We start from the raw sequence: 62,696 nt of genomic DNA, 5'->3' as shown, positions 1-62,696 counted from the left end.
TTTTGAGACGGAGTCTCGCTCTGTCACCCAGGCTGGAGTGCAGTGGCCGGATCTCAGCTCACTGCAAGCTCCGCCTCCCGGGTTTACGCCATTCTCCTGCCTCAGCCTCCGGGTAGCTGGGACTACAGGCGCCAGCCACCGCGCCCGGCTAGATTTTTGTATTTTTTTAGTAGAGACGGGGTTTCACCGTGTTAGCCAGGATGGTCTCGATCTCCTGACCTCGTGATCCGCCCGTCTCGGCCTCCCAAAGTGCTGGGATTACAGGCTTGAGCCACCGCGCCCGACCCTAGTTTATCTTTCTTATTTTCTTCTTAAGAAAACTTGCTGAATGTAGCTGGCTTCAGATCTTCCTGTTTAAAAACAAAAAAGGCAATAAAATGAAACACCTGACATGTCCTCTGCCCTTCCCCAACCCTCCTGCCTCTACCTGCCGTGGGTGAGCACTCTTCAGGGTGCCTGGTGGAGAGGCCCCTGCCCTCCCCTGCACGGAGCTGGGGTGGCCTTAGGCCAACAACCATCAAAGAACTCAGGCCCTCAGTTCAGCGTCCCGGGGGGGAACTGGGTCCAGTCACCAGCCATGGGCATGAGCTTGGATGCAGAGGCTCCAGGGGAGCTTTCAGATGAGACTGCAGCCCTGGCTAACACTGCACTGCGACCTCATGAGAACGTGAGCCCGAGGAAGGGGCTCCTCCCTGGGTGGGATGTCCTGCCTCAAAGCTCAACGCTCTGCTGCTGCTGTCAGTGCTGTGTTTTGAGGGGGATGCCCAGTGCTGCACTGACCAGCTCTAACCTTGGGGACTCTGCAGCCCTGGCCATGGCCTGGGGACCCCTTCGAGGTGACCTTTCAGCACAGGTACTGGGCGGGTACCCACCCACCAGCCTCTGCCAGACCTTGACCAAGAGGCACATCCCTCTTTGCTGCACTGTGGACCTGCCTGCCCAGGTACTGGGGCACTTGGTCACCTGGGGGCTGTGGCCATTTCTGGGATGAGGCCTGAACTCCAGGTGGAGACCCCTTTCCCAAGCCTGCACTTCCCGGAACCCTGGGACCTCCCAGAGTCCTCTTGACCTGTGTGGCTCTGCTTGTACAGGCTAGAAACTTCTAGTTCAGCTTCCCTGGCTTAGCCCTGCCGGTTTTTCTGCTGAATGCCCAGAGAACTGGGGGACCCATGGCGCCCCTCCCTCTGCCCACTCCTCCTCTGCCTGCCTGCCCAGGAGGCTCGGCCACGCAGCAGCTGTAGGGCTTTTCACCTGGCCCTCACCTGTGGGGCCTCCGCCTCGTCCTCAGCTCTCCCTGTGGATTGACCACAAAGTGGTCACTCAGAGTCCCTCAGGGATGGTTTCAGAGCTTCACCGGCCTCCCTTCCCCACCCTGCAACTTTCAAAGCCAAGCGCACACCTTGCACGTGCTATTCCCGACAGAGAAAAATGTGACCCTATCCAAGTCCTGCCCCAGACACCCAGGAGCTGCAGTCCTCTCTTTCCGCGCAGTGGAAGCTTCTCCAGGGCTTGAGATGCCCACCTTCCCAGCGACTCCTGCCCGGCAGACTCCGATTCCAAACCCATTCTGTCCGCATGGCCCCTTTCCGGCCCCATCTCCCCTGCCCATCTCCTGAGACCTCTCTAAGGCCCCTAGGCTCCTGAGCGGACCCCAGCAGGGCCCCTGAGCTCCATGATTCTGCACTGCCTGGGCCTTCACGCCAGAGCCGACCCTGGCCCTTCCCTCCTGCTCCCCAACAGGAGGCCGAGCTGCCCTCAGGGGCCTCTTCATGGTGTGCAGGTGCCCCCCACCCCGGCCTCCCCTCCCCGATGGGCTCTCCGCCCCTCCCCTCTCCCATGGCCTCTCCCTCCGCCTTTCCCCATGGCCTCTGATCCTCCCCCCTCCCCCCTCCACAAGCACCTGCTCTTCCATCCATTCTCCGGATCTTCACATCACACACACATTCACACACATGCATACATTCACACCCACACAAGTCACACACATAACATTCACACATGCACACACATTCATCCACACATGTACAAGTCACACATACATTCACACACCTGCATTCACATCCACAGATACACAAGTCACATTCACACACATGCCCACACCTCGACACATCACCCACATGCAACATTCACACACATCCACACATGCACAAGTCACACACATGTTCACATGTGCACACATATAACACAAGTCTCACAATACAACCACTCATGCACATCAGCCACACATATAAAACATTCACACCTGCACACACGCATTCATAAACGTCACACACAGCATTCACACATGCACAGCAGCCACACACATTTACACACATCCACATGCATCACACATTTATACACATCTGTGCACACGTCACACAAATCAACATTCACACGTGCACACACATCATACACATCCACACACATCACGTACATTCACATATAAACATTCACACACACCAGGTTCCCACTCACATACAACACACACTTCCCTTCACATTCCCATACACACATTTGCACACTCACACATTCCCAATGACACACTTCCCTCCACATTCCCCCCACATTCCCACACTGACACACAAACCCCCACAGTCCTTGAACACATTTGCACAGTCACATACACGGACACACGCTCGCTCACTCATGCATTTGCACACACTGATACGCATCATCACACACTCGCACACTCAGGGTCTCCCTGGCTGCAGCTGTGTCCGGGGTCACTGTTCACGTTGCTCAGTGCAGACTCTTAGGGTGGCGTCTACCTCCAGCTCCCAGCTCCGGCCCTGCCCTGCAGCAGCCCCCACTACCCTCCCACTGCCCCGGACCCCCCATTCGCCCCAACCCCGGCTGCGGTTCCCCAAGCAGAGCTGCGCTGGAACCGCCCGGCTCAGCCCCCTCCACAGGCACCTGCGCCTCTCCCCCCGGTTCCCCCACTCCCGATGGTTCGTCCCCCTCCACCCGCGCCCCTCCCCCGGTTCCCGCCCTCCCGATGGCTCCTCCCCTTCCACCCGTTGCCTGTTTCTTGACTCACCTTTTCCGGGAAACTCTTCAATATTGGTTTCCCACGTTCTGTCTCGAAATTATTCTACCGTTTTCTCGTCCTTAATAAAACCCCAAAAACCCAACCTATGGAAAAGTCAAAAACGGTAATTCAATGAATACCCAGTGTACATTTTCCAGTGTTTATCACTAGTTGCTTAGATCTCATCATTCGAAACATTCCAGCACTTCTCTCACTGGCCTGCAGAACCCCGGGGTCCCCAGGACCCCATTTCAGGGGGTCCCCAAGATCAAAACGGCCTCATTACCAAGATGTGACTTGCCTTTTTCAGTGTTGACATCTGCACTGAGGGTTCAAAAGAAACTGTGGGTAAAGCTACTAGCACCTTAGCAAAAACGGCCCCGACCTGATCACCTTTATATTCTTCACTGCTGTGCAGTCAAAAAAAGAAAAAAGTCAATTTCACTGAAGAATGCCCTCAATGCAGTAAAAATGAGTAAATTTTGACAGCACACATTCTGTGCGATGTAAAGAAAGTGTGTGTACAGGATTTGTTGTGTACGGTTATCTCCAGGAAAAAGCACTTCTCTGGCTGATTGTGCGATAAATGTATCCAGTCGCTTTTTCAGAAACGTCATTTTCATTTGAAATAATGATTGATAAGCTATGTGATTTTTTAAAAAAATAACCAGGTTATAATGCAGTGGCTCAAGCCTGTAATCCCTGCACTTTAGGAGGCCAAGGTGGGAGGATTGCTTGAGGTCAGGAGTTTGAGACGTCTTGGGTGAAATAGTGAGACCCCATGTCAAAAAAAAAAATTAGCTGGGCATGGTGGTGCACGACTGTAGTCCCAGCTACCTTCAAGGCTGAGTCAGGAGGATCCCTTGAGCCCAGGAGGTCAAGGCTGCAAGGAGCCAAAATCGCATCACTGCACTCCAGCTTGTGCGACAGAGTGAGACCCTGTCTCCACTTAAAAAAAAACAAAAACAAAAAAATTAACCCAGTGAACCTTCTACTTCAAAGAAAAATGACAGTATTTGTGTCCAGTGATAAAATTTGAGTTTTTCAGCATCAATCAGAATGTTGTAAAACTTATATCCAGTACCATGTGCTTGACAATTTCCAACTTTTGACTTCCATGAGATTATTGGTGATCAATGTTTTATTTATTTTTACAGATGGAGTCTTGCTTTGTCACCCAGTTTGGAGTGCAGTGGCGTGATCTCGGCTTACTGCAACTTCTGCCTCCGGGGTTCAAGTGATTCTCCTGCCTCAGCCTCCCAAGTAGCTGGGATTACAGGTGCGTGCCACCACACCCAGCTATTTTTTTTAATTTTTAGTAGAAATGGGGTTTCACCGTGTTAGCCAGGATGGTCTCTATCTCCTGACCTCATGATCCGCCTGCCTCGGCCTCCCAAAGTGCTGGGATTACAGGCGTGAGCCACTGCGCCTGGCCAGTGATCCATGTTTTAATACTAATGACAGTTTCAACACTTGAAAGACTTGCAGAACTCAGTTAAAAGATCTTTCCCAAGTAAATAATGCATAAAGTTACAAAATGATGCATATGGGTTCAAGGTCCTTTCTAAGTGAAAGATGGATGGGCTCGACTGTAACCTAATACAAGCAGCTCACTCATGCGGGTCCTGATGCAGCATTGCAACTGGCCTTTAAGAAACTACTGTTACTGGATGGAAGGTCTTGACTGCGAGTTGTCCAAGTTCCTGGTGCAGTTGAATAAACACACAAAGCAATAAAAGAAGGGAACAATGAAAGAAGCAAAAAAAAAAAAAAAAAAAGCGCAGATTTACTGTGGCAAAAGTACACTCCACAGAATGGGAGCCAACTTGAGCCAGGCTCGAGTCCCCCCTTTAGGGTTTTCACTAAGCTACAAGAATTTGGTAACACTCCTAGGTGCCCTTTAGAGGCCTCCAATTGGCTGCACCCTATGAAAGATTGGCCTGCAACCAATCAGAGGCTGAGGCGGAGACTGTCTTGTTATCATAGGTAGCAGACTGTGGCCTGACTGCTGCCTCATCTTGCCTAGAACTGGCTGTACCTGCTGTTCTTTTGCTTATGCCTTAGCCCTTGGTTACCCTAACTTCCTATTCCCCTGCCCCACGACCACTACAGAGTTGGGGCGTGGCATCAAGCACTCACAATTAACTGCACAGACAATTCAAATATCCCTTTTTTCAATTACCTATCTGTAAGGCCAGATTTTCTCCACATACTTCAACCAAAAATGTATTTAAGTATTCTATCTCCGAGTAATGTTTTATAGTTTTCAGTGTAGAGGTCTTGAACATCTTAAGATATTTTCCAAGGTGTATGCTATGGTTCGGGTGTCACCGTAAATGGGTTTTATTTCATTTTCCAATTGTTTCTACTAGTACAAACGAATGCGTGCATGGGAAAGGATCTTCAGGCCAAAAAGGCTAAGAGTCAGGGAGCTATTCTTTCAGTATAAACGTCAATTCTGGTGGACACAGAAAAACCTAAGCTTATTCTCAATGTTAAAATGACAACCATATTTTTTAATGCAGCATTTTTCTTTCAAGTCCTAAAAAAACCCCAAAAACACTTGTCTCAAATAAATACAAAGTAGACAGACTAATGCACCTTTACATACCCACTACCCAGTTTTAACATCAGCTTGCACCAATTGTGTTTGATCCTTGTCTCCACTCACCAGGGAGCATGGACTCCACGCATATTTTTATATTTTGAAGCAAATTCCAGGCATAGTATTAATTCCATCATCACAGTTACCTTATGTATCGCTAAATAAGAACTGAATATACTAGTGTAAATGACTCTAAACCAGAATATGACAAACTACTTCAGTCATCCACTCAAGTGTGGATGTTGCCCTACTCTAGGTTCTATGCAATATTTTTGTTCGTGAGCAGTTATATTCTGTCCAAAAATTCAAGACTAATCAAAAGTATGTTTAGTGTGTTTTCAGAGATTCACTTAACGTTTTTCAGCAAATTAACTCACTATAGAATATGTGGAATACCTTAGAAAACAGTCCAAATGGGATGGTGTCAAGTTTCATCTCTCTTAAAAACTCAGTAGTTTGGGTGGCTTCTTGGATCAGTCGGAGGCCAAATCTCAGTTCTAAGCTTGGTTACTAGTATCTGCCATAGGATGGGGGGTGGTGGCCTGGACAGCACTATGCATTCTCTTCCTGTTCTCACTGTAATTTTTGCAAAACTTCCAAAGCGTAATGCTCTCTCATTGTGGTCTATTAAGTTTTTACAAGAATATGCATGATGTATTGAATGTTTTAAATAACATATGTAGGTATGCCAGAATGGCTATTTTGGTGCTATTTATAACTGTTAATTCCTATTCCTAAAAGGCTTACATTAATGAACATTTGCTAAAACCAAAGAAGTTTAGAACATTATGGTTGCTGTCTTTTACGAAAATAAGCACCCAGGCACGATGCTGAACTGACATGCAATTCATCCTTCCTCCACAGAGGCTCAGTACCAACAGAGCCCATAAAACTAGAGTAGAAACTCAAAAACGGGAAAAAACACCCTATGAAGAGTGTCAGAAGAGTCAAGTAAAATCTTATAAGCAAACTGAAACGATAGTCAACTTCTCCTTCCTTCCCATTCCTTCCACAGATATTCACACCCTGCTGACCCCCAAGCCCAGAGAGAAACGCCAGGGTTACAAACTGAGTGTGAGAGTGTTTTATTCAATTTGTGAAGGACAGTTTCAAAACAAAATGTTAGTAACACTCTTAGAACACTGGTTTGTTCGTTTGACATTTTCTCTATCTGCACCAATTTTTATTACAAAAATCAAAAAAGTAAAAATTCATTACAATATTTGCACAGTATAACCACTAGTTGCCTAGACAAAAGCTAATTTCTACAAAATCAAAAACTTAATGCAGTTTTATTAAGAGAGTCAAAATTCTCTCAGTTAACTGGATATACATAGTGGTATATATCTTAAAGCAGAAAACCCCAAAAAACAAAAACAAGGAAAAAAGAAAATACATGTCAAAAGTCAGTTAAATATTTTGACCTGACAGTTCCTACAAATAGTAACTTCCACTACATATAAAGGAATCTGTTACGTGTGGTAAAATTTCCAGAGACCAAGTAGGAAGTGTGGAATAAAAAACAGTAAATCAGAACGCAGCCCCATGCTGGGCCTGCTTTCCATGAAGCCCAAGGCAGTGATCTCCACCAAGGAGGGACCACTGTCTACAACTAAAACCTTCAACCACATGGTGATCTGCAAAGCTTCATTGAAAAAGACAAACGTTCTCTTCTTCACACAAATCACTGCAGAAATCTTTGTAAGGGTGTACCTTGCATAGGGAAATAGTTGTATTCTGTCAAATTCTACAGAAAACAGTGGAAGCAAGCTTTTTAAAATGATGCCCATGTGCAAAGAGATAAATTACCAGGCACCTCATTTACCGCCCCAATTTATCTTGATCATATAATCTTTTAACAAAAGGAAAAACGGCAATATCTGGTGACAGTATTAAAAAGACATTGTTGACACTGGCATCAGAAAAACTCCAAAAGTACATCTTATAAAAAGGACACCTCACTGTAGAAACATCTATGCACTTAGTAAGCCCTACTCATGCACAAACAAGCAGTCGCTGGGAACTTGTCGAAGTTTACTTTTTCAGAAAGTTAAAGTATAAAAAAAATAGCAGAAGTTGTGACATTCGTTCAAATTGCTGCTACATTGGTATTCTGAGCTGGCTACCAGGAAGGACGCCTGCATTTCCAAGAGCCTGGCCAGCGTCTCTAGGAGCCGTGGTGCAGGTGCATGGTGCCCAGCACGGCACTGTCGTACCGCTCCTGCACCTTCACGGACTTGGAATGCTCGACCACACTGTTCAGTTCTGGGATGCTTTCAGCAGTGTCCCCAAAGCCGTGGTAGTGTCCGTAGTACAGGTTATCCCCAATGTCTTCCACCCAGGAAGGCCTACTGGCTATACAGCTACTTGGACTCCCGTTCAGGTGCAGAGAACCACACAGCTCAGGGTTGGCTCTCAGGGTCTTCTCTGGCTCCTCAGTCCCACTAATGCAGAGAGAACCCTGGCTACTTGGAAACGGCTGTCCTGGGGCTAATCCACTGCTAATTCCATTAGATCCTGTCAAGCATGGGCCATTCCTGCTTTCCATCCCACTGAGCGGGGTCGCGGAGGGGAAGTCCAAATGTCCATTGATGACACATCCATTTGTCAATGTATTCGATACGGAGCTACTGTTTTTCATATCTGCATTAAGAAATACACCTGTCACCAAAATTCAGAACCAATGAGAGAGGAGAAACTATAAAATGCTTCATTGCCATTACAATTTTAAAGAATTTTAGTTTTTGGGTTTTTTTTTTTTCCCTTTTAAACCAGTTCTTTTTTCAAAGTAAAATGAATGTGCGTAAGTAGACTTGATATTAAAACGTTAACAGTATTTGCCTGGTAAGATAGGAAAATCACATGCATGTCAGTAGCATCAGGTAGCTCAACTGAAAAATGTAAGCTGACAAACACACTGCATGAAAAATACCAACACAGTCCCGAAAAGCCATCAATAAAGTGCTCTCATTTTAAGTCTACTTTCGAGAGTGGTTTAAAAATCGCCCCTGAAAAGGTCCATCAGAACTGAGTGTAAAGTGTTCTACAGAGGGTTCCAATAGAACACAAACTTCTCTAGTTCTCAAGCAAAAATGGAAAAAAAGATAAATTAAGTGAATTAAGGAAGCTCTTTGAACTATGTACGACAGCATCATATGAGGTTTTAAAAAAATCTCATAAATCAGGTAGGGACTGCTGACTCTCCCCCGAGCCTCAAATCAGGGCTATTAAAAGGAACCACTAAGTTTTTATTTTTATTTTTTTCAGTAGCACAGAAATCTACGTAGTACTTCTGCCAAACGCCACATGAGAGCACTGGCAGAATACAGAGAAACCGGTGACCACAGCAAGGAACTGTAACGGCCAACGGTCCTACGCGTGCAGGCCTGGGCCAACAGCACAACATGGAGTCGCTTCTTCTCAGTCCAGCAATTAAAATGACCGTGGCAGCCAAGGTTTCATTAGGTTACTTTCAAAAACCACCTTTGCTGGAAAAAATGTTGATAGTTCAATCTGCATATACAGACATCTATCAAGAGGGAGATGTCTTATGGGATAAAAAGTCCATCACGGAACATCTGGGCACACCAGGACAGGCAATGACAAGTCATTCTTCTGTATACTGGAACTTGAGAATCAGTAATATTCATGTTCACAATAATTCACATAACAGTATAAGGGATGATCTAAAATCATCTCTAACCTGGTGATACTAGATTTTATCTCAATGTTCTTCACTACCAAAGCAAAGCATATTAAATCTAGAAGAGCTCAGTTCTAATAACTTTTAGAATAAGGACGCAGCTTAAATACATCCGATTACCCTAACACGTCACACACTGCGCGACTCTTCCCGTGGAGGGCTCCCCCTCCATCTCACCGCCTGCATACCTCCGACAGAGCTTTCTGATACGTCCTGCAAGTCTTCCTGCCAATAAAGGATCACGGCTTGTTCAGTGAATGGAAACATTATCTAAATATTCCATTAATTGTCCAGTGTTTGGATATTTAAGCAACATAGTTTAATAATTGCTATAAATTCTTCATAGGACAATAGATTTTTTTCCCCCAAATTAAGTGATAGCTTTTCTATTTGGCTAAAATCCTAGACTAGAAAACATGTGTTTCAAGGACTAAATAGAAAATAAAAACAGAAATAAAACAAGTTATTTCCAGGGGAAATTCATACCATTTTTTTCAAAAACAAAGTATAAACAATGTTTTCCTAGGTGACAAAACTCAAATATGATGGCAACCCTGACAGTTGTTTACTGTATGTATAGTTTTTACTAACAGAATAAAGTAGAATTTTACTTCAGTGCCCAGTTAATCTATTATTTCATCTCCAAATCAAGGCTGGTTGGTAAGCTCATGTTGTTACAGAGAATCTAATAAAACTTAGCATAAAACAGCGGGCACCTCACACATCACAACCTCCAAACCTCCAACGCTCTCCTTCCTCTGCTCCCAGCTGCCGGCCAAGACCCGCGCTTCCCTTCTCACTGTCTGCCTGGCCGGCCCCCGGATCCCACGAACATCCAAACACAACGCTGGGGATGAGGTTTCAGACAAGATCCTACTTCCCTTCCAGCCAACCCCATAGAGAGGAAGATCGGGATTCGGAAGCAAGCACTCTCCTATCCGAGTCCTTTCCAGGGGTGGGGACACTTGACCCTCCCCTGAGTCTCAAACTAGGGGCATTTAAAATGCAAAGACAGCTGTACATAGTTGTTCAAAAATGTAGAATTCTTAGGAAATAATTTTGGCCAAACAAAAATTTGAACTTCCTCAAGTGTTTAAAGGAGAGCAGCCTTTGGTCTGTTTCTCAAAGGACTACAGAGGCAGCTCCCTCAAGCTTCTAGTGGACGTGGAGTGCCATGTCCCACCAGGAAAACCTCAAGTAATCTCTAGTGATTTAACACATTGTTTATTCAGTCAGAGTGTCATAAATCAAATGACGGAAAACACGGGGTGTATGTACTTGGCATCTGGTAAACGGGATGGGCTGGGTTTTTCAAAAGTACGTTCCAGCTTGGATATAGTTTAACAAAGAACTAATGTCTGACGAATAACGGGTGGCCACTTACTGCCTATTCAAAAGCAGGTAGCAAGGTCATTTTTAACAAACGCAGGATTTGAGTTTTGTTATGGATCTTTACCTAAGGTCAAATAGTCCCTGACTACAGAAAACCTATTATTTTAAATATACTAAGTGATCTGGATTTCTCTACTAGGAAAAAGGTGACCCCAGCAATTCTGTAGCTTCCAGAAAAATGAACACATTTTCTTTTAACTTTAGTGAACAGAAATGATTTTTTCATGTGGGTTTGGGGAAAAAATACTCTTTTTTTTTAATCCCCAGTTATGAATTTTGCATAAAAACATGATAAACTAAAAAAAAAAAATCTACTTCTAAATATATTAACATGTTAAGAGAATGGCTAAAAATGTTTTTGTAGTCACCTGAATAAAAGAGCAGCAGAAAAAAAAGCAACAGCTAAATGGACAAATCATTGTAGATATTCTAAATGCTATAAGAACTGAGCTGCTTCTGCCTTTTAAAAATTGGAAATAGGAATACGGTTTTAATATGCTAAAAACATTAATGTATAAAATGTGTGTTGTGAAACACAGTGTTTACCATTTTAACAGACTCAGAATGAAGACCACAGAAACCAAAGCAACCAAGTCCTGGGTAAAAGATTCCATGCTGGAGTGACCGGGTGGAGCCAGAACCACACTGACTAGTTTTCAGTGTTTACTGCTAGTCGTCCTCTTTGCAGTATATTGGTTTGAAAATATTAACCGTAGCATGTTCGGTATATTCACCCAAAGGCCATATGTCAGAAAATTAAAAATGCAAACCTCATTAAAAGTAAGCAAGGCACATTAAGCAACAGCTTCAAATCAGAATAGAAAGATTGCACTTACATTTTTCATGTTCATAGAATATACCCAAAACACTTATCCTTGTATCTACAAACTTGCCCAAGATATGCAAATTATAGTATAACATTTTTAAAAAGACACTGGACAACAAAGTGCAAAACATCTGAGAAAAACTCATGTTAGAAATAATATGCATACTGATTCTTGCAACGACAGGGGGTCTGCATTGCTGACACAGTATATATTTCTATTTCTTTTGGTCCAACAGAACCACTCTCCTGCTGTTTGGTGTCTTCGACCATTGGATTGTTGTTGCAGCTAACAGGAAACTGTCCACTCCCACCTGTTACAACAGCAAACTCCCTATCAACGTGCATTTTGTCAGCATCGTCTTCTGTGTCGCCATTCATGAGTGGCACGGCAGAATCCAAGCTTTGAGCTGCAGAGAAAACAAAGACTATTTCAGATTCCTTTGTCTGTAACAAGGTAAGTGTTCAGATACACAGTTTACATTATTTTGTGTGGGCACTGAACACTTTAAACAATCACATAAAAAAAATCGACAGGTCACTAATGAGCTTAGCACACGACTGAAAAACTTTCTCCACAATCAAAAAAATTTATTGAAATGTGCAGTGTTTAAAGTCATGGAATTTCAGATACCTATTATAGATTTACTTGATGGCAAAAATTCTAATTTTCTGGCCATTCAGAGGGCATAAAGTGGTTATATAACCTGGAAACAATTCTAAACTCCATTTTCAAATTCAGTAGACTTTAAAAACAAACAAAAAAATATACTAAGACAATTCTTAAATTAACATACAATTAAAACAACCCTGATTTAAAAAATCCACTATTTCCATTAACAGAAAAATAATGTAAAAGCTGAGAGACTCAAGACTAGTCTGTCAGCACTGTCCCAGAGTGGCATTTGATCTGACCACCAAAATACAGAAAGAGTTAGAAATGTGAAGTTAAAGCTACATGGACACTTCACTTACAAGATTACCATCCTCTGCACTGTGGAGATGCGAATGCCCCATGTCATACACTCTGCACAAGCACCTCCGCCTCCGAATCCTAGCAAGACTCACTTCTTACAAGCAGCTCCACGTGTCTGAACGGCTTCTAGTGTTTAAAAATGTGTTTTAAACAAAAAGGATTCTAACAAATCACTGTTACACGTTGCTTTATTCATTTACCACGGCATAAATGTTGTATCAGTTAATTTCAAAACAATCCTTCCCCTGCCCTATGACTGTATTACGATTCACCTAACCAAATTCCCTGCAGCTGTCTGGGCTGCTTAGCCTTTTTCTTTCCTATCATGAACACCACAATTAACATACTCATAAATGCATTTTTGTGTGTATTTCTGGTTAACTCAGATACTTAGAATTATTTCTGGGCCAAAGAATACACACCACAAATAGCAATTTTCAGTGCTAAATACCTCTTTCATATAAACATTTAAAAATAGGGAGAACGGAACTTTGCAGCTTGAATTAGCTCTAATTTTAGAGGCACACAACTCATTTTTGATTATACTGTATATACTAGATCAGGATTATTCTACAAAGATGCTAATGTACAGGATGAGAAACCCGATTTCTGAATTAGTATCTGGGAGAGAAACACAGCAGTGTGATTTGTGTAGCTGAGGGGATTGGGGGTAGTCAGAAGTCTGACTAGGTAGGAGGCCAAAAGCATTCTTAAAATACAGGTGCTTTAAAACCAGAGGCATTAAATGGTGGATTTTAGTCCTTACTCATTCAAAGCTTTAAAAAATCTTCCACAGGCCACGTTCCACTTTCACTATGACTCAGGCATGCACTTTTAAGAGATCAGTGTGTAAGCAGGGCATCTTTTGGAAAAAACAAAAAAAACAAAAAAGGGCTGGGCGTGGTGGCTCATGCCTGTAATCCCAGCATTTAGGGAGGCCGAGGCAGGTGGATCACGAGGTCAAGCGATGGAGACCATCCTGGCCAATATGCTGAAACCCCGTCTCTACTAAAAATACAAAAAATTAGCCGGGTGTGGTGGCGAGCGCCTGTAGTCCCAGCTACTCGGTAGGCTGAGGCAGGAGAATCACTAGAACCCGGGAGGCGGAGGTTGCAGTGAGCCGAGATCATGCCACTGCACTCCAGCCTGGTGACACAGCGAGACTCTGTCTAAAAAAAAAATGGGAGCGTGGGGTGGTGGAAGAGCAGATCTCCCAAGTGTGCGAAAGTCGTCCCAACCTCCAGGAGCCTTCATGGCGTGCATACACGGAGAACCTGTAGCCAAGAGCAGGTCAGCCTTCGCTCCTCCCACAGGCTGCGATCCTGCAAAGCCAACCACGAACATGGTTTGTACAACAGGGTGGACTTTGATGGGAATACAGTGCAGACAGCTTAAAATACCCACACACTCAATTGGCATTCAGATGCCAATGTTCCCCAGATAAAGTGACAACTAGGGGTTACCTGCAATTTCACACCTCTGAAAAGCAGGTTAGAAAACCCCAACAGAGAAGAGCCTTCACGAAAGCTGGGGTGTTTGTCTTCACTAGGCCCAGTACCTAGAATAGTACATCAACAGATGAAGCCCACTCACTAGCCAGGAGAAACAAAAACACAAGGTAAACAAAAACAAATGATCAGTAGCCGGCGCAGCCTGTAGTACAACCCGAGGAATCACAACCACCCAGGCAGGCCTGGCCATGCCAGGTGCAGGTGCAGGAGGCGCCACTAGGGGGCCAGAAGAGCCGCGTCAAGGGCAGCCCAGGGAAGAGACAGCGGGCAAAACACTATCTCCCAGCAATTAATCCTGTAACTAGAAGGCTCACAGTGGCCAGGGACCTCTCAGAAACTGCTCCGTTGAGTAGACACATCTTTTGTTAATGCAGATGGTTTCTCTAACAAAGCAGGGTAAGAATGAAAGGCTTCCATATTTTACCAATCAAGATTCGATTGTGGGAATCATGCCAACAGACACCCTAGAATTTCTATCTCCATAGATATATATGGCCTCTCTATACAGTGTAGTTCCCACAACCAGCTGTCCCAGAGCCTTGGGTAATGCTGTTTCATGAGTGCTGCCTTCTTCATTCCTAGTAGCTATACGTAAGTTCTCAATTGGCTGGTACAGATATTAAGCCTGCAATTATCTCTTTAAATTATGCTGTAAGCCATGAAATTAAAACTGGCCTCTCAAAATTTTAAGAACATTGGATATGGACCCGTTTCCTCCCACAACCAAGACCCTGCCAACTGTGACATTTGCTCCCACACACCTGTTGCCACTGCTGAAGGAATCAATTACATCTTGCATTTGAGGAAGGTGGCCTGTACAATTTCAGAAAAACGTCTTCCAACGTCATCAGTTTACTCAGGAAGCACTATCCTTTCCTGTCTTCCTAGTGACTCTTAAACAATGATTGTTTCTGAAAATGTTAGCATGACCACTTTTTACAAAGGGTCTTTACCTGACTGTAAAAGCAGGTGCCTGTTGGAAAGACAGGCTTCTAGTACACCTGAGACACAACGTTCAGGATGGAAACCTACCTAGGACTAGCTCAAAAGCCTCCAGCCTCCCTGCTCAGAACTACAGCCGCGTCCCGTTGTGGTCACTGCCTGCCCTCCTAAGTGAGAACTAAAGCCAGTAGAGCATGCCTCTGGCTGAGAAACCCGCATTCCTGACCCTGGGGGACACGTAGAAATGCTCCACTTGGAGCTGATGCCCAGGGCAACTGAACGGTCTGCATTTGTATTTTCATCTTAAATTTGGAGGTTGCACAAAACCCCTAAAGGCAGTTCCCAGTAACTCTGCAACTATATGAGGATCCAGCAGCTTGAAACCATGAAAAAAGTCTTAGTTTCAAGTTCAGGAAGGTCTGCCAAATTACAGAAAGTAACGCAACTGGGCATCAAGGTCGTGCCACTACAGAGGCTTGTGGGAGTGCTGACCAGGTGAAGACACTCCGGTGCACCACTCATACCGACACACAGGAAAACAGGACTGTAACTGACAGGCATGCCTGCAGATACACATAAGGTTTAGGAAAAATGCCTGATCATAACTTTAATCTTAAAATCTTTAATCTTAAAAAAAAAAAAACAAAAACCACTCTATGAAGTCATATTTTGGGATATAGGGGCTCCAATCAGCCAACAGGACATTACTCCCAAGACCCGAGCCATACTGGTTTTATTCCCCAAGACTAAAGCAGGAGACATTTTACAAGTCAAAAACTGCCAAGCAGTTTCACACAATGAACTTAGGCGAAGCTTGAGATCATGACCTAGACTTGTAATCTACCTTTTACTGTGCCTCTAGGTGCTGTGTGTAAGGGTCCCAGGTGTTGACCCACAACCCTTGAAAGGTGGCAAAAGGCCCAGGACCCCTCCCGCCTGTGGCCTTTCCACTGAACTGAGTGCCTCCTGCTGTTGCTTCCACTGGGGGGGAAGCCTCAATGTCCTCTCATTAAAGCAGCAAGAAAAGACGCTCTGCCTTCCCGGTTTCCCACCAGTCATTACCTGGAACTATTGTTTGTTCTGCTGTAGAGCACATTTTACTCAACTTTTTACGGTCCCATTAAAACCAAAATGTTTTTCTATTACAAGGTGACCCACCAGGGCCCAGATTCCAGCAGTGCAGAGGGCTGGGATGACTCCAGGCAGCAGGAAGCAGCAGCAACCAAGGACAGAGGAAGGTAGTGAGCGCTCTGGAAAGACTAGGGCGGACTGGGGGTTTGGCTCAAATAATACAAAAGCGGCTTGTGATCAAGTGTGCCAGTATTGGTTTTGCTTCCCACTGGAGTGTCCACAACTCTGCTGAGGACAACTCAGGCCCGTAAGTTTGCTCAAATGGAGACTTAACAGTGGAAAACGCAGACACTGTCTGGACTGGAAGCAATTCAGACTGTATTTCAAGACGTCACATCTTCAGGGATCAAGAAAAAACAATCGCTCCTTATTTGAACACAGGTAGGTGTGTTCTATCATCCTGGCCAAATTTTTATAAATATACTGCAAATTTGAGAACAGTAAGGATGTCAGCAGTTACAGTGCTCTAATACGTAACTCAACTAGAAGGAACTAAATTACAAATTTACTCCTGGGAGGCATTTTATTTCCTCTCAAGCTTCAAGCAATTACCATCTATCATTTAACAAACCAGCCGGTCATATCTGCCTTCCTTTACCAAGTCTTTAACCCTGTTCAACACGAACAGTTAAGGACAAAAGGCAGAGATCCTTTATCCAGGTTAAATCCATTCTGGGAAAGTGTTAAAACTTTGCACCAGTAACTTTACCTCTAAATCATCAGGTTGTAGATATTTTTTCCTGTAAGGTGTTTTTATAGTCAATACCTTCACAGTATGAATGAGATTCTATGATCAATAATATGCCTATGATTAAAACCGAGCTGTTAAGTCAGTTTAACGCTTGAGATTTGCTGTCACCACAGCCTACTTCTGGGGCAAATGTCCCAATTGTGAAATTGAATTTATTGGGTCAGTTTTTAAACTCACACTGTGTTCCCCTGCTTCTTCCCCACGACTCTTGAGCTCAATCCAGAACAATTACCAATCAGCAAAATGAAGTTTTCACTCATGGAAGGGACTGACATTCTTTTCTAACCAGGATCACTGAAAAACTTGACAAGTTTCCAAGGAGTACATATAAAAATAATTGCATTGGGTTATTCCTGAAGATTAACCAAGAACACTAGCAAACCCGAACTCAGTTTTATACAGTGCAGCTGGAATCCCAAAGCCCACGTGTCATACCATCAGAGCAAATGATTGATAAACAGAAAACAAAAAAAATTTAAAGACTGTACTTTCTTGCACCATCTAAAACGAACAAAATCCCACACTGGGGAAAGTATTATCCCAAGATACTTTCCATCAAAACAAACTGCTTAAGTAACTGTGGATTTTATTTCACCCTTCAGAGTTCATGTCCACACCTATTACATGTTCTAACTAAACTGCATTTGATACGGATGCAAATAACTTTATCAAAGTTAAAGTATGACTTCTTGTAGCATAACTTCCAAGACAGGTAATATTCAAGCAATACAAAAGGCCAAGTCTTCATTCTTCACTTAAGATCTTTTGCCTCAGTTTCCAAAAGAAAATTCCTCCAATTTAAAATACTTGAAGGTAGTTTACTAAAAGCAGAGATACTACGTTTTGTGGGGAAGAGTGGTTAACATTCAGACAAGTGTTTGGGGTTTTAAGAGTGAATTTTACAGGGATCTCCTTAAGAGAGAAAACTTTCTGGAATTACTTTTGTAAATATAAATTCCACACTAAAAGCCTCAATATTTGTAACTCTTAAATTCTAGAAAAAAGGGAAAGACTAAGTTTTATTGATAAAAGTTATGCAGCCAAGATATTATCCCTGGCACCTGTAACTTGTCTTTAAAGCCAAACAAAACAAAAAACCCAGCTTAAACTCTTCTAAATATTTTTATATGTGAAGTTACTCAAAGTATTTTATATGTATGTGTTAAATGAGGAAAAAACAATTTATCTTTTTTTTTTTTTTTTTTTTACTCTGGCATGAGAACCAAAAACCTATTAATTCAGATTAAGCAAAACTTAAAACACACATATTTAAACAAAATAAAAACAAGATCCCAGAAATTACAATTAAAATAAACTACAGCAATGTATCTTTAATTCAAAACTTAAAAACTGGCCGAATAATGGAAATACTTATGTATCTACTGAAACCAAGAACAATTTCATGTAGAACATTCAGGTAATTGGGAGAAAAAAAATCCTGTTTCAATGATCAAGAATGATTCCCAATACCCAACATACCACATTCAGTATGCAATGTAAAAGTGGGGGAAATCACCTTTTCCCACAGGGAAGAGTGGTGGGAGTGTGGGTAAGCTGAAGATGCCCATCTATACTCACACAAACACAAAATAGAAAAATATATACAACACACCCTTGTGACGTGTGGGGCAAATCTAAGGACTGTCAACTGCATAAAAGAAGCATCCGAAGTTCCAGGAAGTTAGTCAAGTCACAGTCAGTATACAAATTAGGAAAACCAGAGATGAGCGGCTTTAAAGTCATGTGCATCTTGGCTGAAATATTTTTACTGTGATAATCACAGAAACATCACTCATGTACTGTGTACCTGGAACAGTGGCTCAACCTGTTAGGTCTATGTATGACCTGCAACACTTAAGCAGCAGTGCCGGCTCCAACCGTCTTTTTGTCTAAATTAGCACCCTCAGGCTTAGGACCAGGAATTAGACGTCTAGTTTGGGAAGGCTGCACGGCGAGTTTAACGTGCAAAATGTGAACTTCTAATCACTGGTCAACCAAAACAAATCCTCCTCCTAAAGGAAGATAATAATAAGATCCCCGAAAATCAGCCGGACTCTTTAAACCAAATGTATGTAGTTATCGAGGATTAGGAAACAAGGAATCCTCAGAAATGCTTTTCAGGGTAATTAAGCAACGTGGTACTGGCCACTTCAACTGACCTCAGAAACCCTGAGACTGGTTTTACTAACTCTTCTAGGTGCATTTTGAGTCCAATTAGCATATTAGGTGATCCCTTTGTAAAAATACTAAACAGAGTTTAAGATTTATCAGCAATAAGAAAATGAAGCATAAATCATTTTTCAAGGACATTTAGACTATAGTGACATACACGGACAGACATGTACAATTCGTGCATGAGGGCACGAGGCCACTCTACAATATTAACCAGGCTTTAAAGGAAATGACAAAGGATTTTTTAAAAAAGTGGATGCTCTTAAAAAGGCTTTGAAAATACATTAGAAAAAATATATTAAAACATGGTACAAATAAATGACAATGCTGAATACATCACTATTAAAAAAGACCATTTTGAATTTTATGCAGATCTTCACATCATGCTTATGATTTTAGCATCTTTCCGGAAATGCTTAACTCATAAAAATCTTGAATTTTATAAAACTGTTAAGTTTATACATTACTACAAAAAGTCTTATCACAGGAATTTTTATGGTGACAAGATTTAAATAGTTGTGAAGTACATAATACTGACATTTTATCAACTTTATAGGAAAAAAATGTTTCACTTGGACACACTCATTAAAATAAGGTAGAAAAGATGGTTGGTTCATGAAATTTGACGTTAACCAAAACCTCTAGATTTTTAAGTGATTAACTGATAGTCACTCAGTTTTTCTTATGCTATTAACTGGTAGTTTTTTTTTTTTAAACCAACAGACAAAACTGTGCTTATCCTCAGCAAATCTGACCTCACAATCTAGTTCATTACTTTACACTCCCACCTCTCCCTTTCTATGTCCACTAAATACGCCTCTGCCAAGCTATCACATTTACCTTAGTAAGACTTTTTTTTTTTTTTTTTTAAAGAGACGAGGTCTCACTATGTTGCCCAGACTGGTCTCAAACTCCTGAGTTCAAGCAATCCTTCTGTCTCAGCCTCTCAAAGTGCTGGGATTACAGGTATGAGCCATGACAACTGGCCTAAGACATCTTACAGATACAGATGATTTTCCTATAGGAAAGGGAGATGTTTTCAACTTCGAGTGATTGGCTGCTTATTTGCAAACTCAAACATACCTTAAAATACAAATTAGCCCGGCATGATAGCATGCACCTGTAATCCCAGCTACTTGGGAAGCCAAGACAGGAGAATTGCTGTAACCTGGGAGGCGGAGAGTGCAGTGAGCTGAGATCACACCATTGCGCTCCAGCCTGTGTCACAGAGCAAGACTGTCTTTTTAAAAAAGGGTGGAAAAATACTTACAATGAAAATAACTTACCTTAGGGACTTAAATCCTCAAGATCAAATTATACACCAGATCTTGCTGTGATAAATGAACACGTATTACCATGTGGGGTACAGAGACCAGCTGAGGTCAAATCATAGTACAGAAATAGTACAGAAAACATTTACCTTCTCGAATGTGAAAATGTTTTACTGCCAGACCATCAGCAATTTTTATAAGCCCAGGAACATTTACAAGAAACAAATTATTAAAAAAAAAAAAAAAAATCAGGCACAGTGGCAGATTTTCTTTAATAGATATATTTCAAACAGATACAACAGATTAAAAAATCTAATTCACGGCAGGTAAACATGGGTGCTCAGAGAGTTCCACACAGACATTTACACTTGGGCTGTTAGTATTTCCCTCACATCCCCTTTTGTTAAGTGTCCCATCTTCGCAGTGGCAGTACAGGAGAAATCTCCTCCGTCACCGCCCAATCCACCAGGCACATTACCACCTGAAGTGAAGGTCTCATCTCGAAGGTGCGTTCAGCCATAAAAAGAAAACATATTAAAGAAAGGAAAAGTAAGTGTGCTCTTCCCACCCACAAAGTGGTCTCACCTTCAGTTCTAGCTTTCTTTACTCCAAAGGCTTCTGAGTCTTCCAAGCATCTCTTTCGATTTGTTCCCACACTAATATGATTAGGAAATACATTCTGATGACCCCCATTTAAGATGCCATTGTTATAGAAATGGTTCAGATGACAATTCTGGAGGTTCAAGAGAAACTGGGCACACTCTTGGAAACCCTGGGTTTGTGCAATGTCTGCTGCTGTCAGGCCACTGGCATTTCTCAGGCTGTACAACACAAAAACACTGAATTATACCCCGTCCGCGTGCTAACCTGGTCTCTGCTCCTGCTGAACTGACTAGCTATCTGAGGGTGGTATGAAAGAGTAAACAAATTCATAGCAAATCTTCATTAAAGAAGTAGTTAATCAATCTAGCTCTGTAACTAACTTCTCTTATACACATTTGATTTCTAAGCAAGATTTGGGAGATTAAATATGCTAAACGTTTTAAAAAGGCATCTTCCTATTTAACTTCTCAAAATCATGTTTTATATTTAAATTTAGTCTGAAGAATCTAAATTTATGCTAACTTCAGACTTGAAACTGAATTATATATTATCTGCACTTAATTTTAATAACCCATTCCTTTAGCGTGAATAAAATCATAACAAACAAACATGTACTGAAATTGTCCATGGCATTCATAACTGTCTTCCTAAAAATAAAAGTAATGGCTTACCAACAAAGCCAGCCTTTATGCTTACATGTGACACTGTAAGTGGAAGTTTAGAAGGATGTCCTGACATTAAAGTAACTATCATCAGACTCCAGAGCTGAAAAGCTGTGTTGTTCTGTCAGATTTTGATTGTTTTGGCCTTGCTTGGAAAAACTTGCAAAAGTATTACATTTTTGGCATTCTAGAGCATTTGAGTATTTGGTTCCTTTAAAAAGGCTTTGAATACTGTCCTAAAAACTCATCCCTATCACTCACAAGAACCAAAGCTTTACCTGGCTAATAGTACTAAAAAGGGAAGGTCTGGGATTTCTACAGTAGCTAAAACTCAGATTAAAGTAGGAAGTGATGGCAGAATAAGTGAAAGAGCTGAATAAAATAGAGTAAGTTGAACTTGTAAACCTTTAGACACTGAATTAAAACTGAGGGATCAAAGGTAACTCCATGCTGAAGTTCCCCTGGAAGACAAGAATGTACACTGCTCTGTGAAATAAACCTGTAAAAAAGCAGACATCCTGTTAGCTGCAGGTTGATCAACAAACTGGAGAAGTACTTAACAGCAAACACAGCTTCCATACCTGTTCAGCAAGCTATACTACATCCACAGCAAAAGCACGCTGAAATAAAGGCCTTGTGCTGTGTCTCTCAAACAACCAATCCAGAACCCTGATGCTTTTCTTGGGGTTACTGTTAATGCAAAAAAACAAAAACAAGACAAAACAAAAACAAAAAAACCCCTGCATTTGAGAGTGAAAACTACAGAATTAGGGACAAATAATATTTTCTTATTTATAAGAACAATAATCTTGTATTCGTTATTTCCGGACATCATAAAGCTCTCATCTCAGAAATGAAAAGTGGGCATGGACGCTCACTAAACGTGTCTCTACTTTTTAAAGCATACATGTATTATACATTTTGAAAAAAGACCCAAATCCTATTTGATCAGGTATAAAAGAGAATTCAGAATCTCAGAAACCAACAAAATGCTTAAAAATATAAGGCAGCTATGTGCAGGATGATTAGAGACTGAAGTCGGTATTTTTATTAGCCAATGAGACTTCATGGCTATGAATGGTCGTATTTTCTAGTATTGCATATTTTTATTTTGATATATGAATTAAATGAAAAGGAAGCACTAAAGTTTGGACAGACTGAATTACATTAATTACACTGTACAAAATCAGATCACCTTGTGTTATTGAAATAGAAAATTACTAATATTAAGTGACAGCTTAATCATATAGCTTAACTTTTTATTAATGGTGTTATTTCACTTTCAAAAGATATCAGAACTGCAGATGACCTGGGAGGGTCTACTCTGTCAAGAATGTGAACAGAAAAATAGGTTGCCACATGAAAATTCAAAAACTCTTCAAGGAGAACATAAGTTTATAAACGGATTATTTCTACAGACAAGCACAGACTTGCTCTCCAAAATCAAGAAATAGAGACATGAGAAGCTACTGCTTAGTATTAGAACAAATAAAAATATGAAACAAATCCCACAGTAAAGATTATTCTTTAGTGGACCGGAGAATAAAAAAGAGCAAATAGATTTTGAAATGGCACTTAGAATCATAAATACCACGCTGGGCGTGGTGGCTCACGCCTCTAATCCTAGCACTTTGGGAGGCCACAGTGGGTGGATCACCTGACGTCAGGAGCTTTGAGGCCAGCTTGGCTTACATGGTGAAACCCCATCTCTACTAAAAATACAAAAAATTAGCTGAGTGTTGTGGTGGCACATGCCTATGGTCCCTGCGACTCGGGAGGCTGAGGCAGGAGAATCGCTTGAACCTGGGAGGTAGAGGCTGCAGTGGGCTGAGATCACACCACTGCACTCCAGCCTGGGCAACAAGAGTGAGACTCTATCTCTAAATAAATAAATAAATACCAATTCGCTGAGGGAAGTTTACATGCTCAACGGGCATGCCAACATGCTTAAGTTGTTGAAAGAACATCCAAAGCACATTCAATTCCTTTATTCCTTATTCAGAAGCTGAAGACTACACTGAATTTGGGTTAAAACTGCAAGTTTACTGATCTTCCAAAGAAATATAACCTTAAAGAAAAATAATCAACAAAATAGTGCCAACATATGGAGATTCCTAGAGACTGAAGTTTGAGAGTGTTGCCTACACATAGATAGCACCGGTAAGCTCTCCCACTTCGCTTTTTCCCCTACCAAAAGTAGTTAAACATGTGCTTGTCCTCTACTTAGACCAACCAAATTTCCATGTGGTCTTAGGTATTATCTCAAAATTTACTTCACTGAAAGAGCTCAAAAGATGGATTATGGCCCACTCATGCTATATACTCTACTCATGCATAAGGACCAAGGAAGCAAGAACAATCACAGGTCAAACAACTTCTAGCAGCTCACGTAATTTGGGGGCACTAGAAGGCAGACATGATGGGGAGATCAGAAAGTTCTAGAAATTGTATTGGACAGGTATCAGAATCCAGGATACACGGTAACTGGAGGCATTACTTAGAGGAGACTGTAATTTTGCTCTACATTTAAGTGGCACTATCTATGCAGCATTATCAGAAACAGAAATATCCAGCACCCTTTCTCTGCTTGCTAGTGAGGTACAAGAACATTTCAACTCTTACCATGTCCCTTGTTACCAAGGGCTGAATGTATACAACATACAGTTTAACTTGATAGCATTTATATTCTACTCTGAGGAAATCTGTTGGTACCTGACTCAGGAACACAACACAAAATGACACCACCATCTCTTGCCCCTGAAAGTCTTCATTCTCATTTCCTCTCCTTACCTACATTCACCACATCCACTATCCCTGCTCACATTAAAAACCTTGCAAGTGGTCGGTCACTCAACTGTGTAGTGCACATTATAGAAACTGGCCTGAAACCATCATTAAGGATCATCTCCCAGAAGGCACTTTTCTAAAAAGGACTATGTAGTAATTACTTTAGACTTTGAAGACCATACATTCTCAGTTCTACTCAATTCTTTTGTTGTAGGCTGAAAGCAGGCTCAAGACAATTAAGCATGGCTACGCTCTCATAAAGCTTTATTTACGAACACTAAAATTGAAATTTCATCTAATTATATACTAGATTTATATAATTTATATACTAGAAAATATTCTAATTTATATACTAGAAAATATCATTCTATTGATTTTTGCTCAACTATTTTAAAATGTAAAAACCATTCTTGGCCCACAGGTCATACAAAAAAAGGCAGCAGGCCAGAACTGCTGAATAACATTTAACCAAATAGATACTGTAAATATTCCTCTGTTATTATGGAGTACACTGTAAATTCCAATACAACATATAGGGATTAAAAAAAACAAAATAGCATATGCATCACCTCAAACACTTTTCATTTGTATTGAATTAGCTATATTAAAAAAAATTAAAAATTACCATTAACTAGTCACCCTACAGGGCAAGGTAACACTAGAATTTACTCTTTCCATCTAGTAACCACTCTTTTTTAAAGAGAGTATCTCCCTGTTGCCCCAGCTGAAGTGCAGCGGCACAGTGGTAGTTCACTGCAGCCTGGAACTCCTGGGCTAAGGGATCCTCCTTAGCCTCAGCCTCCCAAGTAGCTAGGTATACAGGCATGTGCCACCATGCCTGGCTACTTTTTTTTCTTTTAATTTTGAAAGAGATGTTGCTCAGGCTGATCTCAAACTCCAGGCCTCAAGTGATCCTCCCACCTCAGACTCCTAAAGCACTGAGATTAGAGGCATGAGCCACTCTCTACTTCTATGAGATCTTTTTTACCTTCCCTGTAAGTACAGTACACGGAGTATTTATCTTTCTGTGCCTGGCTTACCTAACATAATGTCTTCTAAGCTCATACATGTTGCTGAGAATTACAGAATTTTGTTTTTTTAATGGCTAAATGGTATTCCACTGGGTATACATACCACTGTTCGTTTGCTGACAGACACTTAGGTTGATTCCAAATCTTGGCTATTGTGAACAGTGCTGGAATGAGCATGGCAGGTGCAGATGTCTCAGTATATGGATTTTCTTTTGGATATATACCCAGTGGCAAGACTGCTGAATCATATGTAGTTCTATTTTTAGTGTGTTCAGGAACCTCCATACTGTTTTCCACAATGGCTGTACAAGTCTACATTCCCACTAACAGTGTTTAAACGTTCCTTTGTCTCTGCATTCGCATCAGCATTTGTTACTGTCTTTTTCATAACTGTCATTCTAACGGGGATAAGACAGTCTCTCATTGTGGTTTTGATTCTCTTTAGAATATTTCTCCTCTTAATATTCCTCTACTCTTAATAATGGATTTTCTGGAAACATCTATTAATTTTACACACTATTCAACTCAAATAAAACAGTAACTTTTTAAAAGTTGACAAATCTGTCACAAAGTATTAAATAAAAGAAAAATATATAAAGGTAAACTTGAGAGGGGTGTAAAAAAAAAAAAGACCCTGAGAGAGCACTTAGCTGTAAAAAACACTTTAGGAAAACATTCCTATTCCTAAATTGAGTGTTTTTGGTTACATGTTCTAAGTGCCTTGCAATAAACCAGGCAATGTGCTTTATCTGGAAAAAGGGAGCCCTAACTTCAAAGTCTGAGTTGCTCAAACTTTTTTAATAGTTAAATTTCAAATATGTTAGACTGAAAATAATTTGGGTTTCCAAGTCAAAGATTAGAACAAATAATCATTCAAGATCATAAAAGAGTTTCAGGTCTTTAAATTCTATGTTCATATGTGCTTTCCTATTTGTTAAGCAATAAATATTTTAATTTTCATGTTTTAATTGCTAAAATTCAGTAAGAGTTGAACACATAAATGAAACACTTGATTTACAGGTTCTGTGTTTCCATCCACACTCAAACCTAGTACTTCTAGTACTTTGTTCTGTCACAGTAATTTTTAAATACTCCATCCTTTACCCTTCCTTCACTCCACAGGTTTTTTGTCTGTTTGTTTTAAACAGGGTCTCACTCCCGTCACCCAGGCTGGAGTGCAGTGGTGCAATCACAGCTCACTGTAGCCTCCTCTACCTCCCGGGCTCAGGTGCTCCTCTCACCTCAGCCTCCTGAATAGCTGGGACCACAGGTACCACCACCATGCCCAACTACTTTTTTTTTTTTTTTGAGACGAAGTTTCACTCTTGTTGCCCAGGCTGGCGTGCAATGGCGTGATCTCGGCTCACCGCAACCTCCACCTCCTGGGTTCAAGAGGTTCTCCTGCCTCAGCCTCCCAACTAGCTGGGATTACAAGTGCCCACCACCACACCCAGCAATTTTTTATATTTTTAGTAGAGACAGGGTTTTACCATGTTGGCCAGGCTGGTCTTAAACTCCTGACCTCAGGTGATCCACCTGCCTCAGCCTCCCAAAGTGCTGGGATTACAGGCAAGAGCCACTGTGCCCGGCCATTGTTTTTAAGTTTTTTATGGAGACCGGATTTTCACTCCACAGGTACCGACTTAGTGTATTACGTCACCATAGGCACTAACTGCTGGTCACTCCTGTCAACCTCAAGTGAGGTATCAGTAGTAAAGACAAAGTTCATCTGGACTGTGTTTACGCACACTATTCCAAAGGGAAAATTAAAGTATCCAGAAGAAAGAATTTAAAAAGAGTCTCAAAAACAATTTTGAATGCAAACTGGTGGTAATGAAGGTGTACACATTATTTTCAGATGAAATCTTCAAAACAGACGCACTTTTGAACTGAGCACCCCCAGTTTGATGCAGCTGGATACATGGGCTGTGCCTGACCTAAAATGCGTGTCTGTCCGTTTCTGAAAATAGGAGTGTGTCGTTCTACAGCTATAGCCTGTCCTCCCTGGTCCTCTCCAACATCCATTTGAAAAATCTTTGAAAATGGGAAGAGATTTTTAAAACTCAGACAACGGTCAACTTGTGGTTCAAACTGGCTCTAGTTTGAAGTTCTAAAATTAACTTTCTTTAAAAGAAACGCAGCATGATCAGATTTTTAGGCTAGCAAGCTAAATGTGCTGCAATGTATTGTGGAAACTATGATGGCTGTGCTTTTATCTATAAATTCTATCCCTGTAACATTCACCAAGACTAGGAAAAGCAGTCACTGAGCAGGCCACCCATTTGCTCTCTACTATTCTTTCAAAACAGGAATATTAAAATGTGGGACAACACAGAATCATTTTTACTGTGAATTACATGTTCTGTTAAATAACTGGCAAAAACAAATCAAACCGGCATTAACTTTACTAAAGACACAAATGCTTATATGCTATATTTTCTTATTCTGAATAGAATATTAAAATTTATTACCTCTAGGCCAAGGACAGTGGCTCAACCCTATAATCCTGGCGCTTTGGGAGACAGAGGCAGGAGGATCACTTGAGGCCAGAAGTTTGAGAACAGCCTAGGCAACACAGGAAGACCTTGTCTCTTCAAACACTCAAATTGGTATCTGAGAACTCTCCCCAAAGAACTTTCACTAAAATTTGTATCTAAGAATTCTCCCCCAAAGAACTTTAAAAATCAGGCTCCACTCTGAAGCCAGCCAGGGTCCCACCAGTTTCCACTTATAGTGCCACAATTCCAGAACAAAGGAGAAGCCATTCTGATGAGAACGATTTTGTTTTAATTTTGAGGAAACCACGGATCAGGAAATACCTGAAGTTTAATTTTTAGAATCCGAGTTGTCACATCACCTCCAGGATGTTTTCTTATTGTTAATGCCATGTGACAATAAAAGATAACAATTTTTATACAAATAATATTTCTGTTAAAATTCTGATCTCAACTTAGCTATTGTTAGTTTACAAATAGAAAGGTAGATATCATAAATTAGGTAAGCAAAGCATGCAAATCTAAAGCATCTCTATCTGAATTCCTAGATTAGCGTTAAAACCAATCACCGCAACAAATACCTCAACAGTATGCCTCGTGTGCAGAAAGGAAGCGATACTGAACATTCAATGCCACAACTGTAAGGTTTTCGGAGAAGCACCTGTGGCAGTTTCAGCAGTTTCTATATGGAATGCTCCCCCTTTCTAGGATTACTTGAAAAAATCAAGTCAATTCGAATTACGTAGCTGTAAAACATTGACATGTGTAGTTTTTACAGATTCAGAACCTTCTGTGTGATTTAAAACGGGCAATGGTTCATAATACAGGAAACTTAAATAATAAGGGATCACATATTTGCAGGCAACATTTGGATTAAAAATACATACACACATAATGTGCAGAAGCACACTGACTGAGCTTAAGCCATTGTCATGTGACCACCTTGACCATGAGCTATTGCTCTAAAACACTGCCTTTTAAATTACCTTTGGTAATTTTTTAGCATGAAGCCAATTTAAATATGTCAATATTTCAACATAAGTTTAACAGTATGGACTAAAAACCATCAACTCACGATTCTGGTTACTTTAAAATTTGGTATGCTGTATCTCAAATACATTAGTAACTATTCCTAGATGGAAATAAGCAAATACATGGAATCATTAAAAAAAAGATAAAAAACATTACTAAATTGTCCATTTGTACAGACAAAACATTAGCAAACATCTAAGATATCTTCAGCAAAAGAAATACGTGTATTTTTAACCCTTTGGTATCCAAACTTATTTAATTATGAAGACTTTCTTAAATATATCCTTCAGTTAATAACAGGAAGAAACTATTTTAAAGAGTTTCTACCTAAATAAATTTGGTGCCAAGTTTTCAAGTTCAAAGTTACTGAGGATAGTTTTACACTGCAGTTGAACCACAATTATGTTTGTATACATTAAAACGTAAAACCATGATTCCAGGAGTTTGATGAAATATTTAGCATGCTCCTGCTATAATTTAGCAAGGGAAAAAGACATTTGGATTTAGAAATCATTAGTTTTATTTGAAAGCACTATCTACAAAAGCAGTAAAGAAATTTTATCTGTATTTTAATCAAGCTGCTATGAAAAACAATCAAAATTCCAAACTTAATTTCTTAAGTCTGGAATGGCATCAACCCACTTACTGTCCCTGTCTAGCAGGCAAAACTTAGCAGCTCTCTCAGGAAGAGACTCCGCCATCCTGAAATACTTTCACCACCAGAAGAGCCAAGACCAGACAAGTGTGCTGTGGTGACAACTAGATAAAAGGAGGCTGCTGCACAGTGGCTCCCACCTGTAAACCCAGTGCTCTGGGAGGCCAAGGTGGAAGGACTGCTTGAGCCCAGGAGTTTGAGACCAGCCTGGGTAACATAGCAAGACCCCCATCTCTACAAAACATTTTTAAAAATTAGTTGGGCATGGTGGTATGTGCCTGTAGTCCTGGCTACTCAAGAATCTGAGGCAGGAGGATCACTGGAGCCCAGGAGTTTGAAGTTGCAGTGAACTATAATCATGCCACTGTACTTTAGCCTGGATGACAGAGTGAGAGACTGTCTCTTTAAAAAAAAAAAAAAGAGGCAAAAAGTAGGATGTGAGGATGACCAGAATTCAGAGGACCTAAAATCAGAAAATATGAATTCAGAGTCATAATTCTGGTAGATTCTGTAACTGAAATATTATTCTGACGGGCAAAAAAATGAATAAATGAAAATAAACCACAAATTTCAAAATGAACGGCTAAAAGTAAATCTAGGTTACATTTTGCCAAGGGCAAAAGTCGCAAATGAATTTAACACTAGTATTAAATATGCTCATCACCTGTATTTGCCCTAATGAAAATCTGGTTTCTAGACCAGGCTCTATGGTAAACAAAGGTGGGTCATAAATGGTCAATTATGATCCAAACTAAGACAATTCCATTTTAATTAAAATGTCTAAAAGTGAAGCAGTTTTCGTGGCATTAAAATAGTCTACTAACATCACATTCTAGGCTTTTGTTATAGCCAACTGTGCCTACTTTCTAAACTAGGCGAGAAACTTCTAGACTTAAGTCACTGAATTTGCTTATATAAGGCTATTGATGCTTCTCAAGCTATCTAATGATCCCAGTTAAGATAAAAATAATTACGTTAAAATACATGTATCCAGCTGAAGATCTGGTTACCACAGAATAAATGGCTTCCAAAGAAATCTTCTCCTATAGAAAAGTTCTGAGACTTTGCCATTAAACACTGGCATCCATATAATGTAGTATTATAATGCAACTACAAATCTGCCTGAGATGCAAGGAATGCTGGTTTCATTCTAAATCTCTTTACTTCTACTCAGTGGCATAAAGCTACTTTACTAGCTGGCTGATATGGAAACATCCTCCACTTTATCTCAAGAAAATAAAGACAAATTAACCAAAATTAAATTACTACAAGTACAGCTAATCCAAGGCTCGAATTCTGCTATTTACAATGTTAGTAGTGAAAAGATCTTAATTATCAGCAGATAGTAAGTTTTCAAGTTTTTTTCCAAAATCACATTAAGACTTAATGTTATACTGTTACTTGTTCCATCGTCCAAAAGAAAAATGAGATGACAATCTTTTTGTCATATATCCTCCTCTTCCAGTCAAAACCTGAGTATCAAGCAAGCAGCACTCAAATACTGGCTGTAGTGGAAAAATGGAACTACTATATAAGCAAGATTAAGGATGGTGACAACTTCACGTACTTGCTGAAAACTCCACACACAGAGATTTAGGTCCTTTAAAGTACACAAACATCGAGTTTGGTCACAAGTTAGATTTAATCCTGTGCATTTTAATTTTTAGATGTAAACAATGGTAAATAATAATGACCAACATATAAGCCAGAAACAGAGCCTCACATACAGAAAACTTGGCACCAAAACTCAAGATTTAAAATAAGTAAAGAAAAAGAAAGTCCATTAACATACTCACGTGTGGTGCTAGAAAATTTAATACGATGCACAGCAGCTGAAATGCGTTATCTTACAGATGCAACCTACATTAACAAGTAAGTTATATAACAAACCGTTCTAGCCACAGACACTTAGTGTACTTGCCCTTATAATTATGTACCTGATGTCCAAAAAAGCACAACAATTGAAGACTTTGGGCACTTTAGGTAGCAGATATATAAAAAGCAAAGCAGGAATTAAGAGCAAATTAATTTAATAATACTGATATAAGGCAGCTTTTAATCTATTCACAGGACAAGGAAAAATTTATGTTATCTCCTAAATATTATAGCACGTAATATGAAGAGTTAATAATCTGGTCCATTCTGAACGAAAAAAAAAAAATAAGTAACTTTAAATAATTCTATGCTCCTTGAACGTTTTAAAAAAAGAAATGGTTATGATTTGCTAGGACTACACTTTACCATATGAGCAGCATTACAGGGAATAAAATAGACCTAGTACCATTATTTTGGAGATTCAAACTGTTACACGTTGGTGGACTAAATGGGGTAAAGTATAAAAATGTGCAGAAATCAAGAAGCAACTTACAAATTAACTGACAAAAGTGACATTTTATCTAGATGTTAAAATGAAATAACCACATATACAATAGCAATGAATAATGATTACTTGTGCGCTATCTCCAGGCCAAAGGCTTATAACTTTAAGAATTGTTTTTGGCTAGGTAGCTCAGGCTAAGTATTACTTGTAAAAAAAAATATGAAAGCTCAGTCCAGGGAAGTCACCATAATGCAGGGTCTTGAGGGGTGGCTCTTATACTGAGAAGGAAAAACAGACTGGCACCTGAGCCCATCTCAGCCACACCTGGTGGAAAAGAGACACTTGAGGGCCCTGTAACCAAGGACAGAATTGTAAATAAAAGATTCTCATTTTTAAAAAGACACCTACTGAAAAAAGGACATTGTGATATTTATTGGCTGAAAAGATTAAGCTATCCATAAAATGAATAAAACACTTTTGTAATAAAATGTTCAGGACCAATTAGAGTATTATTTAGAAAGTCATTAAAAATATCAACTTCTAATTATCCACTGTTTCAATAAATGACAAGCAATTTAATCATATGACTCCGTATTTTATAATGAAAGCTTGTTATTAAAATTAAAGATGAGTTTTTAAACTAACTACAGCTAAGAAAAATGCACAAGTTTGCTTTAAAGCAATCCACTGAGAATCATCTCAATGTTCTACTATTGTATAAAACATACTATCAATTGTTTCAACATTACCTTTAGTCACAACTATACATGAAGTCACGAGAGTCCCTGCAATGTAATAAATAGAGGCCATGTTTATAATACTAAATCACTATATAAGGATCACAGCCCAAACTAATGGCGAATCTTGCCAATAAACTTAACAAAACAGAAGCTAAGATATTCACAGATGATTGACAGCCTCTGGTACCTACACATGTTGTGCATGAACCTGTATGGTTTTGCTGTCTAGGATCTATTTTCAATATTTACTATAATACAGAGTCAAAGCAATGAAATGGAAACCAAAGGGTTAAACTAGTTTTGTGGGTTTTATTTCCTCCAAAGTCTAAATGTTCACATTTCTGATTAGAATAATGTGGTTTATAATTAATCTTTATGAATTATTCGTAACATTTAAGGTAAAACAGAAAAGCTGATATCAGTTATTTTGGTTATTATGGCTCTATAGCTTACACTCAATATTTAAGGGTGAAAACCGCATCCATTTTGTTAATGCTGTGAACTGCAGAAGAAAAATTTTTATAATATAAATCTTTAAGAAAAAGTTAATACAAATAAATTTAATAGTTAAATGTATGCCATGGCTAGCTAATGATTTGCATATAAGATCTCACTTCTAAAAGAATACACGTAAACATTAAGATTGTCCTATCAAAGCATAAATAAACTAACTGATGTAAGCTGGGCTAAAACAAAAGATATTTTAAAATAATGCCACCAGTACCAGAAGCTTACAGCAAGCTTGAGGTCTTTAATGAAATAATCCTATTTTACAAGGAACTATCAACCATTAAGTTATAATAGGCTTTAAAACATAACTTTCTCACATCTGCTAAGACGTGGAAATCAAAACAAAGAAAAGTGAATTTTCTTCAGAAACCTTTTGAGCCAGAGAGGCCTGAAAAGATATTTTAATCCAATCCAAGCTTCTTGTTTTGAAATCAAAACTTGGCAAAGAAAAGTTTAAAGACCACAGTGACACAACTAGTTAGTGGCAAAGTAATGGTGGCAAAGTAATGATGCCAAGTTCCAAATCTAATTAGTTAACTGTTCTTTCAGTTCAAATACACTCTCTTGGCAAGAATATTGAGGGTGCTATGAAATTAAACCCCCTCCTCTAGAGATCAATTTAATCCACACAATTTTCCTCACTAACATCGACTGTTCTAAAAGGCAAAATTACATTACTAATTTTGAAAACAAAGTTTTAGGATTTTTTGCCTGCTTTTGTACTACCTTTAAACAAAACATCCTCGACTACATCTTCAGCTGGCAAGAATAAACGAAAAACACTTACTCGATGTGAGCCCCATTCGCCACAAGGGCACTGATGCATTCTAGGCTCCCAGAGCGAGCTGCCTTGTGAATGGGAGTTTCACCCTCACAATCCTAAAACAACAAAAAGCAAAATATACACATACTCAGAAAAAAATTTCTGACATTTTGAAGTAATGTCATTAGCACAGATCAGAGACCTTCTCATTTCTCTTTGAAGTAAAACATGTTGAGCAAGATCTGAAGCAGAACACAAACTTACACGTTAACAGAGGATGAGAGCGAACCAGGAGGGGCCAAGATATTTGGTCAATGACCAAATATCTTGGGGCCTCTCTAGTAGTGACAGCATGAACGCTCTCAACAGTGATTTATAAATCACTTTATGCTGGATCTTAGCAGATCTTAGCACATGTGTGTTTTATATACACCCAGAATAAGTAACCAAACCAACCAACCAACCAACCACACACACATTAAAATAGTCATTGAGGCCAAGAAATGGCACGTAAGAGCTGACATATGGTCTCAGCTACTCACTTTCCCCTGTGCCTACCCCAAGGCCAACCCGAGTCAACACCATCAATGTCAATCTTGAATCTTCTGCTTTGAACTTGAAGTGGAACCACAACTTAGATAAGATGGCTTAAGGTTCAATGTTTGACCTATTTTCAATATTTACTAGAGGGAATAGTTAGTGAATATTCCCAATCTATTTTTAGTATTTATTAGAGGAAAGGGAAAAGAACACAAAGGCAAAGCCAACCAAGCTTCAATTCCTGCTTCAGAAAGTACACATCCCCCGCTGGGACGGAGGGGAGGTGAAGCACACACAGAGGCAGAGGAAAGCGAGCAGACCCAGGAAAGCCACTGTGAACAGCAGCAGCCAACCCAGGTCTACACCGAATGAATGAAACAATGTGAAAGACCATCTTCACAGGCTATCAGCTAAGCAAGAGAGAGGAAAGGCAATCAGACACAGCAATCAAGAGAAAAAAGTGATTTCTGGTGGAAAATGAAGACTCTGGGAAATCCTGGGGCTCCACAGCAACACCTGTTGAATACTCACACAGAAACCGCACTGGAAGCTGAACTGGGCAGACCACCACACAATTAAGAGACCAAGATAAAGTGCAGTAATTGTGGGTCACTTAGAAAACAGTTCATTCCTAAACTCAGTAAATAGCTAAGCTCCTTCACCAACGCATACTCACAGGAAAAAACATGAGGTCAGGGCCACCCAAAGTTAAAAAACAGCGGTAGATTAATTCACAGAAAAATAAGGGTATGAAAGGCTCAAGTGCTTGGAGGAGGGAAAAGTGTGCACATTTATTTAAACAAAGGTCTAAAGAGAATATAAAGCAATGTAAAGCTCTAAACAGAAAAATCCATTTTTGAAGACAGAAACACAGAAAACCATGCGGCTATAAACGATCCAGCCAACACGGATTTCTTAAAAAGCGAAAACCTAGCCCTAACCTCCCCAAAAGAGAGGTGGGGAGGGGAGAGAAGCAGTACAAAATAAAGACAAATAAAAATTACATAAAAACATTCCCAAGAAAACTGAAGCTGAGACTTAGATACAGTTTTGCCAAAAAAGAAAAAAGCTAAAAAGGAAAAAAGGTCTTTAAAGCTATCCTTGGAACAAGACAAAAAAGTAAAGGTCTGTCATGGTGGGATATTAACAGATGACAGAGAAAAAGCAAAACTACCAAGCTCTTCAGGGATAATCTTCAAGGGCAGAGCAAACACTAAAGAAAAGCCCGGGCACCCTGAGAGAAGGTAGCCAAGAGAAAAGATACTTCCAGCAAAGAGCCAGGTGAAGGTGCCCGGGCCTCCAGCTCAGCCCAGTCACATCGCAGCCACGGCAAATTGAGTGATACAGGGAACTGGGAGCAGTGCCAGAATGCTCAAGACAGGCTGGGCACCCTGGGTTTTCATAAAGAAAAATTTCATTTCTAATCTAGATATGAAAAATTAAAGACATCATCAAATGCCAGCAAAATTCTATAAGAGGCATATGAAAGAGAATGTTTGCTAATTACACACCAAGGCTAGTCAATATAGATTCACTAAAAACAAAATCACAGGAAAGCTGACTTCATTTCCTCTTGGGGAAACCTAGAACACGCGCCTCCAGGCAGCATATGAGCTTTGGTAATCTCACAGGCTCACCTTAGAGATTGCCAAAAAAGTCTGTGGTATTAACCTTGAGGAAAATGAACTTAGAACTGTTAGTAGCTAACACTCCAAAAGATTAACAGACTAGAAATTGTCTTAAAACACAGCATCAACAGGCTCAAAAAATTAAATGGATACAAACAACAAAGGAGAAAGACCTGGATCTGGCATCCTGAGTTTCTATGAGAAATTAAGAGAAACCGTCTGCCTGGAGATGAGTCAGCAGGTAGGCGGGGTGGGGAGCTAACACAAGGGCTATTGTGTCCTCAGGAGTCACTGGTTGCTGAAATTCACCCACTACATAATAAAGTGAGATGATGCCTGAGATTGGGATGTAAGCTCCACATGCTAGCAGACCACAACTACCTAAGACACACTAAGGAGAAAATCCAGGATGCTTAACAATGCCAAACGATATGCCCTAGGCACATGTGAGGACTTGGAAATGTCCCCCCGGATATTTCAAGTACAGGGAGGGCTGCAAAGAAAAAGATTTTAGGATCCTGCCTGGGAAGAAGCAGAGTGTGGTAGAGGTTTCCAGAAGGTGTTATCTAGAGGCATCTGAGAGGAAGGTGGGGGACACAGCAGCACACTTTCTGCCCCACTCCCTTTATCTACTGAAAACACTAAACTGCCATAAGACACTTTGAAAAGGGGGCTTCTCGATTTAAAAAAGACTGGAAAGCAGTTGCTTGTTAGACAATTTCTCTAGTCCTCTCTAAATAAGATGCTATGTAACAATTTCATGAAAATTAATATACGAAATTATATAAATTCCATACTACTTACTGCCATTCATGGAATTATTCACCGTATTTTGCTGATAAGGAGATTGAGCCACAGACCAAGTTAATGACTTGCCCAAGGAAAAAGCCCACACTGCCCTTTCTACCAGGGGACAGGGGTAGGGAAGGAAAAACACAAGGCGATGCCCAGCACATAAGGGTATAGAGTAGGTTAATTCATAACTTTAATTTATGAATACGAGCAGCAGAGAAATATACATTATGTAAAGGCATACATGCAGAGATGGAAGGAGAGAAGTGGCAGCATAACCTTAAAAGTTGTCCCCCATCCCAAGTTTCAGTTTAGTAACAAACAGGCCTAAACTCTTGGCCACCTTCCCTTACATTGTTTTTTCTAGTTCGTATCTCTTAAGGCGACAAACTGCCTTATCACTTACCCCACTTTCCCATTGATCCTTGTTTTAGATCATGGCTAAAAACACCTTCTTTCAATTACTGCTTAGATGGGCAGCTGAGTTTTTAGGAGAGGGACTAGCAACAACCTTATACCTGGTTATAATCAAGGACTGAATTTTGGGAAAGACAGAAAAGTAGAAAGACGACTTTGCATACAAGACCTTGATGACTATAAAGCATTTAAAAATAGGAGTAAAAGAGGCATAAAAAAACAGCTCCCAGAGCCTATACCCAGGTCTTAAGAGAAGAAAATTACAAATTAGTCTAAGGACTAATCCATCTTCAGCAAAGGACACTGATTCCAGGGACTGCTCCCAGTCAGACAACCTAATGGTTATCAGATGCTGCTTGTCTTATACAACCAAGTACCTAACAATCTGAACGCTCGTGTGTATGGTTTAGGTGAAATGATACTGAAAACACACCATGAAAAAAATCTGGCACGATTATGTTCCTGTTTGTATGCTTAAATACCAAGTCCTCAAGTCACTTACTCTTCCGACTTAGTAAATGATACTTAGCTACTTACCTGCATCAAGGCATCAACTTGTATCTAAAGCTCACTTTGGGGCTGACTTAATAGTCATGCTTTTTTTCTAGGATGAAAATGTTTTTACAATTATTTGTGGAAATAAGGCTAAGGCAGCTGTGAGAAGAAAGCCAGGAAACCTGGGCTTAAGGCCAGGCTCCTTTAATTACCAGCTATAACCTTGGGCACATCACCCTGGATCAGTTTATCACACAATAGGTGAAAGCACTCTATGAACAGAAAGCATTCCTATGGAAAGGGTCTATTATATAACTTCACAAACAAGTGAAGAAACATAAACTCCAGTCGGCCCTCAGGTAAAGATATCAAACTCTAATTAAGGCCCCCATTTAAAGCAATACTGTGTATAATTATAACTGCAAAAACCAAAAGCAAAAGCAAAAGTCCATCACCAGCACTCTTACCGGTTTGTTAATGTTGGCTCCTGCTTGAATCAGCCAGACCAGGCACTGAGGATGTCCCCCAAAGGCCGCAATGTGGGCTGGCGTCTGCGCGTACCGTGTGGTAGACACATTGAGTGTGGCTCCAGCTCTCACCAGCTGCACTAAGCACTCCAACTTTGAAAACAAGAGGGGTAATCAAAACACGCAGACATGTCAGTACACTATTCAATATTACAGGAATAATCTAAATTCTATAATGGTGACAAATGGCATTGTTACCAGTTTTTTAATAGATCAAATTAAGTCACTCTTTCCCAATGCCATGCAAATTTTAAAGAGCATTTAAAATGACATTTTCCCTTGTCCTTATGAAAAAGACAGGAAGTAGAAAAATGCAAAAAGACTAATAACACTACACAGATTTAAATATTTTGGTTTCCCTACAATTGAATAAGCCAAAATCAGAAAATATTGGACTGCGCTGTTCCAAGACTTCCAACAAAAATGTTTGTTGCACAGACTATTCTAAACAAAAATGTTAAAGGGATTGGCGGGTTAAAAAACTTTGTGTAGGCCGGGAGCGGTGGCTCATGTCTGTAATCCTAGCACTTGGGGAGGCCAAGGTGGGTGGATCACTTGAGGTCAGGAATTCGAAACAGCCTGGCCAACATGGTGAAACCCCGTCTCTACTAAAAATACAAAAAAATTACCCGGGCGTGGTGGCGGGCACCTGTAATCCCAGCTACTTGGGAGGCTGAGGCAGGAGAATTGCTTGAACCTGGAAGGGGGAGGTTTGCAGGGAGCTGAGATCATGCCACTGCACTCCAACCTGGGTGACAAACCAAGTCTCCATATCAAACAACACTTTGTGTAATGCCGGGCGCAGTGACTCAAGTCTGTAATCCCAGCACTTTGGGAGCCAAGGTGGGTGGATCACCTGAGGTCAGGGGTTCAAGACCAGCCTGGCCAACACTGTGAAATCCCATGTTGGGGTTTCAAAAATACAAAATTACAAAAAATTAGCTGGGCACGTAGTGCATGCCTATAATCCCAGCTACTCAGAAGGCGGAGGCAGGAGAATCGCTTGATCCTGGGAGGCGGAGGTTCCAGTGAGCAGAGATCACGCTGCTGCACTCCAGCTTGGGCAACAGGGCAAGACCCTGTCTCAAAAACAAAACAAAACAACACAACAACGAAAAAACCCCACAAACTTTGTGTAGCCATAGTAAACTCCTCATAGTCAAAGACTATTTTCTATAGTGTGCACAACTGTGCACTTTTACACAAGCCAGCACTGAATACTCATTGATTACTCAATTGAGACCCCATTCTCCACATTTTTTTACTCTTTTCAAATGATTTGTATTTTAAAACCCTATGTTAAAAAAAAAAAGCCTACAGCATAAGTGAGCAACGCACCCAGTGGGTGACTAACACTGGCAAGTTAAGAGTTTGTGGCCAGGCACCAATACTATGATAGCCTCTGGCTAAAATAATTCACCACATTCAACAAATTTAGCAAGTGCCTACCATGTGCCAAGGAATTGTTCAACCCACCTTCTCTGATCCTAGACTGCTTGTTTTCCCTCACTCCAATCACACTCCAATCACAATGCAGTTAGGGAACAAGCTATGCCTGACCGCAAGCAAGTCTCTTGAAGAGGAGAGACCTCACCTGAAGCAAAATACCTGACACTCTCCCTTCTCACCTCAAGGTTTCCTTTTCCATCTCTTTAAGTACTGTCAGGCTTTCAATGCACACTCCTGTGAGATGAAGGGTATACAGACTCAAAACACCCTCTTCAACCAACTTGGACCTGGGAGTAAAGGCTGATGTCTCTCTCTCTTTTTTTTTTTTTTCTGAGACGGAGTCTCGCTCTGTCGCCCAGGCTGGAGTGCAGTGGCGGGGTCTTGGCTCACTGCAAGCTCCGCCTCCCGGGTTCGCTGCCTCAGCCTCTCGAGTAGCTGGGACTACAGGCACCCGCTACCACGCCCGGCTAATTTTTTGTATTTTTAGTAGAGACGGGGTTTCACAATGTTAGACAGGATGGTCTCGATCTCCTGACGTCGTGATCCACCCGCCTCGGCCTCCCAAAGTGCTGGGATTACAGGCGTGAGCCACTGCACCCGGCCGTCTATTTTTATTTATTGCCTTTATTAATTTACTGGGTGCTGCGATAAGATGAACAAGTCTCAAATCCAATAAAAATAAAACGGATGAAAAATCACTTGGCATACCAAAAATCATCCACTGAGGGCTCGCTGGGCTTCGACCTGTTACCCTTGGGTTCAATTTAGAAACTTGGATTTGTTATTCTGGAAAGATACTGTTCAATATGATATCATAAAAAGTACAACAGAGATTTTAAACAACCCGTTTAGTCCTCTGGAAGCAAACGAGTCTTACCAGCGGTTAGGGATCTTGTGCACCACTGGCACATTTCTAAGAACACGAGCCTGAAACCTGTGTAAGAGGGCAGCCGTTAGCAGGGCTGGAGAGAAAGCCTAGACTTCGCAAGCGGCAGCCCTGGGTCCTGGCCTGCCTTCTGTCCTAACAGCTTCTTCTCAGAAGAGAATGTTTCGACCCTGGACAGGGACTTTGTAAGGCCCCTTCGGTATCTAAGACCAAACAGCCCTATGATTCAGACAGCTGGAAACAAGGAAGTAACTGCTTGTTATAACATTAGATGACCAAGGTAAAGCTACTACTCAAAGTTCCATGGAAGCAGACTTTTGAAAAGTGATTTCAGTTGTTGTTATAAAAATTGTGATAAAATACACCTTAAAAGTTACCATTTTAAAGCAGTTATGGCTATTTTAATCCCCAGAGACAAGTGGAGGCGCCATTGGGTGAAATTTTTTAAGTGACCATCTGTAATGAAGCTTTAAGCATTCTACAGATCGTTGTTGACTGTCACCCAATAATGTGTCATTCTCAACCAGGGTAGAAAGGACGGAATCCTTAAGTTTAGTGTAAAAATAAACCACAGCAAGAGACACTCTGGAGAGAGGAAATCCTCAGATTACTGACTACCTCGGGAAATCTATTTAAGGCCTCAGGCAGAAGCGCAGGGAGGCGGCTTTTTTACTTTTGTTTGTTAAGAAACTCATTTCCCCTGGGCACCTGTTTCCTCCAGCTGGTACTAGGGTTGCACAACTTCAGAGACAGTGCCACAGGAACCTAACAGCCCTTGAGGGTGGATTAACTCGCTTGTCCCACCCCGATCGTCAAAACTCCTTCTCATTTCTTTTGCTGAAAGAAAAGTGACTTTTCCACTTTAAAAAGAGAATCAAACTGCTTCCCAAAAGATACAACTGCGTTGTGAATGTAGCACCAGGGGCAGCAAGGTAAAGCGCAACTTTGTCAGCTGGTAACATTACCAGGGCCAGGCCTTCTTAAAATAACTTATTTCACATTATCTCCCACATATTTCTGCAAAACCATTTAACCCCATCTCATCATTTACGAGAAAAACACTATAAATATTCCTGAATTTTAGTGAATTAAAAATATTAATCATTAAAAAAATCATTAAAACCAGCCACTTCTGAAAAGGACGGTGAAATCTCATTTTAAGATTTCTCTGAGCAAGTACTCCAACGACTTCACAGATGAGGAAACTGTAGCTATGTTTTAAAACCTTAAAGCAGCACTGTGTTCCCTCAGAATTTTCAGTTTAAAAAAAGAGGGGAACGTAAAGGCTCCACGGGAAGAGAATTCTGCTTAATTTAACCACTTCTGCAGTAAATTAGATCCAAGATAAACACAGCCGTTACTAATTTTCCTGAAGCGGGGCCAGTTACCAGCTTTAAAGCAAACCCAGAAGCTGGAGAGCCGGCCTCCATCCCACACAGCTGCCCGAGCTTTCCAGACCCGCCGGGGAGCTCGGTCCTCGGCTGAGCTCGTCCTCAGCGCGGCCCTTGGCTCCCGGCGAGGGTGTGCCGAACCAGGTCGACCGCGCCCGGCCATTCCCCGCGCGCCTCTTTCCGGCACCGCGAGGGCGAAACACGCCTCCGACCCCGCCTCGGCTCCCCGTAAGCCGCCGGGGCGGCTACGCGGCATAATACCCGGCTCTGCGAAGTCGCCCACGCCTCCCGCCCGGCCTGGAGGGCCCCGCGCCATCCGCGCGCGCAGGCTCCGGCCGACAGGCGCCGGAACTCCTGGAGCCCGCCTGGTTAGAAACTTGCTACACGCGCCGCCGCACATGCGCCCTAGGCCCCTCGGGGCGCAGGCGCCGCCGACCCCGCTTCCGCCCAGCGCTCCCAGCACGCCCCGCGCCCCCCGGCTGCCCCGCTGCGGCCCCTGACGCCGAGCGCTGCCGCACAGGCGCCTTAGGCCACGCGAGGCACAGGCGCCGCCGACCCCGCTTCCGCCCCGCGATCCCGGCACGCCCCGCGCCCCCCGCACCTCACACCCGCTTTCACCGACCCCCATGGACAGCCGCGGAAAATGGCGCCTTAAAGCGTTCGCGCCCACCTTGCCGAAGTGCGCGGCCCAGTGTACGGGCGTCCAGCCATAGAAGGAGTCCTCAGAGGTCAGGTGGGCGTGCGGCGTCTGCTGCAGCAGCGAGCAGAGCGTGGCCAGGTCCCCGTCGCGGCAGGCGCGGTGCAGCGGGAAACGGAGCGAGAGCAGCTCCTCGCTAGAGAAGCCCGCCTCCACGCCCGCGCCCGCTCCCGCCGCCGACATGGTCTGTCACTGGAGAGCGCGGGGTTGTCTGGCCGAGAGGACGCGTCGGAGAGGACTCGAGAAGCCGCCGGCGCCGAAGCACAAAGGAACGAGACTAGCGCTGCGGTAGCGTCCCACAGGCTGCCGAGCGGAGCGCGCACAGAGGGGTCGGGGCGGGGCCTGGCCAGAGGACGCCTTGTGCAGTCGGGCAGGGGGCGGGGCTTGGAGCCGCGGACCTCTAGAGCGGCCGGGCAGGAGGCGGTACTTGAGCCGCAGGACGCCTGGAGCAGCCGGGCGGAGGGCGGGGCCTGGAGCTGCGGACGTCTGAAGCGGCCGGTAGGGGGCGGGGTCTAGCCCAGAGGATGCCTGGAGTAGCCGGGTAGGGGGCGGGACCTGGACCAGAGGAGGCCTGGAAGTAGCCGGGCAGGGGGTTGGGCCAGAGGACGCCTGGAGCGTCCGGGCAGGGGGCGGGGCCTGGAGTAGCCAGACAGAGGGCGGGGCATGGCTTGGGCCCATGCCTGGGGCGGCCGGGGGCGGGGCCTGTCTAGAAGCAACGCTTGGAGCTCTGGTACACGGGGCGGGGCCTAGCTGGGCCGCTGCTTACAGCGGTTTCCGGAGCTCTGAGGTCACGGGACTGGCTGTGTGGGGGCTCGGGGTCGTAGAGCGGCCAGGCATTGGTCTGAGCCGGGCCGGTGGCCGCCCGCGCTGTGGGTTTCGGCTGCGCCCCGGGTGCGGACCGTGGTGTCTCCAGGGTGGGAGCTGTTCCGGGCGGGGAGTCCCGGCTGCCAGGGACGCAGGTTGAGGCTCTGCGGGCCCGCGCCCAGAGCAGGTGGGAGCCACGGGTCTCCCCGAGGCCCGGTAGAGCGCGGTGAAGTTGGCCAGTTAAAATTTATGGAGCGCCTACGGAGAGCAGGGCTTCGCGTTAAAATCTGAGAATCAACAAGTTCTAGTTCCTTACAGAGCAGGACAGATTCCTCAGTTTTGTCTGAGGGACGCCTTCCTCGGAACCAAGTGCAGTGGGCTAGCACTACACTTCTGCAGCTTTAAGAGATGAGCCAGAAGACCAGACAGAGCAAAAAATAAAAGGCTTGTTGTTGAGAACTGTGTAACTGTAAGGAAATACTAAATTCCCTGTTTCGAATGACAGTATCATGGGCTTTTTTACATATGTAATTTTATTCTGATTGTGAAAGCGTCAGTGATTTCATTATTGAGGAATAACCACAATGTTTATGAATATTTCCTTCTAAATATGCGGTGTTTTAAAATCATGTCTTTTGTTTCATTTGTATATATAGTTTTCCGCTGTGTAAATTTCCTTCCTTTTTACAAAATTCTACGTCACAGAAATTGAACTTTAACAAGGCAATTGGATGTATAGGGAAATACTGATGAACAAGAAAGCATATTGCAGCATTGGTTAGTAAAACAAAAAATAGAAACCTAATATTGAACAAAGGGAAATTGTTAACTAGTGGTGTAACCACTCAACACAGACATTTCTTCATACACCAAACATTTGTTGAGTACAATACTGAATGAAACACATTGAGAAGCACTCTAGTGAAGAAGTAGCACATATTTTTCAGTGAGCAATTGCTAATGAATGGGAAGTATGACACATAGAATCTATCTTCTCTCAAGGAGTTTGTAATCTATTAGTGAGGCTGGAGAGAATAATCGAGCAATACTTTTTTGTTTGGACCAAAAGGGTGAGAATAGACTATAAACTCATTTCAGGTTTTGTTTACTCTAGAACTTAATCATTTTTTTTTCACATGCCATGTTTATTTTAATCTGATCTCTTTAAAATATATCACCCTGATAATGATTTCAATCTTTCTTAGGAAAGAGGCGTCCCATTCTGCAAAGGGACGTGAGTGTATCTTGTCCTCCATATAATGAAAGGGAGGGATTCCTGGCTAGGCTGCATTCTGGGAATGGTGAAACAGAGCCAGTCAAGGAATTTGCCGCCTGCAGCAGAGCTTAGAATAATATCCAGACCTAGGTTCCAACCCACTGTTAGATTTTTTTTAACTTTGGAATTTCTTTTGCATCGAGTCTTAAAGGCTAGGAAGATAAAATAGGTTATAGTGATGGAATACTTAGTGTACATCTTCTCTGGCTTCAGATGACTGGGTTTTTTTTAAGGATTATTTCGACTGTATACATATTTATGTAGCTGTACTGGAGTAGACTGACATGTATACATGGTGATGAATCCCCAAGACAGATCTTGTAACTCTGGCAGGAGGATTGTGGATAGGATGGTGTCTACTGACTATTCCCAATGCCAGCGGTCTAAATGGTTGGTCACCCAGGTTTTCCCAACTCTTAAAATTGTCAGATACATTCGAACTAGAACAACTCCATCTTAAATGGGGCTGGGTAAAATGAGGCTGAGACCTACTGGGATGCGTTCCCAGAGGGTTGAGGCATTCTAAGTCACAGGATGAGTTAAGAGGTCAGCACAAGATACAGGTCATGAAGACGTTGCTGATAAAACAGGTTGCAGTAAAGAAGCCAGCTAAAACCCACCAAAACCAAGATGGCCACAAGAGTGACCTCTGATCATCCTCACTGCTACACTCCCACCAGCGCCTTGACAGTTTACAAATGCCATGGCAACATCAGGAAGTTACCCTATATGGTCTAAAAAGGGGAGGCATGAATAATCCACCCCTTGTTTAGCATATCATCAAGAAATAACCATAAAAATGGGCAACCAAGGCGTTCGGGGCTGCTCTAAGGAAGAGTCATTGTTTTATTCCTTTACTTTCCTAATAAACTTACTTTCACTTTACTCTGTGGCCTCACTCTCAATTCTTTCTTGAGTGAGATCCGAGAACCCTCCCTGTCCTGGGGTCTGGATGGGACCCCTTTCCTGTAACATAATCATTACCAATCTCAGATTTCCTTTGGGACTCTCATTTTTAAAAAGCTCCAAAGAGAAGAAAAGAGTAGAGTCATAACATCTTTTTCATCTGGTGAAGCAACCATACACAAGCCAACGTAGGCATTTGAAGATACGATCCAAATCCGTGAAAGAAAACAGGAAAACTCAAAACATATTAAGAGTGCCTTTAGATTGGAATTTTTTTTTTTTTTTTTTTTCAAAAAAGGATTGTATTGTGTGAGGAATTGTGGAAATGGGGCAGGGCTCTGTTGTGTGAATGCCACAGTGATACAATGTCCATATGTGTGACAGACATTGATGGGCATCTCTTGAGTGTCGTTATTACACTAGGAGCAGTGCGCCCTGAGGGACGTGGGGTTGGAGAGGAAGGCAAGCCCCAGCTGATGTTCCATACTAAGCATGCCATGCTAAGGAGTGGCTTTTTAATTTCAAAAAGTTTGGGAACCAATGAGGGGTTTTCTTGTGTCATTTGAGGGAGAGAGTGATGACTTGGGGTGGAGCAGTGGGGGGACCCGGGTCAGACTTGCAGCTTGGCTGTGAGGATGGAGGTCAGGGAGCCCACTGTGACGACACCTTCAGGACTCAACGTGGGCCTCCAAGCCTTGCTGTTTTCTCCTTGGCTCCCTCGCAATTCCTATCCACATCCACTACGCTGGCAGATCCATCTTTTGAGAGGGCAAATCTGCTTAAAAATTGATGCAAGAACAGTTTCCAAAACTTGTCGTTCAGATACCATCTGCATGTGGGTTTTTTTTTTTTTTTTTTTTTTTTTTTTTTGAGACAAGATCTCACTCTTGTCACCCAGGCTGGAGTACAGTGGTACAGTCATAGCTCACTGCACCCTTGAGACCTCCTGGGCTCAAGGGATCCTCCTGCCTTGGCCTCCCAAAACCCAAAGCACTGGGATTACAGGTGTGAGCTACGGCTCCTGGCCCTATGTGGACTTTTATATCTACATAGGATTGATACTTTTTGTCTTAAAACTGGTTCACCTTTTTAAAACTTAGCTACTTCATTCATATCCTTTCATTAATAAAACATTAGTTTGTGGTGCTAGTTACATTTTCTCCCTACCCATTTAAACCCATTAAATAGAGTTTGTTCTGTGAACCTTCCAAATTGGCTTCTGCCATTTGAGGTTTTCAGACCACACCTGGGAAAATGCTCCTAGCAAGCAGTGTCCCAGATCAGACCCTTGGCTGGGTGATGTCCTTACAGCCAGGGCCGACTGCCTGTCTTTGGACTTCTTGTTATGTCACTGCCCAGGGCTGTCCAGAGCACGTCCTTGACACTAGGGCTACCTCTGCCTGGAAGGCTGCTCCCTGCCCTGTCCCAGAGTCCACTCCCTCTGATCTGGGTTGAATTGTGTCCCCCCCAAATTCATGTGTTGAAGTTCTAACCCCCAGAACTAAGAATGTGGCCTTGTTTGGAAATAGGGTCACTGCAGATATAAATAGTTGACATGAGGTCACACTGAAGTAGGGTGGGCCCCCAATCCCATATGACTGGTGTCCTTATAGAAAGGGGACATTTGTCACGTCTGTAATCCCAGCACTTTGGAGGCTGAGGTGGGTGGATCACCGGAGGTCACGAGTTTGAGACCAGCCTGACCAGCATAGAAAAACCCGTCTCTACAAAAAAAAAAATTAGCCTGGTGTGCTGGCACATGCCTGTAATTCCAGCTACTCGGAAGGCTAGGGCAGGAGAATCGCTTGAACCCGGGAGGCGGAGGTTGCGGTGAGCTGAGATCAGCCCATTGCACTCCAGCCTGGGCCACAAGAACAAAACTCGGCCTCAAAAACAAAACAAAAGGGGTGGGGGACATTTGAACACAGACACGGGGGAAGACAACCATGTGAAGACAGAGGCAGAGATGGGGGTGGTGCTTCTACAAGCCAAGGAACCCCAAGGGCAAATCACGAGAAGCCATGGAGAGGCCTGGAGCAGATCCTTCTCTCGCAGCCCCAGCAGGAACCAGCGCTGCTGACACCTCCATCTGGGCCTTCCAGCCTGTGGGGCTGCAGGACAACACGTTTCTGTTGTGAAGCCGTCCAGCTCCGGAAAATAACACGCTGGTCCGTGCTGGGTTCCACCTCTCTCGCCCGAGGTGGGGAGGCCCCAGCCACCCGCTGGGTGCCTCTGTGCACTGGCTTCTCCGGTGCTGTTCACTTCCCTTTCCAAAGCTGTTTTCCATGTTAAGACAGGAGCTTCCGTCCCCTGCAGGCAGGCTCGGGAGGATCCAGGTGTCTAGCCTTGAAAATGTTTTCAACTGATTCCTTCATTTCCCCATGTGGGTACCATAGAGGAAAGTCCCTAGTGAGTCCCTAGCGAGTTATTAAAATGGCTTCTGCCGATCTTCCTGGGAGGGGTGCTGGTGGCCCTGCCGTGCTGTCCTCCTCCAGCCGGGTGCCCAGCCACTGACCCGCTCCTGGCTGGACCAGGCCCTGGTACCTGCTGTGACTCAAGGGATTTACATCTTCCTCACCCTTCCTGAAATTGCCATTATTGTATTTATTCCTTAAGAACGTTCTAGAAAGAAAAGCATTTACCCTCACAGGATTTCCTGTCACCTCCAAATGAAATAATTTAAAAACCAGACAAGTAAATGTACTCTTATTTCTAATCATGAAAGAGATTGATTTTTTTAAAAAATCCTGACTGTGGAGAGGCGTGCCTGAGACTGCATCCCCCTATTCATATACTCTTGTGATTAGAAACATGCCAGAGATTTGCTTCTGGGGGCTTTAAGTGTGGAAACCAACAGCTGTCTTTCCAGCTCCTCCCTCTCTGCTCTGGAGGGGAGCTCTTGGTGAGCCCCTTAAGCAGGTAGAGGAGACTGCTCTGAAAATATTAAATACTTCTGGCTGATGCTCCATGTTCTGCTCAGCAGTGTCACAGACGGATCTCTGTCTGTCTCTCTCTCTCTCTCCATCATTACTGTATCCCTCGAACGTAGGAAGTAGGACAGTGCCCAGCCCATATTAAGTCCTTAATGCCTAGTTCCTGAATGGCATGAAATTGAAATGGAAGACTGAGCTTCAAATCAGTTGATAGCTCCCTTCAGAAAGGGAGAAAGCACCATGGACCAGGGATCTTGAATATAAAGAAAATGAAGATTCTAGAATCTTACTAATCATCCTGTGTCTTGCTTTTGTCTTATTAAAAAAGTGATTAGCAAAATCACTTTAAATTAGCAAAAGTGATTACCCATTTACAAAAAAAAGGAAAAGTCCACAGCTCTACTCAGAAGCAAGGGCAGGCCTGTCTGCGGGAGACCGACTGTGGAGTGGGGAGGGATAGATGGGCGAGGGTGTTGAAGGAAGGAAAAGGAAACAGGCTGCCCGCTGGTCCCTGCCCCCTAAAGAAAGAGCAAGCCGCCAGAGGAGCTGCTGGGGGAGGATGACCTGCAGGTGGTTTGCTGACATCTTGACCTTTCATTTAGCAACCATACAGTCCTTGAAAATGTTTTCAGCCGATTCCTTAACTTCCTCATGTGGCTACCATAGAGGAAAGTCCCTAGTGAGTCACTGCTGTTATTAAAATGGCTTCTGCCGATCTTCCTGGGAGCGGTGCTGGTGCCCTCCCACCCCCTACACGTGCTGTCCTCCACCAGCCGAGTGCCCAGCCTCGAGGCAGGGCTCACTGACCCGCTCCCGGCTGGACCAGGCCCTGGTACCTTGTGTGACTCAAGGGATTTACATCTTCCTCACCCTTCCTGAAATTGCCATTATTGTATTTATTCCTTAAGACCATTCTAAAAACAAAAGCATTTACCCTGATAGGAATCTTCATGACCTAGGATAAAATAATCCACCCATCTCATTATAAGAGGAAGTGGATGTCACCTTAAAACCACTTACACCTCATAGCATAAGACAGTGAACGCAGAACAGTCCCAGCCATGCAGAAGCACCAGGGCATGGGGAGCCAAAGAGATCAAATCCCTGGTGTCACAGTGTGGGCTCTGCCTAGCAGAAAAACGCTTGATTGTCTCCCTTTATCCTATAGCGCCTAAAACCTTCCACATCCCTCCCTGGCTCTTCCAAACTTGAGCGCTGACTCTATAAGCTTGGCTAACTAAGTGTCTTAGGGAGCAGCCAGAAGCAGGGATGGAAACAAGAAAACAGCACAGCTCCGGCCCCGGTGCAGAGCCCGTGGGTGACTACTGGGACAGTTCAGTTTCTCGTTGTGACAGCCTTCTTTTTCTTTTCCCTGTTTCTGAAGGCTGGGTTGAAAAGAATATTGCAAACAACATTGCACAGGGGCTGCTTCTGCTGGAGGAAGGGTTTCCTCCCTGCCCTGCCTCAGTTTCCTCATTTATTAAAGGAAGACAATACTTTTCCTGTCCAGGTAAAAGTCACTGTGAGGGTCAGGTGAGCTGTTGGGTGTGGAAGGGTCTCTAGACTAGGAAGATACTGGGTACTAATTATTCTCCTAAGTGCCTTTATGAATTTACACTGCCAACAGCAATTCAGCAAAATCCCAGTGCCCGATTCTTTCTGATACTAGGTACTGCTATTAGATTTTATTTGTTTGTCCTGCATTTTCATGAAGGTTAAATTACAGTGGTAATGGCTGCTAGGGGCTTTGTTGTCAGAAGCTGGCACCACTGAGTGCAGGCCAGCTGTTGAGAGCGTCCCCAGTGCCTGTTGGGCTCCTGTGCCCTGCTCCGTGGACCCAGTGCCCCTGGGGTACTGCTTCACCTGGCACTGTCCTCTACACAGGCTGCCGAGGCTGCAGCATTCTGGCCTCTGGCCGTGGGGAGTTCACCCCTGTAGGATGGCTGTTTCCTCTTCGTTCTCCAATGTGCAGCAGCCCTCAGCCTGTGACTTCGATCCACACTTACTGCAGGTTCAGTGTGCTGGCAAGGATGTGTCACTCCACAGAGAATAACCAGGGCCACAAACCCAGAGTTGCTCCTGTTTACTTGGATGTGCCTTCCCGCTGCTTCATTCCAGCCTGACTCCAAGGAGTAGTGGGCAAGGACAGAGGAACAATTAGAGTTCAAACACACTCAAAAATCTGTTCCCCATGGATTAGACTTCAATGTGAAAGCAAAATGGAAAAAGATTTAGAAGAAAACATAGCAGAACATCTTTATGACCTTAGAGGGTGGAGGATTTCTCAACAAGACACATAAAGCACAGCCATAGAAACGTCCAAACTTGCCTGTGTTATAAGTAATAATATAATAATGTCTTTCAATTGTTATTAATTAATAACATAACTTCTTTCAAAGCAAAAGACAAGCTATAGAACAAGGGAAATTGTTTGCAATTCATTTAACACATACAGTCATGCCTCGCTTAACAAGAGGGATATGTTCTAAGAAATGCACCATTAGGCTATTACCTCATTTCAGCATCTTAGAGTGTGTCCCCACGAACTTGGATGGTACAGCCCTGTCACACACTGAGGCTAGATGGTGGAGCTTGTTTCTCCTAGGCTACAAACCTGTACAGCATGTTCCCATACAGAATACTGCAGGCAGTTGTGATGTAATGGTAAGTATTTGCATATTTAACATACCTAAACATAGGAAAGGTACAGTCAAAATATATTAATAGTATTATCAGCTCATGGGACCACTATTGTATATGCAGCCTGTCAATGACCAAAAGGTTGTATAAAGGGCGTGACTGTAGAGCATTCTTATTCAGCATATAAAAAGAACTTCTACAAATCAAGAAGAGAGAGATGAACAACAGGGGCAAAGGATATTGACAGGCAATTTACCAGAAAGAGATATAAATGTCCAGTAAGCAAGATGCTCAGAAATCAGTAATTTCTCTGCCCTACTGAATGGATTAGTCCCCTCACCAGGCAAATCTGCTGCGACCACTTACGATGGTTCTCTACCTTAAAATAAGCACACGCTCTCATCATACTCAGTTCTAGCTCCTGCCCATCTCTCCTCTGCCCTTTCAAAGAATTGTCTGCAGCCATTGTCTCCCAGGCTCTCCTCAACCCTTTCCAACTGGACATCAGCCCCCAGCACTCCCAGGGATAGCCAGGGAAGTTCATCATAGTCCTTCAAATCTGCCAAACCAAATGGTCAATTCTCTATTCTTATCTGGCTTTATCTTGCTGGAACATGCAACAAGTTGACCATTAGCTCCTTTTTGAAACACTCTGTCCTGGCTTCCATGACACATCAACTCTCTTGCTGCACCCCCAAATGTTTAAAGACCCCAGGACTGGGTCCTAGATCCTCCATTCTCTGTATTTCCTTCCTAAGCAATGTCATTTAATCCCACACCTCCAAACACTACTTACATGCTGGTGATTTCTCAATTTATGTGTCTAGATATGACCTCTGAGCTCCAGACTCAAATCCCATGGCTTAGTAAATACCTCCATTTGGATCTCTGAGGGGCATCTCTACTCGTGCCCCAAATGAAATTCTTGAGTCACCCTCCCCACACCTGCTGCCCATCGCACACATACATAGTGTTCTGTAACTCGGTAAATAACACCACTACCTATCCAGGGGCTTTGAGTCCAGCACCTGCAGGTCAATACTTTCCCAACTGCCACGTGCAAACCACCTGTAAGCCCAGGGGGGCTCTACCTCCAAATATATCTCAAGTCCACGTGCCTCTTTCTTTCTCCCCTCCTATCTCCCTGACCCATTCTCTCTCACTTAAACTGACACGGTAGCCTCTCGGCTTTTCCTGTCCAGCAGCCAGAGGATCTTTTTACGATATAAATCTAATAATAGTGCCAGCTTAAAACCTTCCTATGCTTTTTCATTGAACTTGAAACAAAATCCAAACGGCATAGAGACTTGGTGCCCTGTTGGGCACCTGCAGCCCCTCTCGCCCAGCCTTCTGCTGCTCTCTGTTGCCCTCAATGGGGTTATGCAGGCCTCGGGCTTCCTGTTCCTGGACCCAGCTCCGTCTGCTGGGAATGCTGTCACCTGAAACTCGCAATGCTGATTCCTTGTTTTTCAGGCCTCCCCTCAAATGTCGTCTCGGAGGAACGGTATGGCCTGAACTCTAGCCCAAGTCGTCTTCTGCAGGCCTGCTTTGCTTTCGTCCCAGCATATACCTCTGGAATGATCTCATTTCTCACTAACTGTCCTGGCCCCCTTGAATGGACGGCCCAGAGAGACAAGGCCTCCTTCACAGCGTATACTCAGAATTTAACTAAATGCTTTATTGAATAAATTTAGGTAAAACTAAATTTACAGTGAAGTTGTGCCTTTAGGGATTGAGTGACAAATTCAAATCATTTGCTGCTTGTTTCCCAGTCAAAACTGCCCTTGTGTCAGAGGCGTGCGAACCAGGGTAACTCCATCTTGAATAGGGACTGGGTAAAATGAGGCTGAGACCTATTGGGCTGCGTTCCCAGATGGTTAAAGCATTCCAAGTCACAGGATGAGATAGGAGGCTGGCACAAGATACAGGTCATGACCTTGCTGATAAAACAGGTTGCAGTAAAGAAGCCAGCTAAAACCCACCAAAACCAAGATAGTGATGAGAGTGACCTCTGGTGGTCCTTACTACTACACTCCCACCAGTGCGGTGACAGTTTACAGACGCCATGGCAACATCAGAAAGTTACCCTATATGGTCTTAAAAGGGGAGGCATGTGTAATCCACCCCTTGTTTAGCATATAATCAAGAAATAGCTGTAAAAATGGGCAACCAGCAGCCCTCAGGGCTGCTCTGTCTATGGAGTAGCAGTTCTTTTATTTCTCTACTTTCTTAAAAACCGGGGTTTCACTTTAGGAACTTGCCCTGAATTCTTTTTTGCAAGAGATCCAAGAATCCTCTCTTGGAGTTCGGGACCCCTTTCCTGTAACACTTACAAATCTCTTTCAATTGCTTGTAAAGGACAGTAGAAAGCTGTGTGGTCTGTAGCAACTGCTGGTCACAGGGTGCTTTAGAGCGCTTGAAATGTGGCCCGTGAGACTGAGGAACTAAATTTTAAATTTTATTTAATTTTAACTTATTTAAATGTGAACTTAAAAACTGAAGCCCGATTCAGTTATTGGAAAATTCTTAAGTAGTTTTGGAACAACTTAGATCTGTGCGTGGAACTCTTTCAAGTGTAATGGTCTAAAATCTAAGTAAGGTTCAACTGTTCTCAGTGAAACTTTAATGCCCCATTGAGATGTGCTGTAAAACACACACTGAACTTCCCAGGCCTAGTAAAAATGAAGGAATATGGAATAGCTCATTAATGATTTTAAATGTTGAATGTATGTAAATATGTTGATATAATAAATTGATAATACTTAGGATACACTGGGTTAAGGAAAATATATTATTCAAATTAATTTCATCTGTTTCTCTTTACTTGGTGTGTGGTTAGGGAAAAGGTTTAAATAACATATATATCTCAAATTTTATTTTTATTGGGTGGCTGTGATAGTTGAGTGTCAACTTGATTGGATTGAAGGATGGAAAATATTGATCCTGGGTGTGTCTGTGAGGGTGTTACCAAAGGAAATTAACATCTGAGTCAGTGAACCGGGAGAGGCAGACCCACCCTTGATCTGGGTGGGCACCATCTAATCAGCTGCCCATGTGGCCAGAATAAAAACAGGCGGGAGAACATGGAAAGACTAGACTGGTTTAGTCTTCTGGCCTACATCTTTCTCCCGTGCTGGATGCTTCCTGCCCTCGAATATCGGACTCCAAATTCTTCAGCTTTGGGACTTGGACTGGCTTCCTTGCTCCTCAGCTTGCAGATGGCCTATTGTGGGACCTCACCTTGCGATGGTGTGAGTCAGTACTCCTTAATAAACTCCCTTTTATATGAGCATCTATCCTATTCATTCTGTCCTCTAGAGAACCCTGACTAATACAATGGCCCTGGAATATTGGAGACTAATATGTATCTCATCTATCAATAAATCACATAACTAGTTGTTTTGTTTCTTCTGCTAGGAGAATACTGTTTCTTTTGTTCAGTACCAGACTTGACCTGGGGCCCATCTTGAAGAAAAAAATAAATGTCTTCAAAGAATGGAACCCCACCCAAGGTGGCAAAATGCCCACAAGAGACTCAGGAGGACGGAGAACAGGTGAGTGAACAGCAGGGCCAGGTCTTCTCACTCACTGCTGGGTTCCAGGAGCAGAGCCGTATCTGACATTATCATCTGCTCTGTGAATTGTTCTTCTCCCTTTCCCTTCTTCCCTCCCTCTTTACCCAGTATGTACAGTTATACTTCTCTCTCCCCAGAGATAGATGTGGAAAATGATTTTCACCTGAGAGTTTTGGAATGGTACAATGTTGGGGACATTTCTTTTTGGAACATTTCTGTATTGCTTCATTTTTAAAATGAGCATTTTTTTTTTTTTTTTGCAGAAATAATGGTTCTCGTAACAAAGTCTGGACATGACAGAAATATATAAAGTAGAAAATGAACCTAAAGGTAGTGATACCATTTGACCTAGCAATCCCATTACCGGGTGTATACCCAAAGAAATAGAAGTCATTCTACCATAAAGGCACATGTACTCATAGGTTCATCACAGCACCATTCACAATTGCAAAGACATGGAGTCAACCTAAATACCTATCAGTGATAGACTGGACAAAGAAAATGTGGGACACATCACCATGGAATACTAGGCAGCCATAAAAAGGAATGAGATCATGTCCTTTGAAGGGACATGGATGGAGTTGGAAGCCATTATTCTCAGCAAACTAACACAGGAACAGAAAACCAAACACCACATGTTCTCACTTACAGGTGGGAGCTGAATGATGAGAACACATGGACACAAAGGGGAACAACAGACACTGGGGCCTGTTGGGGGTGGGACTGAGGGAGGGAGAACATCAGGAAGAATAGCTAAGGGATGCTGGCTTAATACCTAGGTGATGGGATGATCTGTGCAGAAAAACACCATGGCACACATTTAACTGTGTAACAAACCTGCACACCCTGCACATGTACCACTGAACTTAAAAGTTGAAGAAAAAAGAAAGAGAGATGAAAGCCCCTTGTAATTCTATCCCAGAGATAATTTCATTTGTTGTATACATTTTCACACACACATAGATAAAATACAGATTGAGCAGGCCAAATAAAAAACTCTGAAATCTGAAATAGTCTAAAATCCAAAACTTTGAGCACCAGGATGACACTCAAAGGAAATACTCCTTGGAGAATTCTGGACTTTGGATTTCTGGATATGGAATGCTCAACTGGTAAGTAAGTATATATAAGGCGAATATTCCAAAAACCCCATATCCAAAACACTTCGGGTCTTAAGCATTTTGGATGTGGGGTACTCAACCTGTATCTTTATGTATTAATATACCCATGATTTTTCAAGTAAAATGGAATCATATTACACACACTGTCTGTAACCTGAGTCATTTACTTAACAAATGTCAGGCTTTCCAGGCTGGTAACAGACATCTCTACTATTCTTTTTAATAGTTGTGCAATATCCCAATATGTGCCTATAGCATAATTTATTTACCCTTCCTTTATTGGTGAATTCATCTCGTTTTGCAATGATAAACAATTTTGAGGTGAATTTATTTGTGTATGGTTCTTTGCATGTTTGTCTCATTTTCTGAGGTGGAATCTCTGGGCCAGTTTTATGCACACTATAATGACTTTTCCAGGTCTCACTTCCTGGAAACAGTTGAGGTTTCCTTCCAGAAAATTTTGGCTAATTTATACTCCCACCATCAATGTTTGAGAGTACTTGTTTCCCCACACCCCGGCTAATATTGGGTATTACCCATAATTTTATGCAAAAATAATTCATTCAACAAGTATTTATTAAGCACCCACCATATGCCACTGTTAACTGCACTTTAAAAATTTGTCAATGAGGCTGCTACCAATGTATTTCTATGTGTTTTATGTTTTCATGTGCTTTGTGTTTCTGCTCTTGGCATATTGGGATTATTTGTGTTTTATTAATTTATGAGACTTTTTCTATTGAAGGGTTGCAGCTCTCTGTTGTATTGCAGAGCTGTCCTGCCTGTTTTCGCAGCACCCTACACTGTGCAAAATGTCTCTATTTCAGGTAGTCAAGATTGGCATTATGTTCTCTTATGAGCTTCTGTGGCTAGAGTCACACTGAGAGACATACCCTGATTATAAAAATATTTCTTTGTCAGTTATTGATTTACTGCCTCCTAGCTTCACACTTGGTCTCTACTCTGCCGTATGGACTTGTCTTTTTAAGCGTTTCTCCTTACCAACGTTAATTTTTTCTTTTTTTTGAGACAGAGTCTCACTCTGTGGCCCAGGCTGGAGTGCAGTGGTGTGATCATAGCTCACTGCAGCCTTGAGCCCCTGGGCTCAAGCCATCCTCCTGCCTCATCGTCCCAAGTAGCTGGGACCACAGGTGGCCACTCTGTGGGCTCACCGTGTTAAGCGTCCCCACTGGAAGATGCTAGAGGATGTGGCAAGAGGAAGGGACCTTTCCCTCCTGGGCCAGGTGTGCTGTGTCTGTTCTCTTCCTTGTTCCTACTGAGGGGTCTGTCCGTGGTGCAGGAAGGTGGGGACATTCCAGGGGGCTCTGCCACAGCCCCTGGTCAGAAGGTGCAGCCCCTCAGCTGCCTGACCCTGGATCTCTGCCCAGGAGTCTCCTGACACGACCTGTGTGCTCAGACCTCACCTGCCCACGCACTGCCCAGGCCCAGGAGCCTGCGTCCCGTGCCCAGCTGGGGAGCAGTGCTGGCCGGGCAACATCCCCACAACCCATTATCGGCAGCCACACCCGGCCGGTGAGTCTGGACTCTGGCCTGGGGGACAAGGCTCCTTCCACATTTCTCCTTTTTGGGGCTCTTGCCCTCAGCCCTGGTGTACCTGTCTTTATAGTCTTTATAGTTATTCTCTAATCACACTTAATAATTCTTTATATTAAAGTTCTGTTTAAGTTACTTACTAGACTCAAAATGGTACAATTCCCTTGTATTTCCTTTTAGTCATTCTATGCTTTTATTCTTGATATTTAAATATTTAGCTCATCTCAAGTTATTTTATTGTGTGGTATGTGTTAACATTCGAACTCAGCGTTTTCCCAGTCATTTACCCATAGTTCCCAAATCTTCCACATCCTCATCATATGCTAAACACCAGGACTCTCAGAATTTCTGGACACTTTGCTCCATTCCATTGATATTCTGTCTATTCTTGTGCCATACTGTTCCATACCATGTAGCTTCATAATATATTTTGAAATATGGTCTAGCAAATTCCCTTTTTTCAGTCCTAAAATGGAAATTTCAATAATCATCACTAACCCCCCTTCTCCCAAATACTACACAACCTGTGTCCATGATAAAATTTTAAATATAGCAATCAAAAAATCCCTAATTTCATGGAAATTGAAAAGTCTTTTTTCCAGAAGCAAAAAGGAAATAATTAAAATTATATGGTAGTTGGGGATTAATGACACCAAGAACATGTTATATAAAAACCTGTGAGGTACTGTACATCTTCCCCCAAGAAACTGTGCCCACGTAGGATGTGTGAAAAAGAAGCCAACATGGAATATGTGATGCAGATGTATTTTAATTTGCAAAACCAAAATGCAGATGCAGCTTCAAACCCGAAAAGTCACTCTGCCTATTGTGGAACTAGGGGAACATCTGCCTACATTCTACAGGGATGAGGGGAGGCAAAGGAGCAGAAGGCGCCTCCCTGGAACTCCACACTACACTGCAGAGTCTCCTCCACCTCCAGAGTCTTGCACCTTCATTCTCTCCTCCTTCACGAATTCCTCGGAAGATGGAGCATCTTCTTGCCAAGACTACACGGTCTTCAATGAGCTCCTGGCCTCTGGCCGCTGCATGTGCTTGCTCAGCTTATGTGGCACTGGACGAGAGCATCTGTCCAAGGAAACTGTGTGGGCTGAATGTCAGCCCCCACCCTGGCTGTCACACCGGCACCAGGGGGCCTCTAGTGGGAGGGAGGGATTCCTTCTTCACTTTTGCTATATCCAGATTACAGCCCAAAGAGGAAAAATGATGGAAAATGTAGAAAAGTGTATGAGAGTTAAACATTCTATTGCCTTTGCATTGTCAGTGAAGGTGCAAAACTGCTGATAGGCTCTAGTAAGGCAGAGAGGCATGTTGTAATACTATCATCATTACAAGAATTTAATAATTTAATAGAAGGAAAAAGGAAAATAAAAATACCTAATATATACAACAGAAGCAAGAAACGAGAGAAAAGGACACAATTCTCTGATCTCAACAGTGAGATCAGAGGACAATAGGAAGGCTGGAGGAAGAGAAATCTGGAGGCCATGAGGAAACTAAACCCACTGCTCCCTTAAATCCTTATCTGAACTCAAGCAAAGAATTAAAGCAATGTAAGAAGAACGTTAAGAATTTCCCTATTCGCTCTAAATAGGAGATGTCCAACATGTTTCCTCTTAAAGAAGGCCCTGTGGGACTGGGAGAAGTTGGATTTATGAGTGTGCCTTTAACAAGTGCTGAGGTTAGGAATTTTAAAAAGGAAATTTTAAAAAGGAAAAAGGTTAGAAGATCCCCTTGGATTAGAAGAACAGCTAAATCAATTTTCAGGACCCAATTTTTGTACTTGGGCTAAGATAATGTTTATCACGAATATCCTGTTTACTGAAGAAGAGAGGGCAATAATGAGAAGGGCAGCCATGGCCGTTTGGGTGAGACAGATCATCCCGGGCAAGGAGTCCTGCCCGATGAGCAGAAATTCCCAAATGCGAATCTCGGATGGGGTAACAATGACCCCAGGAAACCGGCCCACATGCAAGACCTTAGGGAACTAATCAGGAGGATTAAAGAGTCCATTCCTAGGACACAAAATGCCTTGAAAGCATTTGAGATTCAACAAGACAAAGAGGAGACTGCCTCTGCATTTCTGCAGAGGCTCTGGGATCAAATGAAAAACTACTCAGGATTAGATCCAGAGGACCCAGTAGGGCAAGGCGTTTTAAAGGCTAATTTTGTAACTAAAAGCTGGCCTGAGAGCAAAATTACTAAGAAACTACAAAACATTGATGGATGAAATGAGAAACCGATTGAGGAATTACTGAGGGAAGCTCAGAAGGTCTTTGTAAGAAGAGAGGAAGAGAAGCAAAACGAAAGGCAAAAATCATGGTTTGCACTGTAAAGGAAGCAATCAGAAAGAGATTAGCTCAAGAGCCCTCTCAGAGGAGACAAGAGAACACTAGGTCTCAGCAAAGAGACTAGAGGCAAATACAAGGAAAAACTCCCAAGACTGTAAGTAGATGTTACAAATGTGGGAAACCAGGACATTTAAAGAAAGAATGTCCGGAATGGAAGAAGGAAGAAAAGGTAATCCCCATTATGAATTTTAATGAGGACTGGGAGGTCGGGGGTTCCTTCTAACCAGGTCCCACCAGGAACCCTTCATAAACTTGAGGGTGGAACCCGAAGGGGAAACCATGACATTTTTGGTGGACACTAGAGTGGATTCTTCTTCCTTAATATACCCCAAGGGGCACAGACTCTCTAAGAAAAAGTTAACATATCAGAGTAAAAGGAGAGGGATTTCAGGTTCCAATATTCAAGAAAATGTCAATTAGGCAGGAATCAGAACCAATTAAGGAGTCACTCTTACATGTTCCAGAAGCAGGAACTAACCTCCTGGGCTGAGACCTGATTGTAGATTAGGTTTAACTTTAGGATTAGGAGTAGAGGAAGGACAAATAAAACTAATGATGGTTCTCCTAACAGAGGAAGAAGAAGGTAAGATTTTTTTTTTTTTTTTTTTGAGACGGAGTCTCGCTCTGTCGCCCAGGCTGGAGTGCAGTGGCCGGATCTCAGCTCACTGCAAGCTCCACCTCCCGGGTTCCCGCCATTCTCCTGCCTCAGCCTCCCGAGTAGCTGGGACCACAGGCGCCACCACCGCGCCCGGCTAGTTTTTTGTATTTTTAGTAGAGACGGGGTTTCACCGTGTTAGCCAGGATGGTCTCGATCTCCTGACCTCGTGATCCACCCGTCTCGGCCTCCCAAAGTGCTGGGATTACAGGCTTGAGCCACCGCGCCCGGCCGAAAAAGGTACGATTAATCCCCTTTTGTGGGTTAAGGAAGGCAACAGGGGAGGATTAAAAATCACACCCTTACAGACTGAACTAAAACATCCAGGAGAAAGAGTTTACAGGAAAAAATATCCCATACTCATTGAAGGGAGGAAGGGTCTCCAACCGGTAATAGAAGGACTAATTAAAGATGGACTATTGAGCTGGGCGCTCAGGCGCCTGCGGCCAGATGAGCGTGAGCGGGGCGGCGAGGCGGCAGCTCCGGGCAGCGGCGGCGGCGGCAGCGCGTGTCTCCAGGTCGTCGCTTCGGGTTCCTGGGATTTGGCGGCAGCTGGGGGAGGATGACGCAGTCCTCGAATAAGCTCTACCAAGTGGAGAACACCAAGAGCGGATGCACCTCTGCGCGGTGGCTCACGTCTGTAATCCCAGCACTTTGGGAGGCTGAGGCCGGCGGATCACGAGGTCAGGAGATCGAGACCATCCTGGCTAACCCGGTGAAACCCCGTCTCTACTAAAAAATACAAAAAATTACCCGGGCCTGGTGGCGGCGCCTGTAGTCCCAGCTACTCGGGAAGCTGAGGCAGGAGAATGGCGGGAACCCGGGAGGCGGAGCTTGCAGTGAGCTGAGATGGCGCCACCGCACTCCAGCCTGGGTGAAAGTGCGAGACTCTGTCTCAAAATAAATAAATAAATAAATAAATAAATAAATAAATAAATAAATAAATAAAATAAAGAAAAGAAAAGAAACTCTGAAGAAGCAGCTCCCAGGAGTCAAGAATGAAGGAAAGAGAGAAGGCGATGAGGTGGAAGGAGTGGATGAAGTGGCCAAGAAGAAATCCAGAAAAGAAAAAGACAAGGATAGTAACCTTGAAAAGGCCCTAAAGGCCCAGAACGACCTGATCAGGAACAATCAAGGACCAGCTAAAGAAAAGATGTTCTAATAATGACCTGAAGGAGCTGGTCATCTTCAACAGGCAGTACGTGCCTTCTGGGGAGTCGATGATCTTGGACTGAGTAGCCGACAGCATGGCGTTCGGTGCCCTCCTTCCCTGCCAAGAATGCTTGGGTCAGCTGGTCTTCAAGAGCGACACTTATTACTGCACCGGGGACGTCACTGTCTGGACCAAGTGTATGGTCAAGACACAGACACCCAACCAGAAGGAATAGGTGACCCTAAAGGAATTCCGAGAAATCTCTTACCTCAAGAAATTTAAGGTTAAAAAGCAGGACCGTATATTCCCCACAGAAACCAGTGTCCCAGTGGTGGCTGTGCCCCTACCCTCCACAGCCTCCAAGCCTGCTGCCATGAACACCTCTGCTCCAGCAGATAAGCCATTATCCAACATGAAGATCCTGACTCTTGGGAAGCTCTCCCTGAACAAGGATGAAGTGAAGGCCACGATTGAGGAACTCGGGGGAAAGTTGATGGGGATGGCCAACAAGGCTTCCTGTGCACCAGCACTAAAGAGGAGGTGGAAAAGAAGAAGATGATGGAGGAAGTGAAAGAAGCCAACATCTGAGCTGTGTCTGAGGACTTCCTCCAAGACTTCTCTGCCTCCACCAAGAGGCTCCAGAAGTTGTTCTCAGCACACGTCTTGTCCCCCTGGGGGGCAGAGGTGAAGGCAGAGCCTGTTGAAGTCGTGGCCTCAAGAGGGAAGTCAGGGGTTGTACTTTCCAAAAAAAGCAAGGGCCAGGTCAAGGAGAAAGGTATTAACGAATCTGAAAAGAGAATGAAATGAACTCTGAAAGGAGGAGCAGTTGTGGATCCTGACTCTGGTCTGGAACACTCTACGCATGTCCTGGAGAAAGGTGGGAAGGTCTTCAGTGCCACCCTTGGCCTGGCGGACATTGTTAAAGGAACCAACTCCTATTATAAGCCGAAACTTCTGAAGGATGACAAGGAAAGCAGGCATTGGATATTCAGGTCCTCGGGCCATG

At 42.8% G+C, this 62,696-nt stretch overlaps 1 protein-coding gene and 1 pseudogene across 7 annotated transcripts; one reads left to right on the top strand and one right to left on the bottom strand.

The window, feature by feature from the left end:
- Positions 1–6,681: 6,681 nt before the first annotated feature.
- ANKRD10 (ankyrin repeat domain 10) lies at positions 6,682–43,109 on the bottom strand. 7 transcript variants are annotated; one of them, XR_002732737.3, is made up of 7 exons: positions 42,678–43,109; positions 38,222–38,374; positions 33,907–33,998; positions 21,955–22,048; positions 20,870–21,105; positions 11,845–11,940; positions 7,973–8,255 (listed from the first exon to the last, which is right to left on the bottom strand). XR_002732737.3 is itself a non-coding variant. In XM_023217663.3 (6 exons), exons 1-6 carry the CDS (start codon positions 42,885–42,887, stop codon positions 7,780–7,782), a joined length of 1,281 nt encoding a protein of 426 aa, XP_023073431.1. In that variant the 5' UTR covers positions 42,888–43,109; the 3' UTR covers positions 6,682–7,779. The 7 variants fall into 7 exon arrangements, 4 of the variants coding, with proteins under 4 accessions (XP_023073431.1, XP_023073432.1, XP_023073433.1 ...); XR_002732738.3 differs by lacking the exon at positions 7,973–8,255 and adding an exon at positions 12,506–12,632 and having other exon boundaries at positions 11,805–11,940; XM_023217663.3 differs by lacking the exon at positions 21,955–22,048 and having other exon boundaries at positions 6,682–8,273.
- Positions 43,110–60,987: 17,878 nt separating this feature from the next.
- Positions 60,988–62,696, top strand: part of LOC111546371 — a 3,379-nt pseudogene continuing 1,670 nt past the window's right edge.

This window comes from Piliocolobus tephrosceles, chromosome X, assembly GCF_002776525.5.
Source record: "Piliocolobus tephrosceles isolate RC106 chromosome X, ASM277652v3, whole genome shotgun sequence".
Taxonomy (NCBI): domain Eukaryota; kingdom Metazoa; phylum Chordata; class Mammalia; order Primates; family Cercopithecidae; genus Piliocolobus; species Piliocolobus tephrosceles.
This window is presented reverse-complemented; position numbering and strand designations above follow the sequence as displayed.

Coding starts and splice junctions, on each gene's coding strand:
- ANKRD10 (XM_023217663.3), bottom strand. CDS start 42,887: ATGTCGGCGGCGGGAGCGGGCGCGGGCGTGGAGGCGGGCTTCTCTAGC. Junction 11,941..20,869: donor AAAGAAAGCTAGAACTGAAG/GTGAGACCACTT, acceptor TTTTCTCTGCAG/CTCAAAGCTTGGATTCTGCC. Junction 8,274..11,844: donor GGAGTTTGCTGTTGTAACAG/GTGGGAGTGGAC, acceptor TTTTGGTGACAG/GTGTATTTCTTAATGCAGAT.